This window comes from Haliaeetus leucocephalus, unplaced genomic scaffold, assembly GCF_000737465.1.
Source record: "Haliaeetus leucocephalus isolate CR32 unplaced genomic scaffold, Haliaeetus_leucocephalus-4.0 Scaffold450, whole genome shotgun sequence".
NCBI lineage: Eukaryota > Metazoa > Chordata > Aves > Accipitriformes > Accipitridae > Haliaeetus > Haliaeetus leucocephalus.
The window spans coordinates 22,305,308-22,369,399 of record NW_010972886.1 but is presented as its reverse complement, the minus strand read 5'-3'; the positions used below and the strand labels follow the sequence as shown (position 1 = coordinate 22,369,399).

General features: G+C 42.8%; 2 protein-coding genes across 2 annotated transcripts in view; both read right to left on the bottom strand.

Annotated features, from left to right (window-relative positions):
* Positions 1–17,702: 17,702 nt before the first annotated feature.
* Positions 17,703–37,052, bottom strand: TTC12 (tetratricopeptide repeat domain 12). The gene is made up of 22 exons (XM_010575106.1): positions 37,033–37,052; positions 36,806–36,975; positions 36,175–36,350; positions 35,584–35,596; positions 34,965–35,042; positions 34,329–34,450; positions 33,452–33,511; positions 32,399–32,470; positions 30,711–30,771; positions 30,234–30,422; positions 29,584–29,653; positions 28,372–28,460; positions 27,102–27,270; positions 25,413–25,505; positions 25,147–25,210; positions 24,019–24,153; positions 23,371–23,472; positions 22,549–22,617; positions 21,664–21,765; positions 20,685–20,784; positions 18,677–18,902; positions 17,703–17,778 (listed from the first exon to the last, which is right to left on the bottom strand). The coding sequence occupies exons 1-22, from the start codon at positions 37,050–37,052 to the stop codon at positions 17,703–17,705; spliced, it is 2,256 nt and encodes a 751-aa protein (XP_010573408.1).
* Positions 37,053–46,587: 9,535 nt separating this feature from the next.
* The window catches only part of NCAM1 (neural cell adhesion molecule 1), a 64,529-nt gene continuing 47,024 nt past the window's right edge, over positions 46,588–64,092 (bottom strand). Inside the window, exons 16-19 of the mRNA XM_010575105.1 lie at positions 53,267–53,474; positions 52,732–52,848; positions 50,110–50,892; positions 46,588–47,291 (exon numbers count right to left, since the gene is read on the bottom strand). Coding sequence (XP_010573407.1) covers positions 47,171–47,291; positions 50,110–50,892; positions 52,732–52,848; positions 53,267–53,474 — 1,229 coding nt within the window. The 3' untranslated portion in view covers positions 46,588–47,170. The remainder of the gene's footprint in view (positions 47,292–50,109; positions 50,893–52,731; positions 52,849–53,266; positions 53,475–64,092) is intronic.

The window sequence follows — 64,092 nt, the reverse complement described above, 5'->3', positions numbered from 1 at the left end:
TTCCGAAAGAGCAGCTTCATCCCTGCCACCTCCTGGCGGCTCAGTGCCTTGTCACAGGACTGGAAGGTCAGGCGGTAGCAGAGGCTTTTCCGTCCGGTCTCGGACTGCTGGAAACTATCGATTAACTGGATGGAGACGACCATTTCACCTGACACCTGCCTAGCAACTGTGTGAAAAGCAACTTCATCAAATTGTTCCCCATCAGGAACCCAAAAGCTGGCATCATGCACATAGGAAGGTGGAAAAAGAGAAAACACTTGAAAAGCCATGTCAGTCACCCATAGCCTGTACATTGACACCCCTGGACAGTCTCTGTGTTGAAAGAGTGAACATCACTCAAGACAAACCTGGCTCTTGCCACCACAGCCAACCATGTGCCAGCAGTTGTGCTGCTCTCTCCTTGGCTGATGAGATGTCCCACCCCATCCACTGCAGAGCTGGAAGGAAAACCAGACTAAGGAAAATTCTGCTAGGACAGTCAAAAGTTTTAGTGTGACAGCAAAACATCTGCAAAGTGGTAGAAAGCCATATCACAGCAGTCGGCATAGCTCTTTATCTGGTTTATTCACCCCCCAAAAAAGAGGGCAAAATGTTGCTGCTGACCAACCTCTGGGGTGCTTGCTGACCACCCCTACCCCAATGACTGTGAACCCCCTCACCCTGAGATGCTTGTGTGTTCCCCCCCACTGCAAGATGAATGCTGAACAGCGCTTCCCTGAGATGCTTGATTACTGTCCCCAAAAAGGCTGTTGCCAGTCCCCTTGAAGACAGTTCCCAACCTGTCCCCAAAAATAGTTGCCAACTCCCATTGCCAAGGCAATTGCTGACACCTTGCTGTAAGGCAGCTGCTGACCTCCCCTCTCCCCCCCAGTCATGGCCTCCATCGTGTCAGCTGTGGCGTCCAGGATGCAGCACCCCACTCTACCTGTGGCTGTACCTGGGCAATGTGCCAGACTTCTTCAGAACCACAAAGCTCTTGTATTTGTCTTTCTAAGAAGCTGCTATACTTCAAACGTAACTGCATTTCAGGTGCATTTTAGTGCAAAATGCAGTACGGCTTTTTACGTTGTTATTCCTTTTGCTGTATTTTGTACAGAACCTGCCATGTGAGTCTCAGAGACCCATTTACAAACTTATTTCAGGAAAGAGAACAGTCCTTTGGTTAAAGAGCAGGGTCAAGGCACAGGAGAGCTGAACTCCTTCCTGGCTATATCAGGGTATTAATGCATGCGTGCTTTTAGTTGCTTTATGCCTTGACTCCCCAGCTGTAAAAAGGGTTTAATGACACTCGTCTGGGTCTTGTGCATACATGTCTTTCAAGACTTAGCACAGGGACTATCTCTGTAGTCAATGTCAAATACAATGTGGTGCTGGTTTCCTCAGTACTACTGCAATACAAATAATAATTAGTATTTCTGAAGGGTAATTGTCATTGAGTCTTGACCTGGAATTTTTAGCTGCATATCTGATCTGAAGAAATTCTTGGAGGAAGACTGATCCAGGTGGAAGTGCAAGCTACTTCTCCATTCCATTTGACACAAGGTGCTCTGGCAGTGGCCCCCTTCCTGCCTGCATTCTGGCAACAACTGTAAAGAAACTGGACCTAGAAGTTGAATGTGGCAGGTTCTTTTTGTGTGCTCTCAAATTCAGCCTTACAGACAATGCTTTTGCATTCTTAACTTTCTCCCACTATGTGGGTTTTACCAACAGGCAGTTAGTGGAAACTTGCTTCCACTGAAAGTGAGGAAACAGTAACATGAGTAAAGCAAAAGGATAAAGGGACTCGGCTCCTTAGACAGCTGAGTGGCTGGATCTCTGGAGCTCTTGGGTCCTGTCCACATTCCCAATCAACAAACTTGGGTTTCATCATTTTTCCTAACAATCTATTCTCCTTGATGGCATGGCTCTAGTCTACAGCGCTTTATTTTACGTGGGTCTTCTGCATGCTGATTTACTGTCTGCTTTCCCATTTCTGTGATCAGACTGTGTGCTGGTGCTTGCACATACTGCATTTTAAGCTCTGCTCTCCCTTATAGCTGGACCACTACTACAATTCTTCCTCTACTCTGCAGTTTGTGGACTTGCTTATGCAGAAGGAAAGAAAGGAAGGAGAGACATGCTTAAAGCAGAGATTGGATATCTTGCTTTCTGGGTCAGCAGCAGCTCTACAAAAGCAATACCGTGTGCAAAGCAAAATCAGTTGGTTTTCTGATCATTTTAGCAGTGCTGTGGGATGTGCAGGACCAGTCAGCTGCTCATGGTTCACAGGCCATGGATTTCTCCAAGTTGTGGATAGCGGATGTTTTTGGTTTTCTGTCTATGATGCAGCCAAAGGCTTACAAAAGCACTGCCCAAGACAGCAAAGCCAGTAAGGGATCCCAGCAGAATGGGTACCAGCATGGCAGAATCAGGACCTGGAAAGAAAGAAAGAAGTAATCAAGCAGTGAGCAGCATTAAGAGAGGGAGGGAGAAGAAAGAAGGTTAAACTCCCATTCATCTTTATAGCATGCCAAGCAGGTACAGCTAAGTTTCTTTCCATAGAGTAGTCTGAACGGGTAGTGCCTTTTCAAACACACTACCTTCTTTGCCATAAGATCCCAGCAGTAAATATTCTCTGCGTAAAGAAGTAAAGACACAAGAAGTTAGGTGACTCGCAGGGATGGTGCTAGTGGATTTAAGAAGTCTCTCATGCTCATGATGTACCAGGTTCAGCATCACTCCTTTCCAATAGCTGGACAACATCTAATTAACATTAACCAGCTGCTGTATTTCACCTATGAACAGAAAGAAAAAAGAAAGCGCTCCTGATTCATGACCGACCTCATTCTGCAGCTAATTTTCCTAAGTTAGATTTTTGTCCAATTATATGTGTATGGTGTTTCCTTGCTGTACCAAATAACTACCTCTAAATATGGGGACTCTTCCCTAAGCTCAGTATAAAATATGACTGCATTGCTCTTTCATTCTAAAAGCTGCAAAGTTAACAGAAAAAAATATTTAAAAGAAGGTCCCTATACATGGACTCCTCCCATCTCATCTCACCTAAACCCCAGCCACTTGAAGGAAAGCGTTCATTAATATCTCTCACTATTATTTTAATGACATTCCTCATCCTCAGTCAACATGTTTCACCAAAATACTACAACATGCACGAAAATTCTTTTCAGCTGGAGGACATTCTGCCTTATTTTAATCCCCTCTCCTCCTTCTAAAGCTTCAGTTCCTGCAGAGGATGCATTTGGCTTTGTCCCCTGTCTGAAAGTCTATCAGATCTGATGCTGATTAACCATCATGTTTGGGATTTAAGAAGGCCAAAACAAAGGTGAAGAGTTGTTGGGATATAATCTAGTCATACCAGATGGCTGTCAAGAAAGTTGTTAAAAGTGTACTGTTTTTCTTACAGTGGGAAAAGTTGAACAGAAACTTCTGCAAGAGAGAGACAGAGAGAGAGAAGAACAAACAGGAGACCCACCTTCCACAGGTTTATACAGAAACCTGTTCTTCATTCTCAAAACTGGACCAAATGAGATCAGGTTGTGCAAGGTTTCATAGCTGTTCCTGTCACTTGGCTGGAGAAGTGGCTCCATACTTTCAAAGCAGTCCTGGGAAAGATGTATGAAAATAATTTAAAAGCATACAGAACAGAATCTCCTGCACTAGTGACTGTGCACAGTCCACAGCAACCACAGCACTGATCGGAGCAGGTCTCCTTAGATTCAGTCTTTGTCCAGCTCTGCTGTCATTCCAAAAAGTGAGTTGCCTAATCCTTGAACCAGTCCGTATGTAAATCTCTGTTGCCTAATTCCTGTTTCCTAGGGATTAGCAACTATTGTTACCATTTAATATCATTAAGTCGTCTTCCAGACTTTTAACAAAGGGATTGACCAGATATGGGGTGAGCCTGATGTGGTGCCTTTGTTACAGGGAGCAGCCAAGTTCTTTCCCAGAGAGTCCAGCTCTCTTTTTAGGCCCAATGGTTGTGTCTGCAGTGTCTAACAGGAAGTGCTGTTAGAGCAAGCAGGGCCATATGCAAGATGCAGACATTCATCCTTCACATGCCCATGCAACTGATTTTCTAATTCCTGCTAAAGCTTCTTAAAAGCAGACTCAACCTGACTGGCTGAATTTTCGGAGCTTTTCTAGCTCCACCATGCAGCTCAACCACTCAAACTTTCATGAATCTCATGGATCTTCTACATCCCTCTCAAACACTTATTTGCACTACTTCTGTAGTACTGTGCCTTTTAAATGCACAGCATGGCCTATGGCTAAGTATGACACACTGCCAAGTGTTTCACAGAAGCCTTATCCCTGAGCCCTCCAAGCTTGTGGAAGCCTGAAAACTTCCATATCCCAGACCCAGGACAATCCAATACAGACACAGATTTGAGCCTTTTCACATAATTCTACAATGCAGAACTATATCGCTCTGCTGAGCCTTTTCCTTGCAATTCTCCTATAAGGTTGCTTCTTGCTTATTTGTTGATATGATGCTTATGCTGATTACATGTAAAGTGAAAATAAAGCACTGTGAGCTCATCTTAATTGAGAGTAGAAATTCAGCTGGGGCTTTAGGAGACACAGAGTATGCAGGACATTAAGAAAGAACTGTATGAACTGGAAGAAGGTGGAGCTCTTATAACGTACCACCAAGATTCTTTACTCAATTGACTGTACTTGCTAGAAGCACCAGATCTTTCAAAAAATGCCTTAGACCAGTGAGAACAGACCTGTCTCATGTACCTGTTCACATCCTGTTTTGCCATGCAGACAGACATTAAGCTGACAGTGCAAATAGGCCACTGAGTGATTCAGCATCTGGAACGGCTGGATGGTGAAGCTAGCAGCTCTGGACTTACTTCTGTGTAGTAACTGGATGTGTCTGCATTCAAATGGCAACCTGGCAAGGACAAACAGCAAACAGTTTCAAATTCCAGCTCTCCCTGACTAAAGGCAGGGAAGAGGGGGATCTGCTGACACAGGTCTGCACAAGTTCTAAGCCAAGTACCTGCATCTACAGAGTCAGAGTTAAACAAAAATCCACAAAATGTCAGCATCTCAGGCTGTACCTGTCTCTGCTGTGGAGGCCACAGTCCTAGAGCAGCAGAATTGTTTCCTGGAGGTTGATTTTGCTACAACCATTAAAACAGCTGCTGTAGTGCGATAATCATTCCCTGACCTAGACAAATTCAGAAGCACTGCAGAGGTGATCTCCCGCTATAGCCAATAAGGGCAAATCAAAAAGCTCTTTTACTGATGACGATAATGCGTAGTGCTGCTAACGCACATTTCATGCCCCAGTGGTTTTACAAACATCAACTAATGAAACCTCCAATTTCCCTGGGCTCAACCCAGACAGGTTAGTCAAGAAGAGCCATGAAATGCTGATGGTGGGGAAAAGGAGGCCTGTGGAGATGCCTGGCTCCCATCGTTGGGCTGCTCTGCTCCTAGGCTGTGCTGTCCCGTAGCAGGAAGTGCAGGAGGATGCTGTAAGCTTGACATCTGTGATAGTACAACAAGGAGAAGTGGGATAGCTTGCTTACATAAATCAAAGGGTGAAGGGAGATATTTTTTTTTTCCCCCTGAGAATTCTTTGTCTTATCAAGCCCTTGGTATTACTTACAAGACATCTAAGGGAGCAGAGCAATCTCAGACTCGTTCCCACTGCTTTGAGCTTATTCTGAACTTCAGAGAGATCAGACTGCAGCCACAGGCTACAAGAGAGGGTCCTCTAAGGATCAGCCCATTCCCAGCCCAGGCCCGAAGAGCAGCGTGAAGCTATGCCCACCCCTGCAGCTCCGTGTCTGACCTGCGGAACAGGCAGCACATGGCACCTGGTCCCCCTGGGCTGGCAGCAGGCGTCACGCAGCATGACCGGATCTGGAGCACGGGCTGGCTGCTGTTAGTCTGCACAGCAATTAAAGCCAGGAAAGTCTCTTCGGAAGGAGCTGACCCTTCAACCTCAGGGCCTGCTTCTGCAACGGGACGCAAGCTCATCTGCACGGTGTAGTTACCAGAGCCGCAGACATCATCACTCACAACTGCAAGGCTTTTAGGGAAAGAAGGAAAAAAAGCTGAGGCCCAGCTAGGCTCCACAGCCTGTTAGGAATACAAGAGCATTAGGGTGAGTTTCCTCAGTGAAACCAAACAGGAGGTTGGAACCAATGAACAACATGTAGACTCTAGCATGGCAGAACCTGCCGCGATCAGAACCACCTCCTCCCTTTCTGCACAGTCAAATCATTTGAACCGAGGGGAACTTGGAAGTGTTTCCACCTTCTTTGCTAGTGCATTTGATCACTTGAGCAATATCACATGTTCCCACTTGTAAAACTGCATGTAGATTGTTCTTGGTAGGAGAGGCAGACAGTCGAAGGCTATTGCAAAAAAGAAAACTAGGTCTGAAGGACAGTATTAACATCAGAAATGTGAAAAGACCCTCCTTTTTTTAATGTGATGTCATTGCTGAACAAAGTGTTTTTAAGTGTTTTAAGAACCACAATACAGCATACCCATGTTACTGAGCCCACGGAGCAGTTTGGATATTAACCCCCCTCCCTCCTTAAATCACGCAGCAGAAATATGCAACAGCAACTAGAGTGAGATAATTACCCATTCAGAATGGTGGCATCTGATTGCAAAACCATCCTCTGATGTGATTCACTCAGCAGTGCACTGGGCTCTGAATCCAGCAGTGTTAGAACAGTTACTAAGCCTTCATCTGCTTCTTCTGTTACTTCATTTGTTCTAACCATTTCCTCTGCCTCTGTGTTCAAGAACAGCCTCTCAGATTGTCCAGTGTTTGCAACACCCAGCAAGGAATTCCCCTGTGGCGTAAGCGCTACCAGACTCCGAGAAGAATGTGAGGGGCGTTCTGGGGTTGGAAGGAACTGGATTAGATCTCTTGCTAGAAGCATCTCAGTGTCATTGACAGCTACTTTGTTGAAGACAGCTGAATGATTAGTAATCTTATTTACAAACCTATTAGCAGTGACAGAAAATGCTTTTGTTGTAGATGGCCCGGTGGCATACATAACAGTGTCAGGGCTGGAATGACCAGTCTCATGTTCAATGTTATCTTCCAGTGATACCTTCTCCAAAGGGCGTCTTGCTGATGCTTGATGTAATGAAGACATGTGTGCCTGATTGGGCATCTGGCTAGTGGTGGCTACATCTCCTTTCACTAACATGTCCTCACTCTTCCCCATTGATGTAGAGACCACAGCTGATTTGTTCACTCTGGCAATTGTAGGCAGCACCATGTTTGGATCAGATCGGATAGTTGGTGTTGGCAGGTAAAACGCTTTTTTGTTTGTAAGTGGAGTAGAGATATAATCATTCTTAGCTGCAGAGAGAGAAGTCATTGCTAGTGGAGACTGTGATTTGGTCTGTGTCAATTTAGGCTGTCTTTCAAGAACAATAATAGATCCTGCAGACACATATGGTTGTACCGGAGTTAAAATCACCTTATTCCCGAGAACTGCTGGGGGTGGTTGCTGTGTTCTTGTGTTAAACATGGCTGACAGAGACATGCTTGTTCCCAGGAATTTACCAGTTTCTATTTTTCTTGTACTTGTGCTGATTTCACTTGGCTTTGTATTTTCTCCCATGTTGGCCTGTGAGAACAGTTTAGTAGGGCCTCGATGGATGTGGTCATGTTTCATGGCTGATAGCAGGGGAACATGTTTAGACACAGGCAAAGGTGGGCTTGCAGGAGAGTTGGTATACATCCTTGGATAGGTAATTGTAGCCAGAAGTTTCCCAGAAACTGTTGTTTTTATTTGGACCTTTGTTGAAAATGGAGTATGCACTGGTGCTATTGTTGGTGTCTCTGTTATTTTAAAGGTCTTGGGCACAATGGGAGTAAATTCCAAATATTTAGTAAGATCAGATTTTAGAGTAGTGGTGTGGGTTTGTGCTGCTTTAGCACTCACAGTAAGTCCCCCTGAACAGGCCACGCTGCCCACTTCTGAATCTTTGTGATCATTTCCAGCTGGAAGCACTGATAAAGCTGATGACATGCTGGGTACAATCTGAACTCGTGATGGCAGCCTTTGAAGCGACTCAGTACTTAGGAGACTTTGCGATGTAGACTGCAAAGGCATGACGTTTGTGAACATCTTTAATGGGTATTTTATGGTTCTAGCTGACCGCAAGGTCAAACACTCTGTGCATTGCGCATGGACAGAGGAAGGTGCGGTCGCTAAACCTTGGTGATGGCCAGTAGTCTGCAGCATTAGTTTCTTACTGTGCTGAACCTGATCTACAGTCCCTGTGGTAGTAAACGGAGGTTGGGAAGGCATTTGAAAATCAGGGATTCCCTTTGTTGACAGTAAAGGAATTATGGAAGAATAATGTGGCTCTTCAGCGGTGAAAAATACTTCAGGGGAAGTATGGGGCCTATGCTGTGCAGATACCACTAATGGCGGCGCAGTGGAGGTGAAGGGCTCTGCTAACATACCGTTAAGTAAAAGCAAATCAGTCCCCTTGGCCTCTTGGGAACTGGGAGCAGGTATCTGCACCTCTTCAGGCAGCCCATGCAGATGGATGGCCTGCACTGTAGGGCTAAGCCTCATCCATGGGTCCAGCAAATGATTTGATGCCGAGGTAACAGCTTGAAACAAACTAGTGATGACTGTATAATTAGGATTAGTTAGCACTGGCTGAGAAGCTACTTTTGTTTTCTCTGCTTGTTGGTTAGACGCAGTGGAGATAGTAGTTTCAGGCCTCAAAGACTTACCAGTGGGATAAGAGGAACTAGTTTTCACTGGGAGAGCATGGCTGCTTTCAGGCATACCCAAATTCAGATTTTGCTTGTTTGTGAACATGAAGGCAGTTCTGTGGTCATCTTCACCCTCAGAAGAGGGTGCCATCTCTAAATCTGGTCTGTCAGTGGGCAAAAGGATAAACACAGGCTTAACCAGAATTAAGCTAGAAGGACTCAGATGTAAGTTTGCAAGGTCCAGCACTGAAGAATTTGCTGCTGCCAGGATTTGCTGAATGGAAACCAGACCCTCAAAGCTGATATTTTGGAATTTTGTAGGTAGAGGGGAATCTTGCATGGGCTGCAGGCATAGCATGCCATTAGTACTTTTCAGCAGAAAGGACAAATACGGGGATGATGGTAGCATTTTAAGTTGATCACCTCTAAAAGCACTGAGGTTTTTGGTAGCTGTATCATGTGACATACCAAACTGCTGCACTAGTGCTTGTGCCAGGTATGCTGGGATCTCATCAGAAACACTGGGCACCACCAGTTCGGGATGTGCTGTTGTTGAGCTGGACTGGCTTCCCTGTGCATGGAGTGAGGGCAGTTTTGAAGCAAAAGCTGCCAGGCTGTCAGCTTGCTGTATCTGGGAGGCTGAAGGGGCAAAGGTGTGAAGAGTAACTTTCTGGTCGCCATTGTCATGCAGTCCAGAGGGGGTGGGGACTGGGCTGGCTTGTAGAGTCAGTGGGGGAGAACCAGTTTTACCTATCTGTTGCAGAAGACTTTTCTTTCTCTTGGAGTCTTCCACTGTGCTCATCTGCAGCATCATAGGGAAGGCTTCCTGAGTTACAGGATGGGCAGAAATGCCTTGAACCTGAGGCCCAGAACCAGTAGACGTGGATGAAGTTGGTATGTGAAGTCCTTTCTCAGCAGAGGTGGGGATGCCCATTAGCTGCAATCCAACATAAGCAGGAAAAGATGCACCTGGTGACTGAAGCCCTGCATGAACAGAATCAAAAGTGCTTACAGGTTGAAGGGCTGCATTCTCAAAGGTAGACCTACCTGGTAAGAGTGCACGTGTTACTCCTTTTAGCTCTTTAGTAGTTTGGGAAAGTTTTAATGTGGAAATCCACAACTGGCTTAATGAGGATGAATTAGCAGAAGTCTGTGGGCTCTCAGGGGATCTGGATTTTTCAGGTTTACTTGTCATTGTCCGATGATCAGTATCTCTTTGCAAAACTAGAACTGCAATTTCTTGAGAGCTCCTGTTGGTTTGTGGGGAAACATGTTGTTTAGTACAGTTGAGAGTCTGGGACAAAGAGAGGGGCTGTTGTCTATCATTTGTGCTAATGGGCCCTTGAAATGGAGATGGAAGTAAGTCATCATGAGCTAGAGCTTCCAGATGCATCAATAATGAAGAAGAATGTATGTTGCCTTGTGGGAGTGCCTGAAGAGCAGGCAACTGAGTTGTGTGTCCAGAACCATTTATTACAGCTATTGTTGAGTTTCTGGCTTTACTCCCTGTTGTTTCCTGCTTCAGAGATAAAATAGGGGAAAACTGAATAGCATTTGTCTGTGTCATTCTGGAATAGACTGCATCAAGGCCCCCTGAAGCTGGCTTTTGTAGGAATGCAGAGGTTGTAAATTTAGCATCCATATTCTGAGTCTTCTTCAGGTATGCAGGTGTCATACCAGCTTTGCTGTCAGGCTGGACTTGCGGATTTGTGTCTTTTGGCCTTTTGCTAGTGGGAGGCATTCCTGTTGGTAACCAATCCAGCCTTGCACTTTCAAGAGCAATCTTAACTCTGGTGGGAAATGGAGATGCTGCTATTTCTTTTCTTGGAGGATGAAAATTTACCATTGAAGTCAGAAGAGACATTTTAGGACTTGGCACCTCCATCTGCATGATAACAGGAATGGAAGAGACAGCTGTAAACTCAGGAGAGTCTTGATATGTCCTTCCACTGAGAAAGGGCTGGGGCAGCCCAGCACTAGAGCTGGTAGGGCTGAAACCAGCCTCAGTAATATTTTCCGGTTTTCCTTGCAGTGACCTGTCTGGCTGTTTGAGACGCGTGGTAGCGTGTGATCCTTGTGTGGAGACAGGGATGCTTATGCTACTCAAGAGCTTGCTAGCAAATATGTGTCCATCCTGGAATTTTAAAGCTGCTGCTTCTGTGTACAGTTGCTCAGGCACCTCCAAGTTTCTAACCAATTCCTTAGGCAGCACAGCTGTTCTTTTTACAGCTGTCTCTGTGTGGACAGGAATGAAGTCAGCTGTCGTTTCATTGGTAGGATCAACTGCTGGACTCTGAAAATTAAAGGTCACCTCATCTGAGTTATCTTCTGTAATGGAAAACACTTCGCTGGGCACTGGGCTGCTCTCAGCTCTTGGCTGGGCTTCTCCAGGAAAGCTCAGGCCTAATACTTCACTGACGTGATGTTTGCTCCTGGAGGCACCTAGTGAACAGAAAACAAGCCCTTTGCCTATTCAGTTGTACATGAACTTTTAACAGCTTGCAGCAGCACTTTGCAACAGGCTGAGCAGGAAGCAGAAAGTTAAGCGGCCACTGGCTCCATTGAGAACCATACAGGAGGGAGGATGCGCAGCTTTGGCACTGCCACTTATAGCCAGCTGCTATAAATCTGATCCTCTGCTGTTTATATTCAGTGTCATATGAAGGATGACACTTCATACTCCTGCCATACTGATGCAAAGCATTAAACAGCCAGAGAGGAACCCTTTATCTTAATTGTACAAGGATATAAATGACAGCAGAAGATGCGGGAGAATGAAACCCTCAGGTTGCCTGAGGACAGGCTGGTACCTCTTTAATAGCAAAGCAAGATTAATATATACATGAATGAGCTCACTCACCTGTCTCTCCTTAACCACTCTTCCTCCCCCAATATCCCAGTCCTATGATGAGTTTCCTGATTCATACTGGGTGACCAGGCAGGACAAGCTGGCTTGTTTTGTGGAAGTGACACAGAACAGACAGAACATAGTAACTTCTCTGCTTTTAACTTCTCAAATCAAAAGCAGACACTTTGTCATTTAAAGAGGCAGACCTACAGTTTAAAAGGCTATTGTTTTATCCACACAATTTACTTGTTTCTGTCTTCACATTCCCAAGTATACTTTCCAAACCATGGACTAAAATATTAATGTACTTTCCTCTCCAAAAACTTCAAGCATTTTCCCTTAGGCAACTGCCAGCAAATACATGTATCTAAAAGCTAAAAAGTGATAACGCATTTAAGTGTCATGCATTTAAATTGTGGTTTTTGACAAAAGCAAAGCAGAGGTTTAGCTGTTTCGCTCCAGATGAAATCCCTGGGCTGGCATCCAAGTGTAGTGCCTTAAGAGGAGATTCTGTGGTCATTTGGAAAACCAGTACTACTTTCCGTCAACAGTGAGCAGGGTAACCTGATATAAGGGAACTGCAAAAGCTGATATATTGCTAAAAAAGAAATGGAAGTTAATGGATGATGGAGACTGGTATGTTAAATCTATAAAATACTTTGAATTGTGGTTTTGTATAAACAAATGAAACTCCTGTGGTTCAGCCCCAACTCAGCAAAGAAACACAAGCAATCTGTCTGTAAAGACAAGCACTTACTGAATCAAGGTCTTGTATAAAGAAACTGGTGTAAATATCCACAAATATACCTTGCAGGGGGACAGGGTAATTTAAAAAAAAACATAACGAGCAAACAGAATCCACAAAAACAATAGAATTACTAATTAGGTGGAAAATTCTTTGGCACCACCCCCCCAAGTTTATCTTTACTGAAGAGAATGGTCTGCCTGAAGACACAGGGCTGCTTTCATCAGCCAAGTTAATTTTATGTAGACTTGCAGGGTATGCTTACAGGCACACAGTAAGAAGTGGAAAGCAAAGACGGACTGGTTCCCTGCAGTGAGTGACAGCAGCCCTATGAACTCATTTGAGGCATGACAGCATTACAAACTCATCACTGATTTCATGCTCTCAGAAATATTTGGCAGGAAAGCTGTTCCCAAAGAAAATGCAGAACAATGTGTTACTACATGGTGAATAGGGGAGCCCATGCTTAATGTGATAAAAGTGTAACTGGAAAAGTGTATTCTGAACAAGGCTTCAGCAGACACGAATTTGATCCTCAGTTCTGCTGTGGACCTACTCTGTGAAAAGTGACTCTGTTTTTCCTTTGCTTTCCCCCACCTGCAGGGGACAATATATTCTTTGGGGAATGGACTGTCTCTTAGCTTGGGTAAGTAGCACAGCTATGCCCTGATTTGGGGCCACTAGTACTCCCACAACAGAAACCATTTAAACCAAATCTTGAGATTTACAGCACAGCTGCACAAACAGAGAGAAGTTGCTCCTTCATCTCATTGTTGTCACACACCTGAGACTGATAGCACAATATTTAGCATAGTTTTCCTGCTCACTGGTAATAGAGGAAAAGGCGGCAGAAAGACAGCAATTAAGATTAGAACGAAACATATCACTCACCAGATAAATCTGATAGTCCAGCTGTAATCAGAATAAAGATGGGGAATTTCTCCTGCATCTTGTCCAGTAACAATATGTTCGGATAGGAAGCAGCTCGCCAAGGAGTCACTGCTGCCTCTTAGCAATAGGCATTTGCTGTGTTTGTTCTGGAAGGGCAGAGGATTGGGTTACTTTATATGAGCTTAGGCCAGACAGCAACCAATAGTCTGTTCCAAAAAAAAAAACAAAAAACCAACCCAAAACCACCAACCCTGCACCAATTAGAATCAATTGATTTTTAACAAAAGAAGACAGTGCATGGCAAAGATGGAAAATGTGATTGTAAACATGAGAGGTTGCCTGTGCAAGGCAGCTCTTTATCTCTGAAGAAAGAGTTAAAAAGCTACCTGGAGTACTGTGTGCAGTTCTGGGCCCCACAATTTAAGAAGAATGTGAAGGTCCTTGAGTGCATCCAGAGGAGAGCAACAAAGCTGGTGAAAGGGCTGGGAGGAATATCCTGTGAGGAGCGGCTGAGGACTTTGGGCTTGTCCAGTTTGGAGAAAAGGAGGGTGAGGGGCGACCTCATTGCTCTACAGCTTCCTGAGGAGGGGATGTGGAGAGGGAGGTGCTGAGCTCTTCTCCCTTGGGATCCAGTGAGAGGACGCGTGGAAATGATTCAAAGCTGCATCAGGGGAGGTTCAGACTGGACATTAGGAAGCGTTTCTTTACTGAGAACGTGGTCAAACACTGGAACAGGCTTCATAGAGAGGTGATGGATGCCCAAGCCTGTCAGTGTTTGAGAGGCGTTTGGACAATGCCTTTAATAACATGTTCTAACTTTTGTTTTGTCCTGAAGTGGTCAGGCAGTTTGACTAGATAGTTGTAAGTCCTTTCCAACTGAACAACTCTATAATTCTAATTCTACCCAAGAAGGGTCAGAAGGTTTTGCCAGTTTGTGCTGAGACAAATATATACAGGATCAGTCTGGATCCCAGATGGAGACACTTCACTAAAGCAATCCATTTATGTAGGTGTTTGGCTCTGTGAGCCCAAGATGGACATTCTCTCCCCATAACCCTCCAGGTAGAGTTAGGCCACAGAGGAAGGTTGCTGGTGGTGCTGCTTCTATCATTCCATCAAGCCTGCTGGATCCTTTCTTCCCTAGGCCTACAAGCCTTGGCAAAGTGTGCTCTTAATTCAAGAGACACGGTGAAAAGCCAACCCACACTGAAGAGAAGATTACAGTACAGCGACTAACCCCATTTGGCTCAGAGCAGCCTGAACTAACATTTTGGTGAGACAGGAATGAAAACCATAGTGAAAGAACAAGCACAACAAATGCTTAACAAGCGCACCATTTAAACTTTCATAACAACCAAAGAGACCAGAGGCTTCTTAGGCAAAGTCAGTTACACCCCTTTTACCTTTAACTGTAAGGCCCTAGCATCCTTGCAAATACTCACCTGAAGATAGTAAGCAGTATACATCAGGGATCTTTCTAGTGCTAGGCACCTGCACACACACAAATAGCGAGCTAAACCCTCGGAGACAGGAAATTTAGAACAATGCCGGTTAAGGAGACAAGAAAGAACATTATTACATAGCCATGGCTGTTGTGAGTGCAGTGGAAGTCATATGTAAAAAAACGAGCAAGAGTCAGATAAGTAGCATAATGACAGTTCAGAATAGCACTGCAAAAGATACTGAGGATGAGGCGATTGCTTTTGAGGGAAATAACAATAAACCATTATCCATCCTTCAGCAAACTGATAAAGTGTAGTCTAGTAGATAATCCAACAGATTAGGTGTTGACAGGTATCTTTTCCAGTCCTAGCCATGTCACTCACCTGAATAAGGTAACCAAGGTCAGGTCACTTCATCTTTTTCCCACTCTTAAGTTGTCTGGGAAAGATTACCCCGCCTGGCTTTTGTATAGCATCTGACACACAGGGCCCTAATTTCAGTCGGTGCCTCTACCCAAAACCAGCACACAGTAATTTGTCACATTAGCCAACACATTAAACACTTCCAAGGAGGCTCCATTTCCAGAAGTTCCACATCTCCAAGTTGTGTTCTGCTTCTTCCACTGGTTGACAGTCTAACCATTGCCTGGTCTTCTCTTCACACAGCTGATAGTGAGGCCAAGTCTGTATTACTGTGTTACCCAGATTAGAACAGATATGCTATTTTGCATCCTAGGTGCTGTGATTAAAGTTTGCGATCCGCAATTCAGCCCATATCACATCACTGACAGACACAGAAAGCAGCATGATACATCAGCATGGATACCAAACCTGGTACTGTTGAGACTAACCAGCATGAAACTTCACATTTATAACTAAGGGAATAATTCTGCTAGAAACAGTAGTTAGTACACTTATAGTCTCTGCAGACTACTTATCCTTGAGAAGGCATGGGTCTTTTCCACAGACTGTTGTGAGTTATACTACCTGAATACCAGTCAAGACATATTCCTGAACCTGGTGCAACTGTTTTACAACCATAAAGATGCTACAAAAGTGATCCATAAACCCATGGCAACTCCGAGCTAGGCTCTACTGGCAGGTTCTTTGTTTTTCAAATGGGACTATGGCATGTACAAGCTCAATACCCTTTCTGTAACCGCTTGATTGCTCAGTCCACTTCCCATTCCCAAATGGCAATAGTTCCTGCTGGTAACCTGGTGCGCTCATAAAAATTCTGCGATAGTAATTCTTTTTGAGGGGGATGAATCAGTTCTCAAACACCTTTTGCAGAAGGAAGTGAGAAGCAGTTCCCTGACCTGATCATCATTTTCTTCTGGGGCCAACAGCAACTGGTATGTGGAAGGTTCCATTAAGCAAAAATCAGCTTGTCAGGCAAAACCAAGAAAGATCTTTAGCTTTTAAGATGATTTAGATTCTCCTGTAATTTTCTGGTGACACATTACACCTGCTGTTCCCCTCCAACATCCTGCCTCTGTAAACACAAGATTCAATAACTTTTTTTTCCCTTAAGACAATGCTTGGTGTTTGTCAGGCTTACAGTGTAGTGCTTATTTGGACTTGAACCCTACACATGGTATTTGTTACATATTTTTCTAGGCAGGTTGTAACTTCATGGTAGGAGCTTAAAAAAAGATAGTGAGATTATCAATTGTATGCTTTTCACTGTGAGGGGAGAAAAAAATGGGTGCAAGAGCATTTCCTCCTTCTGAAGTGGGAAGATGATTCAGCTGCTATTTTGAAAAGGAGATGATACATAATTTGTCAGCCACTGTTCTGAAGGGACAAGATTACACACAGAATAGACACCCACAGGTGTCAAGGAGGCAAACTGAAGGGACATTTTAAAGTCAAATATAACTGGCCTGTGCTTCTTCATATAAATGTAATATATTCCTTTTGTTTCCTGTGTTCAAAACCAAGGCAAAAAAAAAGTATTGTATTTATGGCCAAAGTCCTTGTCTAGCCTAAGTTCTACAAGCTTTTAGTATAGGTTTGTGTCTAGGTGCATCTGTTTATTTGTGAAGAGACTATTCATTAAATTTGACAGGCTTCTGCCACCAGTACTATAGCTGCTGTTCTATTAGCACCACCACCAGAGTCCCCAGCAGATATGCTTTCCAGAAGCATCTTAAACTGCCTTTTTTTGAAGAACACAGAAGAGGTAAGAGCAATGCATGACTGCCTTTCTTTTAAAATTACACTTGCCCTTAGTAGTAATTCATTTTTGACCTCTCCAGAAAACACAGATGCTAGAAGGATGTGCCATTTGTGTTATTGTTTAAAAAATGAGTAACTGTAGAGGATATTAGAGATGAAGACAAGGGGCCGTGAGAAAATACTTAAGATCAGGAAGGTCAACTACTGTTCTTACTCCACACAAAAGTAATGGACCAAGGGATACCATTTACAAATTTACAAAGATAGTAAGTGTAACACTACTAAAATAAACAGCCCATAATTCATACACAAACCTCATTGTCATAAGTTAGCACTAAGACTAGTGAAATTAAGACCAACATATTTAAGCAAGTAAGTATGAGATTTAAGGTTTAAGCAAAATGTAAGGCGATATCACACATGAGATACTGAATCATAATCTAGCCACCAGAGGACAGCATATTGGGGGGGGGGGGGCGCGCACGCACAGAAAGGATTCTTCAAAGTCACAACCCACAATTTGTTTTTATTTTCTTCTAATATGCTGGGTACTGGACCCAAACCGGAAAGTAGACTAGGTGAGCCATTGGTCAACGATTATTCAGCAAGGAACTTGCCAGTAAGAGACAGCAACATGAATTATTAAAGCAAAGACAAGCTTAACGGAAGCTCTTAGTGTAGTTGTTAGCCTAGATAATAAATTAACTTCTTTCTCCTGATACTTATATTGATATTGTTTCACTGGCTTCTATGGAGGACTTTGAAAAGGGATTGAAAAGTTGATGTGCTTTGAGTTAGTTTTATTAAAGAAAAGAAGAAAATACTCAACAGCAAGCAATATTAACAGCACATTTCGAAGCTCTCTTGAAGACTTCAGATGCTATGAATGTATTTCATAGAGGAGTTCAGGATGGCCAGTCCATTGAGTTTCCGCAGCTGAAAAACATGCCTGAAAAGACAACAGAATGGTTGCTGGGGGAATATAAGATGACTAACAATAAAAGTTTTAAGCTTTCACTGCTCTGCTATACCCCATGCCCAAACTGTCAAGGACGTTTAATGCTACATTTGATAAATTCCTCCTAAAGTAGCATGAGAAAGAGTTTTAGATTACTATTCCCCCCAAAAAGGAAAATGAAAGTTCTAAATAATACTTGACAATTGTTCAAATAGGTGACATTTCACATTAACGAAACTAAGAAAATAAGGTATTTCCCTTTTAAATCTCCAGACTGTTTTGCAAATCTCAGAGCAGATACTTTCCCTATTGCTCATTTGGGATCTCCAGCAGGAGCAAGGTACTTACTTAAACTTTTGGAACCTAAGCATTATCCCTTTCCTTCTGCAGTGGTTCAGGATGTATATTAACAAGTTAAACTCAGTTCTTCTGAAATGCAGTTCAAGATCCAGCTGACGAGTTGCAGCTAGCTAGAGCTTGGCATACTCTTGGCAGGCAGCAGCAGACATTCTTTGCTGACATTTATACTTTTGTTTTGCTCTCATTACTGCTCTGACCTCTACAAACTTCTAGCATCACTCCTCCTCCTTCCATTCTTCCAGTACAGGTAACATCAGAAAGCAATGCAAAATGAGCTCCTTGAAACATGTTAAGACAGACAACTAACAACACAGGAGCTCTAAAGCAGAACTGTGGGGACAGTACCACAAGTGGGAATTCTAGTTGGAGGAAGGGTAATAGATTTTGTGGAGTATTTACATAAACTAATCATTCACCCTGTACCTGCTTGCTCTACAAATAGAACTTATTTACACTAGGCAGTTTTTCAAGAATTATCACCTAATTACAATCAGATGGTGCAGGAGAACAAAAGTCTTTTTTACAATACCTTGATTCAGCGACACAAAGCTTCCCCAGAGCAATTGCTGCATTCTCCTGCACTGAAGTTCTTGTAGCATCACCACCAGCATGTTTCAACAAAATCATCACAACATTGGAATTCAGTAAGGACGTCGCTGCTCCAGGAACTGCAAGGCACTGGCCAAGGCAGAAAGCAGCATTTCCCACAATCATTTCATTCTCTGAGTCCAAGAGCTTCAGCAGCACAGTGAACCCTGGAAGAAAGGGAGATTAATTGTACAGAATGCACACAGATTTGTTCAAGTAGCACCAATATTTTCTCCTGTCTTTACCTAAACTCCTAGGGACTGAGCATTGTTCTGTGTCAGGCATTTTTCTAGAAAACCTGGAACAGCAAAGGAATTTCATAGCAAGGTTCAGGATCCAGGATGCTGTTTCAGCTTCACCTGCCTAGATGTCTTTCTCACAAAACTGAATCTACACTCTAAGAGGTTCTCTAGCATGGAGCTGGTGTTTCTGCATTTGTTTAATATTTCTCTGAATCTGAACATGCCACCTTTGCTGCTTGCAGGATCTTGCACTGGCCTCTCATCCCACCATACTAGCAGGGCAAACACAGAGCAGAGCACTTACAGCACCAAGCTAAATGTGTTAAGACAGAAATGTTGTTGGGGAAAGAATAGCTGAAAAAAGGTACATTAAAAAGTTTTCTATATATCCTTAGCTAACATAAAGCAGCTCAGCCCATCTACTTCTGTAACCTATACTAACGTACAGCAGCAGAGTATTTTGTCTGTGCTCTTGGCACAGAGTTGTATAGCTCTTGCTGGCATCTGTAAGCAGCAGCAACATCTCCGGTCACAGAATCTAGAAACATTTAGATAGACCGCTTTCTAAATAAAATACAGCCATGGCTTTCACATGCATGAAGTTTCCTTGGGGGTTACATAAGTTTGCTTTGGTCTTCTTTCATGGTCCCATCTGCTCTTCAGATCACATCCCACCTGGGCTGCTGCAATATCTTCTGAAAAGGCAGTGCTGCTCCAGATGGCAACAGTGGCTAATGCAGAAGCTGAACTAAGTGGCCCAGCTGGAATGAAATTTAATGTCATGGGACTATAGCTTGATTCCAACAGGCTCCTAGCAACAGAGCAATGTCTGGGTTGGCAAACAGAGATGACAAAAATAAGAAATAGTGACTTCTCACAAGATTAATACCCAGAGTTTTGGTTGAAAGAATGAGAGTGAAATCTTATTGCTAATTTGAGGAAATGAAAGCTTCATCTACAGATGACAGTGAAACTAATACAGGGTGTACAAAAGGAAGATGATGCTCTGAGAGGCTTTTAATGAGTGGAAATCCTTGGGGTTCAAGTTGAACTACATAAGCTGATAGTTTCTTGACAGGTTCAACCACTTAGATAAAACTTAAGTATTCTCTGTTGTAGTTGCATTAGCATTAATTGAACCTGGATTTTAAAGTAATCTAAGTAGTGTTATACCATATGACTAGAGCAAATATACTCAAAAATACCCCAAGACACCTGGTCTGATATTGTCACGTTGTTTCCATATCCATTTCCTTTTAATACCACACCAAATATCCACATGTAAATGGAAGGAAACTATAAACTGCCTCAACCTGTGGAAATCAGACATCTAAATGAAGCTTCTTATTTTAGCCACTAACTTCAGGCAATACAACCCAATTCAGTAACAGTTTACAAGCACTTTTTTTCAAAATATACATACTTCTGGCCCTGAAAAAGCGTATCAGGCTATTTTACTAGAGTAAAGCACAATTTCTCTAACTCAGGCTCATTATCTGATGTGCCTATTGCCTTTCACACACAGAGCTAAGGCTCATTAAGCACTATTTCAGGAGCTAAACTGGCACACTACTCAGAAAACATGGCTAAAGTCTTGCAAGAGTAAACCCCAGTGTTCAGTTCTGTTCTAGAGGAGAAGAAAGTAATTGAATGACACTGAGATGACATCTCAGCATTCAGTCTCTAATTAGTGAGGCTGTCACTTACTTTTGTCTGACTTCACTAGATCTTCTTGAGCTTGTCTATTATTTCTTGTGCAGATGGAAAGGGTCTTTATACCATAATTGGATGTGATCTGTCCTCCAGCCTAGATTTGATTAGAGTACATACAGTAACAAACATACAGTTCATACCCCAAATTACTCAAGTTTACAGAATAGCTCAGGTACCATGGAGATAGATAGGTATTCCTTATGACCTAAGCCCAAATACCAAACTAAGACCTTTGCAGAGTATATATCTCAAGATGAACACAGGCTGAAAATGACAAAAGCATCATCTCTTTCCTGCCAGCAATGAACATACAAAATTCCCCAAATCTCTGGAGGCCAATTCTTTTCAAGCTATTAACTCTTCTGATGCTTGCTAGTTACAAGAGCCAAGCTGAGTGCCACAACCTTTTTCTAGACTAATTTTGTCTGCATCATAGCAAGTCTGTAGAATCCACATCAGGCAGGACGGATACACATTCTGCTAGATACACAGATACACAGCAAAACAGTGCCTACAGATTAACATATGCATTATTTAGGGAAAAATTGCTCCCAAGCTTGATTCAGCACTCACTGATAATCAGTGGAAAGGGCTCCATTGCTTTTCAGCAGTTCGAATTAGATCACACCAATTTTAAGCTTTAATCCTCCAGCTGGGCCTGCAGTAGTGGATTTTTGAATTTGCAGGTCTCTGCAAGCAGAGCTGTGCACAGACATCTGGCTCATATGGAAACTGAAAAATCTGGGCTACGGACCAGAATCCAGAAGGCAGTCTAGTCTCCAAACTGGCTACCTAGCCTAAAATTGAACTTGAGAGCACTGTTACAATGGACAACACAGATGCAGACACATGCAGCCAGAGTGACTACACAGGCCTTTCTCCTAGGGAAAGGATGCTAAACACAGGGACAACTATGGTTTTCTTAAGGAACAATACAAGCAGAAATAAAGTGAATTTTGTTAAATTAATTTACTTTCAAGACTTTGATAATTTTCTTCACCACCCCTCCTTTCACTACTTCTTCTACTGCCGAGGAGGATGCTGGCAGGATGCGACTTAGCACTCCAATGGCTCTCTTAATTAGAAAACAGTGTGAGAGAAGAAAAAATGAAGAAGTTTATTTGTCTGAACAGCTTTAAGGAGTTTTCAAATTATTTTGTTTTTGCAGAATAAAACCAAAGTAATTGAAGTGATAAAAGGACAAATTTACAGAAATATAACAAAGAACATCTTTAGGACATTGCTTTTTTATTGCTTACTAGAAACTGAACTCAGCACAGCTTCTAAAGACTCAGTGTAGAGAGAGATGAGACCAAACTGAGATCAGGACAACTCACTGTATGTTTATTTATGGAAACAAAGCCCCAGTAGAAACCAGCCTAGCTTTGCTGGTATTGAGTCAAGTAAAACAGATGAGAACAATTCATGTGAGTTCAGAGAGGTGAACAGACTCCAAGTCCACATCTGCTCCTACCCATTAATAGAAGTACAATCTCCTAGGTATGATTCACATACAAGAATTGTAAAAAGAAACAGCTGCTAAACACCCAAATTGTTCTTGCTGCTTCTTTTTTTTTTTTTTTTAGAGTTTTATATTGAAAAACATCCCAAGGATGAAATGATTTGTAAGAGCTTCTATTAAATAGATTTCAAGAGACCATTGAGAACCTCTTGCATCAAACAGTATAAAAACCTGAATAATATAAGTGGCATATTGTTTCTTTACTACTAATAATTATGAATGTTTTAGGCTTCAAAGCCTAATGTACAGACTTGCACAGGGCAGCAGTTTGCACTGAAGTGTTCAGGTCAGATCACCTAATACAGTCTTTTGTTAGTCCATAGATATCCCACTTACTGTCACAATCCTTCCATCCTTATCCCTGAGGAGAGACATGCACCTGCCACTTATGTCCACAGCAAAGTACTGAAACAACAATGTGAAAAACTCAGGTCCAGGTGATTGCTGGGAAGCGTTAGAGCAGAAATGGGTTAATAGACAAAGTACTCTACAACAAAGAATCCAATAGAGATCAGGGCTTATGTGGCAGTAAGTTACTAACACCTCAGCACCCAGATGTAACTTAAGAAATTCTTCCTTCTTGATGGAATCCTTAGTTTTAAATAATTTGGAATGTGCCAAGCATCTAAGAATATCCCATGATTGGAGACTGATGCCAAACAAAACATTTATGCCACTATGGAAAGGTACTATATCTGCTTTACACTCTATTTTTCTCATAAAACTGTGTGTATGGCAGCATGGGAGGGAGAGAGGAGGAGAAAATGTACATTTTTTCACTTTTTAGCTACTTAAATTGTCAACCACCCTTAATGATAACCTTAAACACCAATAAAAATTAAAAATTAACTGAACACCAGCAAAATTCAACGTTGGCAGCCTTTAAGTGCTTCAGCATGCTTGATGTGAAAGAGGGCTCTAAATCCATCTAATGCAGTCAAGCTCTTTTTCCCTGTACAGACTGCAAGGTCACAATATTCCACAGTCATTCTCTCACCTACTCTACTTAAGTGTTCTGGTATGACTTCAGTGACTTGCATCAGGCCCATTTACAGTGACAAGGGAGGAGGATCCTCTAACTGCTCAAGAAATTCTGAATCTCTAAGGAAGTGATTATTAGAAGAACACTGCCAAAGGACATTCATAGATCTTGTATACCTGTATGATCACATTTGATTCAAGCAGTAAATTCATCATTAGGCCCAGCACTGCAAACAAACACTCCTGGTATTTGGGTGTGCTGACATCAAAACATTCATCCTGTGTACAAAGGAGAGAAGAGTGCACTCAATTCAGAGGTTCAGAATATACACTTCCTCAGTCTTCTGTGTGCTTACTTACATGGTGCATCAGTGTCCCCCTGGTGCACCATGAACTCAGAAGGAAGAGAGTCCTGTGAGCATCAGAGCTAACATCATCTTTTTGATACAGATTCGTTCTTGTATTTGTTTCACTTTGGTATCTAAAGCTGTACACTCGAAACTTCAGATGTTTAGGCAGTTAACAAGATCCTTTCCCACCCTCTGAATTCTTTAGTTTCTGAGAACCAAGTTCATATCACATCCTTGCCCTGAAAGGGGCCACTTGCAATAAGGGACCACTCACACTCCTCCACCCATCTATTGATCCACAACTTACGTGAACAATGGACTGCTTTGAGACCTTTATCCAACTACCAGATTTTAAAGATCCCTGTCAAGGTTTCAGAGCTATTAGGGGAGGCAGACAAACATGATCATTCAAGTGACATTTCCACAGAAGATAGGGCTGAAATCACTATTGCAGGGAGCCATCAAGTTTCTTTACCACAAGCTTTAAGCATGCTTGCCAGCACTCTTTGCACTCAGCCATCTGCATTCGGATGACTACATCTGCACACAGATTCCCCATGATGCCAATGCAATGGGCAAGGGCTGCCTGGTTCACCAGCTTGGCAGAGGTCTAAAAACAGAAGAGTGGAATAACAAATTAAGAACAAATGATAAGGAAACAACAAATACGTGTTCCTATCCCTCTGGCAACTGAAAATGGGATTCTAGAATCTCTCTCACCTTGTTAAATCCCAACTGTCCAAAGTTCGGGAATCACCCTCATTTTCACAATGAATCTCCCAATGACGTTTTAAGAGTCTTGGGAAAAAGTGACTGGATTCTGTGGTCCCTAACCTCAGACTGTGAATATTTCCTATTATCGCTTACTTAACTCATGGAACAGAACAGCCTCTGCTGCAGCTGTAAGTCCAGTGAGGTACATTCAAAAGGAGAGAGCAACAAGCAGTATAAAAGAGCTATAATTATTGCATTGTCTGGGTGCTTGTTTAGAAAAGTGGAAATATTTTACTTTGCAGCTGTATCTGCTGTTCTGCAACAGAACCAATCTTCCCTATCAACATCCCTCTTCCTGAGGACAGGTTTCTGTACCAATAGTATTGTAAATTTGTAGTTTAAATAAACGATAACCAGGAAAGGGATCTGAACCACCAAACATCTTTTCCTTGTGATCTAATGTCACCTCTTTACCCCAATCTCTCAGATCAGAAAGAAACAGAAAAAGTCACTATCCGAGATACAACCAGTTGGTGACAGTGGATTAAAGTCACATTAAGAGGAGCATAACACAAAGCTGAGAGTGAAATCATGGCCTGACAAGGTTACCAGTGGGAATCTGCAACCAAGTCCAGAGTTTTCACTGAATATAAAACTAATAACGTGTAGAAACCAAGCACTAAGTACTGGAGACTAAGAACATTTTCCTGAGGGAAGCGTATGACAACAGCGGATTTCTTACGCTTACAGAACTAGAGGCATGATAACTACTGTAGTTCTGTTACAGAGGGGTTCTGTCTAGGAGCAACTGGCTGTAAAACTAGAAAGAGCGGTCATAACATGTTACACAAAAGTAAACCAGAAATATAGAAACCGAGATCTTTCATACCAGCAACTGGGTGAATAAAGGTAAAACACCTGTGGAAAGCATGGCACGACACTGGGTTTTGAACCTGTTGGGGGATAAAAAAAGCCATATTTGGACACTTCAAGCTTTAGACAAAAATGACAGATAAAGGCAACACAGTAGTAACATAAGGTAAACATCAGTCAGCAACGTACCCTCACAGCAAAGGCCAACAGCCTCTGTCACTAGCTCATTTAGTACATTTCAAAGTACAACTTTATAAAAATGGATGAAGAAATGTAAGTTACCTTTCCTCTTTAGTTAAATCAGATAGTATGTTCATGGCACTGCTAGCCCTGGCATCAGTGCTTTTGACAAACGTCATCAAAATCTGCAGCCATCTGTTATAAAAAAAAACCAAAAAAAATTACGTATGTCAGCTTTGGTTTAATTATTAAAGATCAAAATTGTACTTTAAGTACACCTACATGATTCACGACCTTAAGCTCCTTTGTGTTCAGCAGGGTTTTGACCAAGCTGGATATACTAGGCCTTCCAAACATATTCAGTCACCTAACTGCCATTAGAACAATATTTTGTCACTAGATTCTGTCGTGGTCTTGTCCCTCTTTGCACAAGTACAGTGATTTTAACACATGTACTGATTTCTGTCAGCATTAGAACATTTCAACAGCATGTAAGCTTCACAGACATTTGAAGCTAAGCTGCTTTGCTGCTGGTGAACATCTTAGGGACAGACAAGTAGAATACAACAGTTGGGACCAAGAACACCATCAGCACAGCCCAGTACTGAACAGCTTCAACAGATTGTAAAGGCCTGCAGGGAATGTCAGTGATGATGCTTGCATGGCTTAAAAGGACATGCTGAGCAAACCCAACAGTCTTTGGAGGGGCTTAACAAAAAGCTTTGTAGTAGCAAAGAAAAATTGATCTCCTGCCTCAATAAAAAGAGCATCATACCATTCACCTTTTGAAATAGTGTGTGCTCATGGCTGTGGGATTTGAACTGCATGCAGTTCACAGGCCTTCACACTGTGAACCCATAAGCTCTGCCGAACAATAAGTATATCTGCAGACGTGTGCTGGGGTTTCCACATGCTCCTTTACTGAGCTGAAATTCTCTGCCACTCTTCAACTCTGCAGCACAGTAACAGAACCTATAGTCTCATCTCTTTTTGATGATGAGCCCAACTGCCAAGAAGCTCAATATCTGCAAGTTTACCTTCTGAACATCCTATTTTCAAGAAATCAGGCCCAGGATGTCTTTCAGAAGTTGACAGAAGATTTTTCAGGTTCCTGATATTTCAAGCCACAGTAATATTACCTGCCTTTTTAAAGCATTCTCTCAGATGTGGCTCATTTCTTTAACCTTTCCTCCAAGGAAAAATGTCTCTGGATTAATGTTGTATATAATATAGTGTGTACAACTGTTGGAGAATCTTTTCTGTTCATGCATTACTTCAAACCATGTAGTACAAAACAGTATACTAAAATTTCTCCTCTGCTTAACTTTAGAAGGAAATAGCAGGATAATAGGATAAAGGTAATAGACTGTTGTTTCTTTCTCCACTCAGTGAGTCATGGCAACACTGAATAATCATAAATACCAATTATCAAATGAGGAGAGAGTCACAGCTTGAAACCATGAGCTATTAAGAGACAACAGTGTAAGCTCCTGATTGAGCGCTAAACAAACACACACTTACTGGTTTAAAAAAGTTAACTATGCCTCAAAATTACAAGAACATCCTGAGGAATAAGCACTTTCTACTTAGTTTCACAGACATCTTCAGATACAAAGTTTTCCCCCCACACCTAACTTTTACTTTTGCTTAGCTAGGCCTATCCCTCAAGGACAGAAGTCTTAATGTCATTATGTTCCTTTCAGAAAGCCTGTCACCTAGTGGAATGAGTTCTGAACATCTGTGAACCCAGGCATTAAGGAAATTTTTCTGAAGTACAGTAGTGTTTATTACTTGGTTAGGTCCTGGTGCCTGACCAGCAGTCTCCTCCCATTCTCATTCTCTGAGTAAAGAGAAATTAGTGCCAACGTCTCCTTTTGGATCTCCGATACCTCAGAAGAAAGCAGTTTTGGCAGCTGTGCATTCACATCAGGTTGAGTCAATAGAAGATGCTGATTTTCTTCTGAAAAAAGATCAGATCTCAGACCTATGTCACACACAATGACATCCCCATTACTCTTATAATATTGTTTTTTTTCCCTAGGTGCTGATTTAACAGATGTAATGTCTTTATTTCATCCACTAACGTGCTCACTCACTTTTATGTCTTCACCTTGCATAACACTCCTGCAGAGCAATGGTAAGGCAGAACAGCCACTAATCTTCTCTCGGCTCCATTACTTCAACACATACACTGGTGTTTGAATTTCTACTGTCACTAGCAATATGCTAGCTTCTCAGGCACCAAGCACTTCTTCAAAGACACACCAGAATTGTGAGCACAAAGTGCTCCTCACTTCATCAGCTGCCTGCGAACTGCTAGAGTCTAGGCTGTTCAGGCACAATAGTACACAAACTATTGCAAGCACAAACATGCAAGCTACACAAGCCTGCATATTACTTCATACATTTACTGCTAACTGCCTATAGGCAGAATATAAAACGGGTTTTCTCCTTACCTTGCAGCATGAATATTCTCTTGGGCATCAGCTGGATCCCGTGATATACTAGTCAACACAGACGCCAACACCAAGCATTCTGTATTTTCCTTGTGTGGCCCTCTGCACCACTTTACTGCCCACCACCACCCCAGCCCATTTCTCATCTACATGCATACTCCCTAGAAACAGAGGCAAGGGCTACCTGCCCAATGACTACTTATTGTGAATGCCAAAGGAATTCAGCCTTCTCTAACGGCAGTTCTATAAAACTCTGCTTTTTGCTGGTATAACCGCTTAAAAAAGACAAAATTATACAGGTGATATTATCTTAAGAGCAGCAATAATCACAGGGAATTTACCTTCCACCCCTTCAGTACATTTAAAACGCTCACACAAATAGACTGGAAATTTCATCTCATGATGCACAGAACCACCAGAATTGTGGCTGCTGCTAGCAGTATACATCCAACACTTGCATTTGACCTGTAAGACTTAATTTACAATAGAGTCTAGACCCAGGTGCTCTGGGAAAGCGATGTTCATACTAAATGACAATTTTAGACACAGTAACTGCCATATTAACAGTACATTAACAATGATTAATGTTGATTACATAGTTTTACCATTCCCAGTGCAGACAGCTTGCCAAAGGAAGAGAAGAGAAACAGACAGATCCACTTCAGCAGCATTTTTTCTCTCTGCACAGAAGCCCCTAAATTAGAAATGTTAGCTTGTAAAAAGAGCAAAGTACAGATCAAACAATTAGCTCTTTGGCTAGGGAAATTAGCAAAGCCCCACAGATGTGACGATCTGCCACATGAACACTTAAGCTCATAAGCTCTAAACCCAGCTCATTGGTTAAACATTTTTAGGACTATCAGACTTGTTTTCCAGAGGACTTCCCCTGAGACCAGATTTATGATCCACTAGCTCTACTTTACCTTCAACACACACAGACCCTACACAAGCGTTATGCAGCACAACATAGGTGATAAATTCAGATCTGCACTGAGATAGTTGTGAAGAGCCAGGGCACAAAAACTATGCAAATTCAGAAGTGCTTCATCTCTTTAAGTTGCTTTACAGCCAGCACCCAAAATACTGATGAACCCTAAAGAAGTCTCTGTACTGCAGTCCCACTGACAACCTTAAAGAATAGCTCTCCTGCCCTGTTCAACCAGATCGTGCTGTTCTGAACCAACTTAGTTGTGCAAAATTTTCAAATTGCATCTTTTGCACATCTGTCTTGTTTCCATTATCTATCTGAACCTGACTCAAATATACATTCAGGCAAGAGATCCCTCTAAAGACAAAGTTTATAAAGCAATACAGATAAATATTAGTCAGATTTGTTTCTTGATTACCGAAACACAATGCAATGGCAGCCAAGAAAACACAGCGGCAGAAGATACAGGTCCCCAGAGATGATCCTCTTCCTTGATGACAGGATTACAGAGTTTCATAGGCTACATTACAGAGCTATATGGCCAAATATTTACTGATAGCAATTAATGGTAGCAGGGAGTTTAGCCAGGTATACTTAAAGCAACTAAGTGCTTTCAGATTTTCTTTTTTTTTTTACAAACCTGCTCTCACTATGAGAGATAGGATAACTGTACAGAAAGAGGAGACAGAAGCAGAAATCCATTAATTCTGTTCACTGCATCCAAGAGAGCACTGTTTGTGTAAGAGTCAGATATGTCAGTCCATTCAGACATTACATTATCATTTGATCATTTCATCTGCATTTCAAGAGGTGATTGTGTTTCTTGAAAACAATATTTTCATTTCCTCATGCTGTAACACCCTACTGTTTTCCTTTGGAGAGCTCTTACCGTCTTACAATCTCGTTGTCTTTGAGGATACTGAATCCATTGTTTGTTCTAAATAAAGTTTGCTCAGTGCCTGAAAAATTCAGAGATAAACAAATCAGCTCTATGATCCATCTGGCTGATGTGTCATTGTGAAGGCAGACTCCTGCTCTTCTATAACACAGTGTTAAAAGAAAAGGTCACTGGATCAACAGCTTTGGGGAAAGAACATCATTAAAAGCAGGGGAAAAACTGCAAGAATGCTACTTGAAGTAGAAGCAGCTTTGAAGCTGAAGACGGCTCTAATTCATGCCTGGTGCTGTAAAGAACAACTGACTTCAAGTTAAAGGCTTTTTAGGAAGACTGAAACATGAGACTGGCTTTGCAAATCAGTATGCTTTAACAAAGAATCACAAATATTTCTAAACAAACAAAACAGCTCTTAAGAGACTCAGTTCCATAAGAAGTCTTAACAGCTCAGCTACAACATTGGTCTAGTTCTGAAAAATATATGTAAATATGTACTGGCCATAAATTTTGAAATATCAAACACTACTGATTTTGGATTTTAAATATAGGAATAGTTTTTCTTTTCCTTTAAAAACTACTCCACTTGTATTCATCTACTTGGATTACAAGTCCCACGATCAACAACCTTTGCATCAAATACTTACAATCTTTCATAGCTCCTGTCAAAAGTCTGATCCCTCCTGTATAGTAGAGGATATTCTGGTCAGGCCTATCAAGTTTCTGCAGCATTTCTTTTATGGACAGAGCAGCAAGCTTTCCAGACTGAACTTCCTTCATTGCTCTTTCTTCATCTTTCATTCTTTTTTCCTCCAAGTTTACCTCGTTCATACAATCTTGGAAATCAAAAGAAAACAAAGCATGGCAGTTAAATGTTTTGATATTGTCAAGTTTCAAGCAGAAAATGAAGTTGACTCCATGACACAGAGAGCACTACCTTCTACATACAGATGTACAGAATGACCTGCGGCTCTGGTGAGTGAAACAGAGCTTAAAGAAGAAACAATCACAAGCAAAAGCTGCATGAAGAGACTCCATCAAAAGTTCTGAAGAGCAGAACAGTGGTTTCGATTAAGTTCCATCTTGAAACAAGGGATGGCAGTGTAAAAATTTCTGCTTCTTACCTTTAAATAGGGTTTCCTGCTGGGGATCAATTTGTAAGATCTTCTCATAACACTGCCTGGACTTAACAGAGAAAAGAAATGGGCTCTCAATTTAAGATAAAAATGGGAAGATGATAAAAATTATATCCTAGTAAGAGTCATCCTGTTTAAGCTCAAAAGTTCTTGGGCCACAGTACTTAACAAGTGTGAAAAATAAAATTTATGGAGATATGCAAGTCAAAACTTTCATAATTAAAAGTGTAATTTGAATACTATTCTCAGTCCCTACATCTACCTGCTATTTCAAATTAAAAGGAAAATTTCAATTTCAAACCTGGGAACATACTAGTAGGAACAAAACCAGCAAAGTTCCAGTGAGAAAAGAGAAAATTCGGCATTGTGTTAAAACTGCAGGAACTGTAACTATCGGCAGAGATCAGACATGTGCATCTTATATCTTTATCTTCTATTTGTGCATCTTGTGTATCTTGAGCATATGCTTGGAATTAAACTGATCACCAAGCTTTCAACAGAGAAGAACCTTCTTCACAGATCAAGCTGCCAAGAACCCCTCAAGGTGGATTTCCTGTAGACTTGTATTGTCCATGCTCTATAGTTATTTCTAGAGAAATCGTTTCTGACAGGATCAGAAATACTTTTGAGCTTGCCTGCTCTCCTCTTCAGGCTCTTTATTATTTTTGAAGGTGAAAGGTCAGGGTTGTACCAAAATATCTGGCAGTTTATTTCAAGCTTAAGTACTGAATTAAGCTCCATTATTTTAACAGTAATTATGATTCTATTAGGTTTTCACACATGGAATGCAGAACTAAATCTTTTGTTTGACATTCATTTCTCTAGGATCTTGGAAAAAAATAAGGTACCACTCTCACTAGCATATTTCATCATAACAATTCACTTAACTTCAAATACATAGAGATTTTTTTCTTATCCACAGGTGACCTGCAATCATTTCTTAGTTATATGCACCAACAGTTTAATAACACCTGCTGCACAGAACAATCTAGGATAAAAAAAGTGAAATACATTTTACTCAATTGTCTCTTTAATGGAAATGTAGTCACTGCTAGTAGACTGCAATCACAAGAGTCTGCAGTACCTTACAAGGACATTCCTTCACTCTGATCTTTACCCGAGCTGAAATATGGCACTTCCAGCACTACCACTTCCTTGAGCACACATTGCTAATATCAGTCTTGAAGCACTTCAATAGAAGTGCCAAACATGGGATTCTCTGAGCATATATATACAGTCCTTGCAGACTCCCCAAATGCTCACCCAGTCTAGACTCAAGCCTCACAGCACTGGAGTAAAGCTTGCTGTCTTGGTGTCTGACAGGCAAGTGGTAACAAATTCCCACCAGATAAATTGTGTATGCTGAATAGAAAATTCCCTCATTCTTTTGAGGTTGATTAGGGTACAAATTGACACAGCTACACAGAAGAGTCCTCCTACCTTTTGTGCATACCAAAGTAAAGGATATGGGCTATTTTACTAAGATGTGGAAATAAGACTTGATTTTAGAATTATTAGTCTTTGCAAAGCACAGAAAACTTAACTCAAGTCTAAAGGCTGAACATACTTCCATTTGTCCGACTCTTAAGATCACAAATTTCTCACTCTCACCCACAACATCGCATCAAAAGCAGAACAAAACATAGTCCCATGGCCACAAGATTTAGGCAACTTACCTCACTGTAGTGCCTAAGTGCCAGGTGAGCTTTCCCCATTAGAAAATAGGCTTTAATACATTTTTCACTGCACTGTGTTAAAAAAGGAATTATTAATTATGTGTTTAGAAATTTTAACCTTTTAATATTTTTTCCAGCTTTCTGATTAATGGTTATAGCTGCCCCAAATAACTGTAGGCACAGAAGAGGGTATTCATACCATCTACTAGAGGCATCTAAAGTTTATATGCTGAATTATTACCTCCACGTACCGACTTTCCTTCCCTATGCAAGGAAAATAGGCTTTGGTCTAGTTAAAGGTGGAAAGCAGCTGGTGCTAATATCCCTTCCAGAAAACTGCACTTCAGGCAACACAAGCAGACTCTCATGCACTTAGGTAACATTAAGGCCTGCATCAACAAGTCTATAATAGCAGCATTTCTATAACAACAGAATTTCCATGTGTCTCTTAATTAGTTCTGCCAGGAATGAAATAAGTACTAATTTTCATTAGCTGTGCACAAAAAAAAATTGAGGAAACATCTAGCTCAACACTAACAGATTAGGTGGTCTTGTCCAGTTCAATTATGTGTCAAAAATATTGACTTCTTGAAATGATTCTGCCAATATTATTAATAATCTGTTAATAGTGTGCTAGTCATGGGCATCACTGATGTAACACAACTGAATTTGGATTCAGCTCTTTGGCATTTTATATAATCTTTACCTTTCCCACCAGATCTGATCTTTGTGAGCTTGAAGAGTCCCTTTTCCCTTTCTAGAAGGATGGGCAAGATATTGCATGCCAATGTGTGCAGTTAATAGCTTATTATCACTTATAACAAACTTTTTAATCAAAAGCTCTCAAGAGTTAGAAAAGCTTCTGCACGCAGGCAGCACTGAAATTATTAACCACTTTATACTATTCAAAGTCACTCAGGATGCAGGAATCTGTGCAACACCACCACATTCTTTCATTTCCATTACCAAGTTGTCTCCATAGCATCAGTTATACACAAACCCGCCTTTCAGGAGCACTTGACCTGGTCAAAAAAGACAGAATCCTGAAGTTACCTTTAATGCCCATTCACAGTCAGTAATAGCTTTTTCACACTCATGCATCTTCAGGTAGGCCTGAAATAAAACCAGGAGAGTCCAGGCAGAAGAATTAGAATACTTCAAACAACTTCCACTAACTATTGTGGAAACATTAGCTAATTAAAAAAACCAAACAAACAACTGTTGATTTGCCTAGCCATTGATTTTGCAAGATAATTACCAGCTGTTTCTTAACTTGTCTTCCATCTCCCTGGAGTTTGTAATTTAGAATAAATTTAATAAAACAAAATTCAATACACACATATGGATTATACAAGGCAAGTAGAAAATACAAAGCAAATGTTAACATTCTACAGTTTTATAAGAGTGATCCCTAAAAAAAAAAATTATTTTTAAAAATCCATGCATTTAAATAAAACTATGAACTACAATAATATTTTTTCCCACTTATTCTGGAGGAGCAGGGGTTCACCTGTGCCACATCCAAGAGGGAAGAGACATGAACACTCCCTCAAGAAGGACTAGCCACAGCAGAACTAAGCTTCCAAGGGATTCGGACACATTGATCAAGAGGGAAGAATTTACACATCTAATGATCTTCTTTGTGCAACTCTTCCATTAAGTTTGTAAAAAGATTAAAACCTTCAGTCTGCACTGTCTTGCTGTTAACTTCTAGCCACAGTAAAAATTTACTGTTGATAACATGGCAGCAAAGCAGAACTCATTCATTCTGGGTAGTGGAGGATGGCCAGGAAAAATTGTTTGCTCCTTTTTAAGCCTCTCTGTAATGCAACATCAAATTTACTTAGACAATAGAACAATCTTTTTGGGTTCTTTCCTGGCAAAGCAACACTAAAAGCAGCATAGTGGTAGCTCACTTCCATGTGCTGACCTGTGCTCTGTTTGTGTAAAGTTCCTGCTTATCTTTCAGTTTTTCCAGACCTTCAGTGTATCTCTGAATGGCAACAACATAGTCTCCTTTCCTGAAGGCATCATTTCCCTTCTCCTTCAGAGCTGCAAAACAACAGACATGCATTCAAAATAACATTTGGTTTTCATTTCCCTAAATGGTGACCGAGGAAACAGAGGCCATATTCTCCTGTTGGAATAATCATCAAAATTCCAGTCCAGCTCCACTGCAGCTGTCTTAATTAGCCATTATTTGCAAGGTACTTCTGAGCTATTCAGTGCACACAATCCCCAATCCTCTTTCAGAGGGAAAACTGAGCATTTGTCTTTGTCCAGCCCAGCTCTGAAATACTCAAACTCACTCTCTCCATCCCAAACCCTTATCATAAAGAGGATAGTATGGAGAAGAACAGGTTTCAACAACTCTGTGAAGTATATAACCCTGTCACATCCAGCTAATCAATGCTGTGGACAAGACCGTTGGTCTCAGACTACCAAAGCACTGTCTCAGTGTGCATAAGAATGGCAGTAACAGAGTAGCTTGATAGCCTCTTAAATCAGCCCAGTTCCTGCAAAGCAGTTTTTGAAGGCATTAGCTAGAAAAGCCTTTAGCAATTACCATTTGCCAAGTGTTCATTTCTCTTCCTTTGTTTAGCTCGTTCTTTTGCATCCTTTTCCAAAATTGCCAGAAAGCCATCTTTGAGCCAGGAGAGTTGGTTGTATTTTAGTTTAAAACAAAACAAACAAAGAGCAAGCTTCATTAAAATCAATCTACAGAAAAGAAAAAAGTAATTTCTAAGGTATTTCTGAGTAATTTCTCTACAAAGAAAATATTAAGTGGACATTTTAACAATTAAACTGGAACATGAATGACAAGCTATTACACATAAAGACCATACTACCACTCAGGATTTGCATATTTGCCTTGAAGTATCTCATCTCTAGAGATAAACTTGTTTCTTTTAAACTGAGAATACTAACATTTTAGATGAGAGGTCAGGATATGATAACAAACTACACCAACAAGCCTCCTACCTATGAACAAGTACAGCCATACTGGTAAGATCCTTGAGTGTGTTCCTACATCTGACTGAATTTTGGTTAAAGTCACTAGAAGAGTTAGCTTTGACTTTGGCAGGAGTGGAGTTAGGCCTTGCATGAAGTAACAGCAATCCTTACTCCATCTCTGCTAAAACAGATTGAAGAGATGCTAAGTACTAGAGGGAGCACTGTCCTACCTGCGTTCACTGCCTTTGCATTTGCCGCATCCTAAAAAAAGAGAAACAGAGCACAGGCATGTACACATACATTTTAGTAAAACCCATAGCAGCAAAGGAACACTTGGTTAAGTTGTTCAAAGCTACAGGGTGTCTGAAATATCCAGACTGATGCATACAGGGAATATCAAGTTGACGCTCAAACAAAGGATAGTAAGGAGTTAATAATTTCTGACATTAGTGGAAAGCTTCCTTTTGTATCTTTAGTGAGGCAAGTCACTGAAATCCAAATCCTACTGCAGAAATCAAAGCCTAATGAAATTAATGAGGGGACTCCCATCTTCAGCTAGCTTTGCTCAAGTTCCTGAAGCGCAGGTAAAAGCTACAAGTTATGGCACCTCAGTGCTTGCATCCAACTTGGGCAAATCCAACAGAAGCATTCTGTGTTATTAGCAGTCTTCATGACATCAAGCACCTCCCAGTCAGACAACTAGTGAAAAAAACAAAGTCACATTCAGAACATACTTGTAAGTATTGTTCAGAAATTTTTCTCCTGGGCAAGGAATGTGAATTAGTGTTATTTAAAAGACCTAAACTGCATACAGCTTTAACTTCAAAGGGGAAAAAAGCCCTTACAGAAGCTCGTGTGTTGATGACTGTTCTGTTCACCGTAGTCTTGCTTTCTTCCTCCCTGCTAGTTTCTTGATCATGGAGCCTCTTCTCTGCTTCTGCAATGGTTCTTTCCTTGACAGCTGGGTCTGCGGAGTTCAAGCCTTGCACTAAGTTGGCTAAAATGGGGATGAAAAAAAAAGTGATACACACACGAATCTCAGTGATCCTGGTGGGACCAGGAGCTCAGTTGTGCACTGGTGACCAGGATGGCCTCCGTAAAGGGAAACATTTACAAACACAACTTCATCTCACTTCCAAGAGCTACCTACAGCTTCTGCGTTATAAAGCGTCCGAGGTTTAGGAAGCTCCTCCTGGCACCCGCAAAGCCCCACGACACCAGAGCTCGTAAGGAGACTTCACATAAAACGAACTCGGAACGGGGCGAGAGTTCTCTTTTCCATTCCTTTCCTGCCTCCCTTTTACCCACCCCTTCTTCTTTCGGCCCCTAGCACCCTTACCTGAGAGAAAGGGACGGGCATGCCCGCCTGCCCCCGGCCCCCGCCACCTCCCCGCGGGCGGTGCCGCCCCACCCCCGGCCTGGGGCGGCCAGCTCCGCCCCGGCCCCGCTTACCGACGTCATCCACGCGGCGGAGGAACCGCTGGAAATCCTCCTCCTCCTCCTCCTGGTCCGCCTCGACCAGCATGGCCGGAGCGGGAAGGCCGGCCGGAGCGAGGGGCCGAGCCAGAAGACGCGCAGCAACGCCGCCGTTACCGTGGGGACGACGCCCGCCAGCCACGCTCCTGACGCAGCGTCAGCGGGTGGGGCGTTTTGGGGCGTGGCTATGCAAACGAAGGGGCGGTGCCTCGCCGACCGCCATTTCGCGGCTAGCCGGGAGGCAACAGTTCTCGGAGCCGGGGCCGGAGGCCGAGCCCGCCCGGTCACAGCCGCGGTCCCCGCGCGGTGTCTGCAGTACCACCCCCAGGGCACAGCCAGCTGCTGTCCTACGGGCTTCCTCGCCCTCTAGCTATAACGCAGGGCGTTGCGAGGGGCAGGAACGGCCGCGGCCACCGGCAGGAGTTGCACCCGCCCGCGCTTTCGCGCCTCGCCTCGCCTCGCAGGGTGCAGCAAGGGGTCCCTCTCCTGGCCCAGCGCGGCCGACGCTGTGCCAAAACGCCGTTCGCTATCGGGCAGCGCGGCCGCTGGCTTCGCAGCCCGGAGGAGGTTCGTCCCCGCGGAGGAGTGGAGGGCCCCAGCGAGGAGCAGGGCCGAGTAGCAGGAGCAGTTGGGACTGACTACAGACGCCCAGACCTCCCTCACTCGCCCTTACACGGTCACTTGCTGTGCTGCCTAAACACCAGTCTAGAATTGGAGCACCTGAGGGTGTAACTTAGCATCGTGCTTTAGTGTGCGCAGCTAACAGGCAAATGCTCAGCACGAGGTAAAGAGAGACCTACAGAAAGGGCAATCCTACCTCTTCCTTTTGCAGCTTTCTTTTGATTGCTCTTGTAGAGCTATGCTACAATGGGGGAAAAAAAGTGTGCTTTTGTACTTGCAACTTACTTCAGAGCATTTAGCAGGTGACTTCTTTTCTTCCTTCCCACTACTCCTAGATACAATCCCTCTGATGATGGCAAGTAGTGCTTACACTTCCACCGCAGCAGCATGTCTGGCCTGATGGGTTACAGAGGGTCCCTTTACCAAACGCCTTCCACGTGAGCCATGCACTGCAGAGAGGCTCCTAGTCCAGAGCAGCTAGAGAGCCCCTATCTTCATCCTGGCTTTCTTCACTTACTTTCTGGCTTGAAATCTCAGAAATGCTTCACTGATCACTGAGCTGAATATGGTCCCTTTCCCTCTGCTAAACAGGTCAGCCTTTGCCTTACAGCCTGAATGTATGCAAACCCAAAGTGAGATCTCCTGCTGCTGCTCTCTTCTGCTTGTTGTTTTATCAAAACATACATCTGGGTTTGATTTGGCAGAGTGAGGAGGCAAGCTGCCCTGCTGGCAGCTGACAGCAGGGAGCATATCAGCAGAGGCATGGGCATATCCTTTCTCCAAGGAGCATTTAAGATCCTTTTAGTCTGGCTTTTTAATGCCCAAAGTCATCTTCTATTCATACACAGGGGACAGGAATGGGATAGCCTGGGCAAAAAATCAGTGAAAGGACATTGGTGAATATAAGGATTAGCTGAGCCAAAGTTTAGCAGACCTACCAACTGGGAGAGGGAACATGAAGAAAGAAACATGAACACTCATCCACAACCAATAACCTCTAGCACCTGTTGCCCTGATTTTTATACCAGATTTGGATCTTTAAGATACCCTTTAAAGACTGGGACTTTCTTAGTCTTTGAGTAGGAAACAGAGAGACTGGAGTTGGCTGAGGGTTAAACCCTCATTCAAAACAGGCACTTCTTCCCTCCAAGTTAAGGGGACCAGAGGGTCTCAACAGCGTCTGAGAAGGGGCCACTTGACAGTGACAATTTCTGTATCCTCTCTGCTATCAGACAAGGAGGGTGCTCAGGCCAGGAGTTTGCAGGATCTGGGGGGTTTGGTGCCCAGGGAGGCTTCATGCCACTCCAGGGAGCCAGCGCAGCCCCTTCCCACGGTGGGACATGCACCCTGTCACCAGTGAGACAGCCAGAAGGTGGCATCATCCTCCAGCACAAAAAGCAGCTAACCAGCTAGGAGCAAAGCTGTGATTTCGGGCCTTTTCCTGCTTTGTTGCCTGTGTTCCCAAATCAGCCTCCATGCTCCTGCCAGCCAGGCTTACGCACTGCATGTGCTGCCAAATCTGAGCTACCCACCCGGCTGTGCTGTGGATGCACGATCTGTCCAGGTGGATGAAGCCAGAGAAAAGGAAACAGAGGGGCTGGCTGATCCCCAGCAGTGCGTGCAATGGCCCAGAGACATCGCTCAACCTTTTCAGGCTCTGAGGGCCAGCTGCCCTTGCAAGAGAATCCTAGCCCTCCTTTACACCATGTGGCCTTGCTGGGATGTGTTAGGCTTGTGGTACAGAGCAGTCTCTGCATCCAGCTTCCCCTCACATTAGCACTTCACACAAAGCATGTCCCCATCAGGACAAGCACACGCGCGCATACATGGCTCCAATAGCCAGATGGGTCCTTGTCACAACTCTCAGGAGGTGCTCTAGGGCCATGTTTTCAGAGCCAGAAGACTAGAAGTGGCAGTTAATGGAAGCTGTCAGCCACCAAAGGGAGTCAGAACATCACTGAGTCCCTGCTGCACTGCCAGGATGTTTTAATTCCAGACATGTTATAACTCAGCCGTCTCTGGAGAGAAAGGTGAGAAACAGAGAGAGGTGATGTGGCAAATCTCCTGAAAGTGGCAGTGTTGCCTAAGGTGTGGGACATCAAGAAGGGCTGGCCACTCTGGTGTCTGCTGGGCATGAAATTAGAAATCTCATTGTGAAGTTACAAATCGCAGCTATATTCCTCTGCCTACTCTTCAATGTGCCGCCACACTGCCCGGGAGGAGAAATGGTCTCCTGGGCTATGTGTGCCAACAAGGCACTGAGCTGCCTGACTCCACAGGCAGCAAGGCTCTCCTGTCCCTTCCAGCCCCTTTGCTGCAGGAACTGCCATAAGATCCCTTTCCCCTTTCCTCATGCACCAAACCAAAATAGCTGCCTTCTCTCACTGCAAGTCAGCTCTGCTCTTGCTCATGTAAGCCTCCATCCCACAGGTGGTTTTTTTGCCTCTAATGAAGCTGTTTCAAATCCAGTGTCCATGGTGCCCAATTAAAAATACCCACGAGGCAATAGCTATGTCACTAGAATGCTCAGCAGTCTAGCTTTATTTGTTATCCTAGAAAATCTGGGGAGGAAATCCATGCTTAAGGTCTAAGAGAATAAAAACTGTTACAAGTAAACCATACAGTACAAAGAGCTCAGCTCCTCAGTTCATTAAAAGACCATTTTGGAGTTGCAGATTTGCAGCAAGCGGTGGTGGGGCAGTCTTTCTTGCCTACCCCTCTCCCTTGTCCCATGGGTGCTGCATGCAGGCAGCAGCATCCAGCCCGATGCAGTGGGGGAGAGAGACTGACTCGGTTCCTGCCTCTCCCACAATGGCACGATGAGAGGCTGATGGAGACAAGGGAAGGACAGTCAGAAAGGTTCTCTCTGATGGCTGTGAATCTGCACAGATAAACTCCCTCCAGATGGGTGGAAAACTGAGAAAGCGCTATTCCTGCAGTCTCTCCCCTCACGTCAGGTGGACTGGCTGCTGCAGTTCAGCCTCCTATGCACTCTTGTCTCCCAGCTTTGCACTGTCCTCTCTTGCCTCTGGGATACCCCACTGGCTCAGCAGCAGCCTGGAGAGTGAAAGATTGATTCATCTTAAAGACGTAGCATCACTGTAGGCAGATCCTGCCTTTACTCCCAGTCACCTGCATCAAAATGGTCTTTACTTCTGCTCCTCCCATTCAGCTTCCCCTTCTCTCTCCATACAAGAAGTTGTGTTCCATTCTGCCATCAGATCCATTGTTTACTTCTCCTGTTCATCAGGCTCTGCAGGAGGGCAACAGAAGGAAAAGAGTAATTTGCTAGGCTGCATGGAAAGCCGCTGCTCCCTCCCAATGCTGTTCACATGCTCCATAAAGTAAGTTACAGAGTAGCCAGCAGGCATGGTGCTATACTGTAGGGCCTCTGATGTGCCAGCACCCCGAGCAGAGTGAGGTGATGACAAGCTGCACCAGTGCGCCAGAGAAACACGAAGAGAAGCCTGCAGGACCTGAGCCTCTGTGCACAGGATGAACCTAATAACATAGCTGTAGAAAATAAGACTTGGAATTCATTTAGCAGCCAGGCAGAGACTTCATTACAGTAAATGAAATGAAGTTCTCAGCTCAGCTCTGCTGCAAGATCTGCTAATCCCTTACAGAGAGCATAGCTGTGGTACATGCTCCCTGCCTGGAGCTCTGGGAGGCTGTGCTAGGTGCAGCGTTTTCCTGCCAGTTGGCAACAAACAGTAGAGAGCTCGATTGGCTAATGTGCAGAGGGGAGAGCCACTTTTACCGAAATGGTGACCGGGTCTCTAAGCATTTCCATACAGTTCAGTACAGAAGCACTTAAAATGATGCTCTGAAAGCATGTGCATGTATATTCATATACCAATATCTGATGACAAGCCAACTAACTAGAATGTCTAGAAGGGATGAGAGAAAGAAGAAACTGTTTGCAGCAGATCTCCAGCCACCTCCCTTAAGCCCCTGCTGCTTAGGCTTACCTTTCAGCCCAGCCTGCAGTCAAAGCAGACATACTCAGCCAAGCTGACATTGACAGTTGGGTGCCATGGCCTCAACAGAGGGAGACAAGTTAAAACTACTGAGAAAGATAGGTCTGAAGATTGATGAATGGCTGAAGAAATACAAAGGGCTAGTAAAGAATTTTTTAGTTCTGTTTGCCACTGAGCACAACCCCAGCTCCAGGGAGAGAAAACTCATCACTCTTCACACATGGGCATGTGCTCTCCAGCAACAGTAAATTAGGCCAAGTGCTCCAGGCCTCTCTATTAATCTCTGAGAGAAGAGGAAAGACTACCTGAGCTCCTCACGGTTCATTAAGATGCTACAGCAGGAAACAAGCCAAACACCAGGGAACAGAGTACATCTACCAGGCATTACGCAGAGGTGACATTGGTGTGATTCAGGGAAGCAGCTGCTAAAGCCAGGAACACAGAAAAAGGCAACCTCAGAAACTTCCCTTGAAACAGAATCAGTGACTTTTATCAATTAAAGTTTCCTGACTTGAAAGTAGTTGAAACTTTTTTGTTCCAATGGTTAGGTAGTGAGAAAAAAGCTCTTTTTCAGCCAAAGGGAAACGTCCATGTGAAAATAAACTCTACTTTGCCTGAATTTGTGGAGATATTCTCAAGAAAAACAGACACCCCCCTGTAGCCCAGGCTAGAAAAATTAAATAAAGTTTGGCATTTTGGCAGGTTTTAGCCAACATTTTAGAAAAAAGAGAAAGAAAAAAATAAGAGAGAAAAAAGAAATAAACTATTTTCAGACCATCTCTTGACTTTCCAACTTTCCTGCAGAAGCAAGCTGTATGATACAATTGCACATACGTATATTGGTTGAGGACTGACATTGTACCACATCCGCCCACTCTCCATTGTTCATGGTGGGTTCTTGTAAAAAATGCGGTATTGCAAACATGCAGTATAACAAACCAGAAATCACTATCTGAATACAGAACCATTTTGCCCGCTGTATGCCACCGACTGCAATAAGGAAGAACTCTTCCCAAGAACAAAGCAGGCTGGGAAAACTCTGCAACCTGTGTAAAATAAAGAGTCAGGAGGGAGAGGTCAGGAATTCCAATGAAAGAAAAATGACAGCTATAATGGAGCTGAGAGCATGAATCTGGAACCCGAGTTCAAAAGGAATTCTGCAGCGATGAAAGAACCCACCAAGAAAATGGAATGTTTCCTGTCCCTTTTCCTGGGACAGCCTTTTCTAAAGCAGTAGTACCAAAGACATATGGGGCCAATCACAGCAGCTTTGCTGAAATACTGCCTTACTGCAAACCACAGTGTGAACAGCAGTCAAGAATAGAGGGCAAAGGGCTGGAGAGGAAGCAGACAGGAGAACGGTATTCTCTTGCGATAGCAAGTACTTTAGCACAATCCATTTACTTTCTTCTTTTTCTGTGAACAATTCTGGCGCCCAGCTACTGATACCTATCAGAGCTCTCATTTCTCCTTCTGTGTCCTGGGAGATCAATGCTTAGGACAGAATTAAATTAGATTCATCCCACATTAATTAAGTTCAGGCACCCAATTCAGGATGGGTTAAGGACACCTTTTAAAGCCAACACTCACATGCACACAAATGCACACAACTTTCATAGCCAGTGAACAGAGGAACATATTTTTATGGGAAATGCAGCTGTCCTAGTTTCACAGCAGACATGAAACTGCATTTGTGTGTTCAGTGATCTCAAGGAAATTATCTATGGTGGGACAGAGAAACAAACTTTAAAAATACTCCTCTTTGTGATACTCGGCACTTTGGAAGAGCCCGTCTGTGGAATCACATGCTGGCAGGTGTTCCTTCTGCACATCTGAATTTTCAAAAGGCACTGCTGTAGCCCACTGCCACTGTTCAGAGATGTACCAGCTTAGAGCATGCAGCATGACTGCTTCACCAACATCACTGTGCAGACAGTTGCGTTGCCTGCTTGCCTACAGCCCTGAGCCTCAGACGGATGCTTAACTCATGCTGTGGGCATTGCCACAAGGGGACTGCTGGCTTCACGTTAGGCTCACGCGCAAATACAGCCCTGGGAATCCATGTCTGTACACAGGACCTAGCAGACCATCTAAAGAAGGGCAGACTGTAGGCATGAACTTTTTTTGTAATTTTTATTTGAACACAGTATTCTGACAGAATGCAAAGTCAAAATCCTCAGTTAGTATCAGTATTTACACCAGTGAGAATGGGAATAAAGGTGGAATCGATGTTTCACTTGGTAAAAAGTTTTTTTGTTTTTTAACAAGATAGAAGGCCCCCAAAAGTAGGGAATGCTGGGTAAGGATGTCAATGGAGGGTCTGAGAACAACTATCAAAACAGCCTAGTGTGAAAATCTGGGGTCTGAAGGCTCCATAGAAAAGTGTGAAAATAAAACTCCACTCTAAAAGCTGAACAACTGGATGCACTATTATCGTATCATCTTTACGTATGGCGCAGCATGAAATGTAATCACTCCACAACTAGAAGCTGATCAATCTGCATTGCCATATAGATATATATGTATGGTATGGATACATATATAAACATATACAGCGTAAACGGCATCAGGTTGGTCCCTCTTCAAAGGTTTAAATAAAAGCAATGAAGCCTAAGCTATCTTGGAAATGGGGTACTTCTAAATTAAAACAAATTACTTTTCATTAAGGGCAAGTAAAAAACCACTTTCCAGAATTAACCTACAAGTACTGGGAAGTGTCATGATGGCATTAAAAAGGAGTTGGATGGACAGTCCCAGTGCTCAGGCAATCACAGGGTTCACTTCTGCCTTGGAATGGTGCTCATTCCATTGATCTCAACACAAACCCACTGCAGTCAGTCATTCTAATGATGCAGCTGGGTGTTGGATAGGGCTTTGAGCTGGTTACCTTTTATGATAGAAATGCCAATCCAGGTGATAGTTACCACAATTTTCACCCAACAGGTGCTGACCAGTGTCACTGGACATGTTTCTGGTCATTAGCATTATGCAGCATTTGTTTCCTATCAGCTGCTCAGCTCTCAGTGGGTTATAACTTAGGAGGTATAACACACAAATGACAAAAGCAGTCAAAAACATCGCAGAAATGAGAAACAAATAGTTGTGGTCATCCACGGGAATGGAGGTACCCACTGCCTACCCACTAGTCCTCTGCTGCCCCAGGGACTCTCCCCAACCGTAGACAGACCTTTTTGTGCTGCATTTTATGGACTGATTTCTTAGAAAAAAAATCCTAGGGACCATGGGCCAAACTTCCCTATGGTTATACCAACACTGCTGTGATGGGTCATGCAAGGTCCGGATTTGACACAAGGCTTTGAAGTGAGGACACATTCTGCCCTGATATCCTGGCTCGGGATGGGTATTGCATGAGTGTCTATGCCTGCGTATCCAGTCATCCTCCATTTGCATCCCAGGAGCTAAGGAAAAAATGCAAAAAACCCCACACTTAGCAAATGACAAGACTATTATTTTTCACAGTTTGAAATTATGTGATGCTACTGTAAAAGACTGCATACTTAGAAGAATACACCGATAAAAGTGGCTCAATTTACCTGAGCCAAACTGCAGTCTACCCACGCCCCATCATCCTTCTGTTCATCACCTTAGCGCAATGGAATGCCATAGTCAGCTCAGTTTGACTTTTCATTTAAAGGCTTCTGTTCTTTGTAAAAGTTGTTCTCTTTTTTTTTTCCTGAATATTCTTTTTTCAAATCTGAACTATCGCTACACCTTCCACATCCAAACTATGTTGAAGCTTTTATTATTTCAATACTATGACAAAAAACACATTTCACACTAAAATAGTCACGCACCCACAGTGCACAAGCTTGCAGATCTAAAGTAGAATAAAAAATAAACCAAAAGAAAAAAAAAAAACAGGAAAAAAAACCCCCAAACCCCAACAGAAGGAACATCTCTATACAATGGGCTGGTCTTCCCCTATATACCTCTGCCTTCCTCCTGCTCAAGCCTCCTTTCTTTTCACCCCCAAAATCTCAGTGTTACTCCATGACTCACAATGATAAATGTCATTGATAAGCTCCCCCTCTCCATAACGATAATACATGTACTACATCAGCCCCCTTTTCTAACTGTTGACAACACTATACCAAGACAAGTGAAATCACTGGGAATCTTGGCATTGATTTCCAAGCACTTGCTCTTGATTTCATGGTTTTGATTCTGCAGAGCATAGGTGGATAACTCAATACATGATAGAATAGAATAGTTCAGTTGGAAGGGACCTACAACGATCATCTAGTCCAACTGCTGATGGAGCTAGCTTTGCAGGATGCGTCTTGCATGCTGCCAAGCACCCTTGTGCAAAAAGTCTTTGCTTTTAAATTACCTTTCTAGGGTCAAATGAAATGGTATTTACTGGCATACTAAGGAGGACTTGATGTAGTCAAACATCTGAGATGAGACCAGACCAGCCCTAACTGTACAATCTCCCTTCTGCTTCTCAAAGCTCCGGGAAGGTTCTATGAAGGAAAGGGGAGAATGTCCTAAAAAAGCAGAGATGATATTTCTCTTATGCAGTCAGGCCCAGGTCCAGCAAGGGACTTAAACTCTTACTAAATTTAAGTATAGAAGGACTCTCACCAGCAACTCTTTCATCCCAAGTTAAGTGTGTGTTTATGCGAATTGCTGGATAAAGACCTTGACTGGTGAAAATTGGTTTGAATACCCCCACCCACCCAAAAAAACCCAAACCAAACCCCAGCATTACTTTTCTTCTTACTCCAGTAAGAAATAATAATAATAATAATAATAACAACAACAACAACAATAATTAAGAAAAGATAAAGGGGAAACAACTACTGTAAACATCCATGTTTTAAAATGTCTCCCTTTGCAAAGCAAGCATGCTGCTAACCTAGTATCTATAGACTGTATTTACTTAAAAAAAAAAAAAAAAGGCAGCTATTTTACACATACATTTAAACACAACAAAAGTTAAAAAAAATATTTGTCAATTGTAAAACTGGAAAGAACAAAAGTTGGCAAAAATTAACATAAAATTTAAAGAAATGTAGAGTCTGAATACTGCAAATTGAAATATATCCCCGAAGCTGCAATTTTGGCATTCTTCCTAAAAAAAGATAATAATAAACCCCAAATAAATGTCTAACGTGGAAAACAGAATTCAGTCACAAAGAGCTCAAGACACTTTGCATACTGAACAAATACAAGGTGAACAGAAATTATAACTTATTTATGAGGCTTTACATATTTCAAACTCGACTGAAAAGTATAAAAATAAATTGTGGACTTTGTTCATTAAGTACCAGCTGTACCAAGTAGTACAGTGGTTATATCCGCTATACTAACGAAGGAAAGAACAGGGTCTTTTTTTTTTTTTTTTTTTTTTTTTTTTTAGGACTAGTTGATTCTGAGCTTCCCAACCATGTTGCAAATGGTATTTGCAATTTTGCTTATTTGAATATACACAGGGTCAGTTAAGCCCTGATTTGGTTACGGGTTTAACCCTGTTTTTAAAATGTATTACTTTTTAAAAGCAAGTGCACAACAAATAGAACCTTTCTAGAAATCTTAAAAAAAAAAAAAAGAAAAGAAAAAGAGAAATTTCCCCCCTCCCCCTATTTATGCATTTTCTGTTTTGTTTGTTTTTCTTAAAAAAAGGCAACAGACACTAGAGGAATGAGATGTGTGTTGTGTTTTGTGTTTTAAATGCTTGGGTGAAGTTGTTCTGTCATTTGCTTTCATCTGTCGCTGATCATGCTTTGCTCTCATTTTCATTTGTTTGTGTGGCTTCATTGGGGACCGTCTTGACTTCTGCTGGAGGTGTCTTAGTTTCCGTTGCTTGCACTTCAGATTTGTCTTCTACTGGGATTTTCCTGAAGAAGAATCACCAAAATGGCACAGTTTAGAAGCAGAGAAATATAGACTGTCTATTGCTGAATTAATGATAAGGAAAGAATGTTTCTGGAAACAAGCAAATACATTGCCTTGCTAGAGTAAAATGAGCATTTCCAGATGCAGAATTAAGTAAAACCAAACTCACCCCCCACCCCAGTTTCATTTAGCTCTAGTGAAATCTTTTCTGATTTTCCTCCTGCCCTGAGTTACCATACTAGTAGGATGAGGTCTCAGGCGGCAGCAGAGGCATAAGGCATGTTGTGGTGTGCAAAAAGGAGCAAAAGGGAAAACTCACACAGTTGCAAAGGAATTTGATTTTACCGTCACTCATTTACATCACCCAAATGTCCTATTAAAAGAGACTGCCATTTTAGCAGAAAATCTTTTTCCCTGCAGGAAGTCAGTCCCAGAACTTCCCAGTATGTTGCAGGAAGGGAAACACAAAAGTGAATTTTGTCAAACACGTTTTCACAAGTGTAAAGGAGGTCAAGATCTTCACAGGCTAACGCTTAGATTCATCAGCCTGTGTTTTGGCACTTTAACGAAGAATCAGAATTCTGTTTGTCCAACACTCTCCTCATAGCCATGAAAAGTGCCACACAAGGCGCATCTGGTGGCCTCCCTGAAGCAGTGCCTGTTCCAGCCCATTACCCACAAAGTTAGTTCGAGATAACTGCAATCTTGATTCACCCTGACAAGCAGGTGAGATGAATCTAAGCCTATGGTTGCGATACTGGTTTGCACCACAGGAAGCAGATGAGCAGCACAGGTAGAAGAAGGTGGCTGGATTGGCAGAAAGAACATAGCTCTGCATTCCACCATACCCAGAATTCACTTACATGACACCGACCAAGCTGCATTAATTCAGCTGAAATGTTTCTGTACTATGGGCAAACCATTTCCTACCTCCTTTCAGCTCAGTACCAGATCACAATTCTCTATTCTGTTTGTCACTCCATAGCACCCAGCATGACAGGGCAGTGGCTTTAGGTGCAGTGAACTGAAGTGAGCATGGATTTCTCTGCTTAAGACTGGCAGAGCTGCACCCATCAAGGCTGCCTGCTTCCCTCCAACCCTAGTGCATCTGCTGTGCCACCCAGGCTTTCCAGGAAGGGCCAGATGCTCCATAGCTGTGTGGGGCACAAGGCAATGCTGTGGAACAGTCACATGGCAGGAATGTCTCCTGACTTAGGGGAGGATGGGAGCACAGCTGCGAGGTAGGGAGACCAGAGCCATAAGACGTAAAGGCACCTGAATAATACAGTAAAACAGCGTAGGTTTTCACTCAGATCTGGAAAAGAGCCTGGTTTTTGGTCCTAGAGTGTCTGACTGACTCCTCTTTTGTGAGTGCTAATACACATTGCAATCGCAGTGTCAAAGCCAATGATCAAGGCTGATGCTTTATTTTGGATTAAATACAAAGCTTCCAGAATGAGGTAATTTTCCTGGAGACCCAAGGATGGAAAAAATTCGAACCTAAGCTGTGACTTAGGGTATGTCTCCAGTGTGGTTGCTAAAGCATAGCCTAGATTTATCTGAGTGAGCTGTAAACCCAGCTCTAGAACAGCTAGTTAGATTCTTGGCAGCAATCTAGCTGACAGTGCAGAGCCCAGTGTCCTCAATACACTTTCCTTTGCAAAAGCTGAAGAAGCAGCGTGAACTCAGGCTTTTGGTTTTGGGAGCTGCTCCCACAACAAATCTGAGCTGCTTTTTCAGGATTGTTTCTTGTGATAAAGCACAGGCTCTGCTCAGGCAGGAAAGACAAGATACTCCTTCTATTTCATCCTGCCTCTATCAACACATGGTGTCCAAATAGGAAGCCAGAAGGAACAGGGACCTTAGGTACTTGTCCCCTGAAGGGTGGCTTATCCATTAGCAATCAGCATTTTCCAGGCTTCTGTGCTCATGGCTCTGTCAGCCACTGCCATCCAAAACGACACAGCAAGACTGTTCTTGTCCAACATCTGCACAAGTGATAGGGGCCCTCCCCCCAGTTACCCAGGTGAGGACTGTTTTCAGTCTCCAGTTACAGCATCTCCTGCCAAGCACAAGGTGCAGACTCGTCTCAGTTGGGGAAAGTGGATCCTGTCCAGATGGCATAAGGCTCCAAAAGACCCCTAGGGTTGTCCTGCCTAGGGGCTTGCTGATGCTGAGTAAATCAGCTGGGTAAAGAGGAGACCTGATACAGTGGATGAAGACTCTAATATACCATGACAACACACTGCCAAGTTATCCTGACCCAACTGTGCTGTGACTGCTCCCTCTCTCTCAAACAAGATCATATTACCTTATCCTTTTGCCAGTTTAGGGACAAATCCAGAGGCACCATGCTTTCACAGTTTCACATGGCACTAGTTTCTGCCCTGCCTGATACTGAAATAAGTTCTGAAGGGCTCCACTGATCTGTTAGGACATTGAATTTGGGTGGCTGTGCTCAATGAACTGCAGGAACTTGGCACCTCTGAGGACAGCACTTCCTTTGCACCGAACAGAACTGTTTCTGATCTCTTTCATAAAAGAATAACCTACGACAGACAGAGTTGCATAAAAGACTGACGAATAATACATTTATGGTAAATTCCTGGGTTTGTCTTTTCTCTGCTTCCCTGGCACAGCCTATTCCTGCTTTCCTGCTGGACCTTGAAAGCCAAGCCCTGTTTAGTTGGTTCACAGGTGAGTTAGTTTGCTAAGGAAACAATGAGATTAGTTAAGAGAACAGCCAGCAAGAACACAGCACAAGCACCAGTGCACAAGAGACATAGCACACAATCAACAGAAGATTAAAGGCAGCCATACTCGGTCTTTGAAGGTGCAGCAGGTACAGAGCTGTCTGCAGTGGAAGAAGCAAGCTCATGAGCTTGCCCACTAGTCACACTGGCAGGAGTAGTAGTGCCAAGAGCTGCAAAAACATCCTTTGCAAGATCAATGTCTGGTGTCTTGAAGGTCCCTTCGTCCATTTTAAAGTCCTCATTCTGGGAGGGGTTTGTGGTGCTGCCTGAAGCAGCCTCGCTCTTCAGATTGCTTGGGTTCTTGGTTGTCTCTGTTGGGCTCTTCACTGTACTGGACTGCACAATTTCCTTTTCAGGGCTCTTGGTGCTTGAGACCTCCTGCTTGGGCTCGGATGGAGCTGGAGGGCTAGTAAGGTTTGCAGGGCTTGCGGCAGCTGGCTTGTTACCAGCTGCCACTTTGGAGGTCTCAGCTACGTTAGCAACAGCACTGGGGCTGAGCACTGCACCTTGGTTGGACAGGACACTTGAAGACAAATTATTAGTAGCTGGAGTAGAGCTTGGGGTATCGCTGAGATCAACAAGGGGGGCCACTTTGGGGGTGGAGGAGGGTGGTGGTGAAGAGACTGAGGTGGCTGCCCCTTTGGCTGGAGTAGCCTGGCCAGTCGACATGGAGTTTGACTCAGGAATGGTTGTGGCTGGCAGGGCAATACTGGAGGTCAGCGTAGTGGTCTCGCTGGTGGGGCTGTTCTGAGCAGTGGCAAAGGTTTCAGTGATAGTATCAGAGTTAGTGGTGCCCGTAGTTACAGAAGGCAGCATGTCCTCAACAGCAGCTGCGGTATCGGCGGGGTGCCTGTGAAGAGGACAGGAGTAGAAGAGAAATAGAGACAATGAAGCCCACAAATGACAGCAGGGGAAAGGGGAGCAGGGCGTAAGAGTGAGAAGGCAAGTGGGTGGTGCAGCAGCAGCATGGCACGTGGTTAAAACACACACAGAACATGGAGAGGTACTTGGAGAAGCAGAAACCTTTCAGAGGTCAAATGTGCAAAGGGTAGCAAGGGCTGGCTGGGACAACTGAAGAGTAGCTAGGAAGAGAAAAAGAGCAAAGAGGACACGACCTTCAGGAATGGCTTGTTCACACAGATTTTGGTTCAAGTCTTAGCCAAATGTAACCCCGTCAACTTGCAGAGACTCTTCTGTTTTAGCCTAACTTTTCTCCCAGCCTCTTCCACCTAACCTCACAAGGAAGTTTTCCACCAATTTCCTGAGCTTGCAGCCCTTTGCCACCTGTCACCATGCAACAAGGTCCCAATGTAGGTCCCCTGAATCCAGTCCTTCATCTTGGCCCTGTCCTTTTGCCTGCAAGTCTAAGGCCTTCATCAAACCACACAGAATATAATTCTTTTTCTCATACACACATGTAATGCATATATATGTACATACACGTACATATGTGCAGCTTTGAGGTGATGTTTTCAGCCCTTTTGACCAGATTCCAGCCTGTAGTGTTAGCTGGAATGAGGTTTGCTTTAGGACAATGTCTGACAGTGTATCTACGCTTTAGTAGCCATGATGTAGCACTGGTTGCCTTAACAAGTTCACGGATGTGAGGCTGGAAAAAAAACCAGTTTATTCCATGAGAAGCCAGTATGCCTGAGAATACCATATCAGGCTTATTAACAAAGAGAAAACCTTCATAGAGGAGGATAATTGAGTTAAAATTCTGGTAAGACTAGCTAAGAAAATGAGGACAATATAAATCCCAGCTATTCCTCACTGCTGCGCATCCACGTTTCAGTGCTGCTTGTGGACATAGCCTCCTTTCTCCTCTCACCTCACAGAGACCTCCAGCAGAGCCATTTTACCACTGGGTCCCACTGCTAACCTAATCAAAGGAGGTGAGCAGTATGCAGGTGGAAGAGCCTGCCACCTCACCACTGTGATGACTCTGCTGAAGGAAAGGAACGCAACTTGTGCCATCAGTTCCAAACCCGACCCAAATATTAACAAGCATTTCAGCAGCTTCCTAAAGCGAATTCCTCCCATTACTACTCCAGAAGCTATGGAGAAGTACTCAGAGGACACTAGAACTGCAACAGTCTAGGAAAGAGCTTAATGTAGACAGCGGGCAATACTTAAACCTTACCAATCCCAGCTAATGTGGATTCACAGACTCAGGCCCCAAACAAGTTCTCTGATACAAACAAAGCTTGTAGGTAGCTCTCAGCCCTCTCACAGAATAATCAGACTTGCCATGCCTCCCCAACACCCAGAGTGTAACTACTCTGTTACTATCAGTAGAGAGGACTGCTTTCACCATGGGGCGTTCAAGCACTCATCCAGCAGAGCTCAAGCAGGAGTCAGTGCTAGGTGGGGGCTGCTTTTGCTCTGGATCCTTTGCAGTGAACCTGGACAGGTACCTGATCTACACACCGGATGGAACCTGGCAGAGACAGGCCTTTCAAGAAAGATTGCTTTACTACCCTTTTCCCTTCCAGTGCTGGAAATAGGAGTCACTGAATGTTGAGGAAGAGAGGAGGCATTTCCTCACTGGTATATCACAAAGGGAATGTGACGATTTTACCTTTTTTCCTCTCTTCCTGCCCTAAGTCATGGGCATGAGAGATCAGGGATTAAGGCAACTGAGGCCAACGTGTTGACCCTGTGCTAAGATTGATTAACGCCAACATACTCTGGCTCCGTCAGTGGGGTGGTCTCATTGGGCTCTGTGTGTTTTCCCCCATCATGGTTGGGGGTCCGCTCCTCTTCAGTCCGCACCTCCACAATAGGCTCCTTGGACTCATCTTTCCTGTAACAAAGGAATTGCATAGAGATTAGTTCCCATTCACACTAGATATCCTCCTGCAAAGACATGCTGCAAGTATCAATAGTGAATGACAGAAACAAACTAGCCTAAACAGCAGATTACTTATTTTTGTCACTTCCCCTTCCAGTTATTACCTACAGCATGGAAGACCACTGTGATGTCCAGCATTTGGGCCAGCCATTTGACAGCTACTAACAGGAATAGGACAAAAACAGAGAAACGGCTGAAGAAAGCCCTTCCTGGAAATATAAAGCAGAATGAGTGTGGCCCCAGATCTTTTCAGGACCTTCCCATCAGTGTTGAGGAACCCAGAACGCCCTAAAACAGTTTCTTTTCCAGAGTTGCTGAGGGGACACACTAATCCAACAGAAGGAGCAATGTAAGTGATGACAGTACTTACGAGAAGGCAGCTTTGCCCTCCTCCATGTCTTTGCCCTTGGCTCCTGGGCCAGATTTGCCGCATAAGTTGACAGCAATGCACATCAGCAGGCCACACTTGTTCAGGAAGTAGCAGGTGACATCCACAGCCACCAGGAGCAGCACAAAGATAACAATGAGAATGCCTACGATGGCAGCAGTCCCAAGGCCTGATGTAGGGCTAGTGCTGGCTTTAGGGACCAAAAAGAGAAGAAAAGAAGGCATTGTAGTTAAGAAGTGAGTTGGGGCTAATTATAGCTCAAATTTGGCTATGCTTAGGTTGCAAGCATGGGAAACTTAGAGAAAGTACACCCTCTCTCTAGCAGCCTTGTGTTATAACCAGTACTTTATCCTAAAAACCATGCAGGACGATCTACCTGAAAAGACAGATTCACTTGGACTTAATGGGGCTTTTCCCATCTCTGTTGGGCTAAGGCCTGGAAAGCAGACTACAGAAACCTCTTCTACTGTGGCATATACCCAGCTGGAACTCTTAAGGGCTCCCGTTTCCCTCTACCACTTCCTCAAGATGAAGGCTGTGTCTAGGGTCCAGAGTTACTTTGGCACTGCCAGCCAGGCACAAGGACAAGTGTAAGTGAAGCTAGACTCTGTAATATGACTTGTGCTGGTGGGACACAGAATACTGGGTGATATCTGTGGGGCCTCAGCGTTGATTAGCCCCTTACGTGGTGAAAACAAAAGGAGGAATTAAAACCCTTCCTGTCACTCAGGTAAGACCCAGCTATCCAGAACTGGAAAGCGATAAGTTTTTCATGTCTTATCTAGAGATAGATGAGCTCATCAGTGAATGCTCTAGAAGTGTTTTGGTTTAGGTACAGACAACAATCCAAGTAGCCTTCTGAGGAAGCAATAGTAATGATAAGCAGACTGTCACTCTGTTGACATTGTCCTGGTCACAGCAACTGCCTGCTCCACCTCACCCAATCTCCGCCATGTTTCCCCAGCTATAGAATAGAAAAAAATACCTTGCCTTTTCCAGTAGACAAAGGACAGCAGGTGAGAGGTGGTGATGGAGGCCTAGAAAATCCATGGGGTTGCCCATATTGTACTAAGTTCAGAGCAAGTGCCTTTAATTTTCTAGCTGTGTGTAAAATGCTGAGTACTTTCTCAGAAACAGGGAGTGGATAAACACATCGGTTAATCCTGTCAAAGCCTTTGGTCATCACAAAACCAACAGGCACAGGCTTGAGTGTTGCCAGCTGCAGCTTCCCAGCCTCTTACTATCATACCCCAAACACAAACTACTTTTTGTTCTCCATGTTTTATTCAGAATAATTCTTCCCAAGCTGCTGATCTGCAGGCAGAGCATTTGGCTGTTGGCTCATACAGTTTAGCACCTATTTAGATGTACCAAACTACTAAAAACCTGCTTGCCAGTCTCAACCATCACATAATCTGCCTTTCACTATGGGACTGTGCACTCAGCAAAGGCCTGTACATGTGACAGAGCTGCTTACTTAAGTTTACTGAGACAGCAGGAGCATGTTTGTCATTGTCCATAGGAGCATTTTGGTTTTTTTTCTTTCAGTTCAGATGTGATTCTATTCATTTCTACTGCATTTTTTACTGCTGGATGTCGCAACCCCCAAACACTTAGAATCTTTTCTTTGCAGAAAAGCCCAGCAAAGCACCTCTTTCCCCTCAGCCTGATCTATGTTGACTTTGACAGGTGGAGAGATCATTTCCACAGACAGCGAGCCATACCCTCTGCCATACATTTTATTACTTCAAAATAGGAGGTAGAACATCCTTAGCAAGAGGCAGATAGGTGTTGTTTCATTTTGTGACCCTGATATGTATTAAGGAATCCAGACTCCAACAGGAAAGTTTCTTTCTGCATTTGACTGTATCTAAAAGTCACTCTGAGGCACCTGACTGACACTTACATCCCAAGTCCATTAAATGCTCAGCAGAACGTTTGTGCCACAGACCAAATCCCTGCCAACACCTTGCAGCAAGCTGCATAATTAAATTAATCATTCTCCGATGCATGCAGGGAGCAAGGAGGTCATGTATTTTCCCTCTTCTAACGTATTCAGAATTTTTGCATGGATTATTCTGTAATTAACATATTCCTGTTCACACCAGCTCCTGAAGAAAAAGCTAAAGATGTGTCAAACTTTTCTTCTCATCTACATCATCTTTCTGGGAATTAGCTCCTTAGCAGGCTAGTAAAGGTGCACTAAGGAAAGCATCACAGACAGTGAATTAAATAAAATAGTTCCTTGTTGTGCCTCCAAAATATACCTCATCTCAGTCACCAGACCTGGAGTGAGACAAAATATTTTGTTCTGGGACAGATGGAATTTTCTCATGTGCTAGAAGACATCTTCCGGAAAATTCCATTCAAATTAGAGTCCTACTCTTTGCTTCCTCTCTCCTCCAACTTTTACAAGACCTGTCAGTATCAATAGCCTTACACATTGCCCACACCTTGTCTGTGAACCACTGCACATGACTCATGTGAACTGCAAGAACTGCATAAACTGCAAACTTGTTAGGACAATCACAGCCTCTGCCCCTAGGGCACAGCCAAAGCTTCTGGATCCTCAGCAGGCATTGCAGCAGTGGCTGTTTTCAAGCCCCTTAGTGTTTACACATGGTACTGGACTTGGGGAAGCTGCTTTACATGAATAGTAAGGAAGGAACTAATTTCTTCCCCGTGCAGGAGTCAGTTTGCTGTGCCATTGGAGATCAAAAGGTTCTGGCATTCCCACAGGATCCTGGGCCAGCCTGTTACTGTTTCACTTCTGGCAATATCAAGGCACATGCATAAATAGGGATACAAGGAGCTGGAAATGAAAGAATACCTCTGTCTTTGGCATCGGTATGACTAACGTGGGAAAGCTGTTCAGAAAAGATGCTGAGGAAGAAGACAATTCAGGGAAATATCACAACTGTGGTTGAAGAATTAAACAAAAATTACTTGGGAAACTCAGTCAATATAACTTCAAAAAAGAAATGCGCAGGGATGAATTAGGTCATTGTAGTCCTATCTGCAGCAGAATAGTGCATGCAATAAAGGCACTTTATTTGAGCAAAGATACAAGATTCAAAAGCTGGAAACAGAAGGTGAATGAGCTTAGGCTAGGAATAACGTACGATATTTTAACAGAAATCCCCAAATGAGAGCAGAATGTCATATCTTTCTCCACCCGACTTGGTTGACTAGAAATCTGCTTTACTTTCTAATCAGGGATTTTATGCAGATTATTTAGCACTACTGCAGAAAAGCCTGTCTGAATACTCACCTCTCTACTTAGGATTAGTAACATAAAGCAAATATGAAAGAAAAAAGATGGTTCCTGTTCCAAGCAACGTTTGCCGTTCCACTTAAAATGACAATGGCGGGTTCTCATATGTTTGTGTGTGCATGTCTGTGCGTTTCTGTGACTAGTGCTTGGGAAGCAGAGTATTAGTTCTCCAATAGCCCTTGGCAAGCACTAGGATCCATTGGGACAGCAGACGCTCTGCTCTGCAAAAAAACCCAAACCCCAGGAAGCACCAGGCCCCACAAAATGACTGATCTTGCCAATTGCAATGTGTACAATGGAGAAAGTGCCCGACTTCTACTCAAAGGCCTGGTGATGGCTCCATGATTTGATCTACAGTCTGTCTAAATTTTGCTTTTATGTAGCTTCCATCAGCTTCTTGTGAGGCACTGAAAACACTTACAAATGTAACGAACAAAAATCTAAATGTTCACAGACAGAAAATCTGAAAACTGTTGCAGGTATCCCAGGTTTTATGAAACTTGTCCAAGCCACAGGCACATTATCAGATAACCTGCAAGGCTCTTCTCACATGAAAGATTAGAAAAGATCAGCTATAATAGAGAAAGGATGGTTTTATGACTAACACAACAAATAAAGACATTCAAACCTAGCATCAATTCTCTCTTCTGCCCCTGATTTTCTCTGTGACCCCAAGCACCCGTGAAACAGTAAAGTTTCAGCCACTACAACTACCAGAGGTTTGCTGAAGCCAATATAACCAACAGTTTGTAGCAAAGATGTGCCCCGCTATCATTCCTTTCTGTCTCAGGGTCCTCTTTTATGTTTAGGAAGCAAGGGCATAAACTATTTATACTGCTACACTGGGAGGGCTCCTGTATAACTACAAAATAAACTTCTGAGGAAACTCAAAATTAATTAGCATGAAGATGCAGTTCTAACCCAGACTGCTGTGGCCTTGCAGCCACAGAAAATGATCTGCAGCTGACCCACAAAATTGCAAAGAGCACCCAAGTTCCATTGAGTGACTGTGCTGTCAAAAAAACTTCAACATGAAGTGCTGCCGGACAGCAGTCCACAAGAACTGCTCTAACCTGGTAGTAGACTAACTGGCCCTGAAATTTTGGAACCCACTGCACAAGGTTATAAAAACCACCAAGCGCTACTGTTCCCAAGGATCCAATTTCTGCTATGATAGCTGAAAAATAACTCTTTTCCCTCTCAACACCCAAAGGAGAGCTACTGAATAGGTGTAAGTCTCCCCTCCATATTTCTCCCTCCCTCCCAAACAATCATCTTTCCTGTTCTGCCCTTCCGCCCCAGGGAGCATGAGCAGCTACAACAGGAAGGGCTGCCAGGAAGAAGAGTATGGCGATCGGGAGAATAAGGGCAAATCTGCAGAGGAATGCCCTTGTTTTTGAGCTATTCTCAGATTTTATGTTTCAGACAATGAAACTGGGCCAAGGTAATTGCCTGCAATGTTTTTTTCCTAGGCTAGCAAGAAAGCCCTGCAATTTTCAGTAACTTTCAAATCTCTTCCACTAGTTCTGCTTTTATAAATTCTAATTCATGACATGAATTGATATTCCAAATCTTTCACAGACTAGCAATAAGGAAGAATAATATAAGAATCCTTAAAGACCCCATGAACTTGGAGGCTGTTGGTGCTGCATTTCTTTTTTCTGTATATATTTTGTAAAGGAATTTTTCTGTTGTTACAAAACGCAGGAAGCATGTAGTATATTATTCAGTTTCACAGACTGGCACATTTGATTAAATTAAATTGATCTACAAATACTTTAAGAACTATTCACTCCATCCTATAGCTAAATTTATACTGTATTAAATCAAACTAATATTCAGATACTTAAGATCCCTAATGAGTTTGCTGGGGCCTAAAACCATTCCGTGTACAAAATAAATGTATAAATACAGTTAGGTTGTTGAGCACCAGCTGCTAACAGTGCATGGACAAGATTACATGTGTATCACCAGTTAGTGCTACTGTGTAAATAGATGGTGGACATTTCTGACCTGATCCCGAGCACATTCAACCTGATGAGAAGCTTTCCAGTGATTCCCTTTTGCTATTCTCAGGACTAAGAGGAATAACACTTCCACAGGTTAAATAAGCAAACACAAAATGTTAAAAAATTTCTTGAGTCCTTAATTCTAAAGAAGTGAAGAATTTATTAATTACAAATTATTTTTTTCAATGGAAAATGAGCTTCCTGCAAGACTGACCTTTCTAATCACCCTTATTTTACAATGTACGATAAAATTACCCATTAATTTTACTTTCTGCAATTCTGTACAGACATCTGCCCTGTCAGAGAGAGCAGAACCACCCAGATGTGTCTTCCTAGTGGGGTCTCAGCTAGAGTATGCAAAGAATGTTCAGGCACAGGCAGACAAAGAGACAAAAAAGGAATGGAGAGAAGCAGATATAATTCCAGGCATTTCAAAGGTCCTACAATATTTGGCAAAAAAGAGAAGAACAAACAAAATAAATAAAAATTGATTTCATGCATCAGAAGGAAAAAAAAACCAGGAGAAAAGCTATTTTTTCTCAGTGGATGCTAACAGCTTTAATTTGCAAACACTTAAAAGTATCCTTCAAACAAGGGGTGCTGCATTTTACAGACCTCATTTTCTCAGACACTCTGCACAATTTATAGTGGAGAAAAGCAACATGCGAGCAACCTTCTATTCCAAGTGACAACTGCTGCTGTTTCCACACAGATTTAGGCTTGACAATTTATGCTTGCTTTCAACTTCGCTACTAGGTAGCAGAAATATGCAGCAGTCTGTGGAGCATTCCTTCCAAGACAAGAGGGCAATGGATATTTCCCAAAACTACTACTGAACTCCTTTTAGATTGTCACCAACACTGTGGCTTCAGTGGTCTGCTCCTGGCTTCAAGCTCTGTTATTTTCCTAAGATTGACTCCCTTTCCGAGGACGAAAAGGGGAATATGAGCATACAAAAAGGAAAAAATGTAAGGAAAGAGTGAGTCACACAAAGATCCTCTTTTCAGGAGTAAAGAAGACTGTAAATCTGAACACCTGATCTGCAGTCTGACCTCTGCCACAGCTGCCCTTCTACACTACTGCAATGCACACACCTCAATGCCACTGGCTGCTCACACTAGGAGGTGTGAACAATTGCACCTGATCCTGGTGGAGCAGAACGTTATCAAATAAGGCCTTCCTGTAAAATGAAGGCAGCCAAAGTAATGCTTTGACAAATGCCTTTGAAAATACATAGAGATTTAACAACAAACTGGGGGTACAGCTGCTGGAATCCCATGGGCCATGTGAGATCCTGCAAGGCTCTGCAGTTCATCACACACACACAGAGAAACATCTTTTCTAAGGGTTGAGGTTTCAGCCTTCTGTAGGTATGACTTTTTCACATAGAACATGTGCTTGCAAGGCTGCATGTATGCGCTGAAAATCTGAGTGTCTGAACTGCTTCTGGTTCCAGGTCTGAATCTATGTCTCATCTTTGAGCACAGGAGAGCTTGCTTTTCTGCAAACTTTAATCTTACTTACATCAAGAATAAGGCCTGGGACCTTGTCTAGCATTTACTGTCAGACATCAAGGATCTGATGTATATCTAGTATCTGACATGTTACGTATCTGCATAAACTGGTGGTAAAAATATCAGTTATGCTCCTTATTTTTACAAACATGGGGACAGAAGCTCTTTTTGTATATATTCCATGTTGATTGGATTCCTGTTTGCCATCGAGTATGGGATTCATTTCAAGTAGCTTCAGCCATGTAAACGATCTCTCATCTACTTGTCTGGGCTTTGCCTAGTCACCACAGGGACGAGGCCCCTCAGAGCATAATGCATCTCCACTGCCTTAAGGCACCTCTCCTTGATAGGAAGACCAGCCTCCAAAGGTGCCGCTCTCTTCTCCGTGCAACACTCTGTAAAGTTATAGTTTAGGCAAGATAATTTTAATAACATATGAGTTGGGTGAGATATAGCTCAACCTCAGCTAGTAACCTCCATCTGTGGATAAGGGGAAACCCACAAAACAAGCTGATATCAGATCTACAGCTGAAGTTAATAAAGTCAGCTATAGGGGAAAGTCACACAACTTTTTAGTGTTATGATTACTCTCGCTGTACTTCAGTAACACTAAGGTGTAAGCTCAAAAGATCTAACAAATTTTCTATACTCTAAAACACTGGACGTGAGGGGTTTTTAAAAGAAATCCACATGCTTTTGTGTGCAACACCTGCACAAAGTTTTCATTTATAATTTAGATAGAAAAGCTGGTCACAACCATAATGAACAAGGTCTGAATAAACACAGTAGAGACTTAAGTGCAGAGCATAAAACGCATAGTTAGACAAGACTGATGGCAGGGGTTTTTGTTTGTCTGTATTAGAAATTTGTTAGAAAGATTAATCCCATTCCACACAATGGATAGTATTTGAGACATTCTGTACAGACAGTTCAACAACTATGTCAACAATTTCATCCTTGGCAACCTCAGGCCCACTCACAGAGAAAGAGAGACCTAGAGGGAGAGACACACCCATTTTTAGAGCAGCATCATAGCCAAATAGGTTTCCCATCACAAAGGCAATTCATGAGGGGCACAGGGTTTTTTGTTGTTGTGGGTTGGTTTTATTGTGGTGTGGGGCTTTTTTAAGTACGAACAAGAGAAAAGAAAAAAGTCAACTGAAATTTGTTCAGCGAAATGCAATACACAGAACTTGGTAACAAAGATGCATTATATGGCACCAATTTACACCATGGATCAATCCTGTCTGGTAGTGTCACATGCATAGTTAACCAGGAATATTATTAAGGATCAGTAATAATAATAATAATAATAATAATTTAGCTGGGCAGGTAACTTGATTCAAGCTAATCTTTTCTGTTAAAATGGCAAGAAAAGGGATCTCTCTATGAAGTTGATAATACAGTAGTGGAAAACCAGAAAATCTTAGACAAGTATCCATTGCAAATTTGTATGCTCATGGGCTGTATTATGCCCCAGATCCACTATGGCTCATGAGATACATGACTGCACACAAGGGGCCAATGAAGTAGCAAGGATTCAACCACATAAAGAAGAAAGAAAGAAATCTCTTCAGTGTAATTTCCACAAGATGTTTATATTCAGACCACCATATGAGGAAAACCTTCTAATGGCCATGAATTTGAATCCACATGCAAAAGCCCACAGAGACATTTGGGCCACCAGTAGGATCATCTCTGACAAATCTTCTTTCTCTTTTTATAGTCTGTGGGTTTAGATTTGTGAATAGGGCTTTAGAAACCTTTTGCACAATACAGCGGTGATCAGCACCAGATGTGCAAAGAAATCAGTAAAAAGCAGTATCTTAAAATGCTTTCAGTGTTGTACCTTCCTTTGATGAAAAACAGCAAGCAAACAACAACAACAAAATCTTTCTTTACATCCATTAAAAAGGGCAAATTCATTACAAATAACAAAAAAATGTTAAAGAGAAAAAACTTGGCTTAAACCTTTTTTTCTTGTTACAAAATACTGACTCTTTCAAATTAAACTTTTTTTCTTTTTCAAATGTTCTGCGTTTGTTTTGTTTATGAACTGACACGATCCTCTGAAGCAAAGTTATCTACTTTCACGCCTTGGTGGGACCCAGGCCTTTTCAAGCAAATATTGCTTTATTTTATCTTAAGTTTCTAACAGAGCAAAAGCAGAGTCACTGCAGAAAGAAGCAATGAAACAAAGGAGGACGACGTTGATGGACTTCCCAAGGTCGCTGCAGGTGCCAGACAATGGTTCCCAGGAGGGGAAAATATGGTTGTTTAAAAACAAATTTGGTGCATGTGGCAAGCGTGGATGTTTCCCCGTGAGATCCAAGGTGACATGTATGACGACAGACATAGGAAAGGAGTAAGGGGAAGAAGGGAGAGGGAAGGGAAGAAAGGACGAGGAAGAAAAAGAAAGAAAGAGAGAAAGAGAGAAAAATAGATAAAAAAAATTAGGTCATAAATATAGAAAACATAAGAATCAAAGGTTTATTTAATTTTGTAAATTAAAATGGCTAAAGGTTAAAGAAGAGCATTAGCACATTCACACCGACAAAAGGGCCGGTTCAGAAGCTCAGCAATGTCCAAAGCTGCAGAGCAGGGTCCAAGTCAGGGTTTATGGGGTTTGCAAGCAAATGAGATTAAAAATGATGGAACAGAAGGCTCAGCGAGAAACACAAGAAAATGGTTATCTGGTATTTGAAAGGACAACACTGCCTTTTACATATAGAACAAAATAAAGAAAAGCTTTTGTGTAGCAGACAATCCACCTGCCTGTCCAAGTCTTTCCCCCAAAGCCTGTTGTGCGAAGGACTTGGATAATAGATCCAGGTGACTAAAATCCTGGAGAAGCAAGAAGTTCTTAAGAATACAGGACTGACTTTTCCATTTACCCTTCCAGATGCTTGTAAACTACTCTAATGCAATTATTATTATTATTATTATTACTGAAAATAATACCCTTATCCTTCCAACCACTTTAAGGACACTGTACAGATGACAGTAACAAAGGACTCTACATAATAAATATACATTTTGTCTGCAGGAAATTGCTATTACTGTCAAGCAGACTAATGCCATGTTAGAGGCATTGGCTCTGACTTCTCCTACGTAGCTCATTTTGAAATCAAAATGTAAAAGCTAAACGCCATAAAACCAACAAGAGATGCTAAAGGAAAGTAACACACAGAGCCTCTTCTCTACTGCAATTTGTCATACTTGCCCTCATTGCAGTAGAGGCCTGTGGACTGCATGTCAGAAAAATCTAGCCTGCCCTCTGGAAATATTTTCCCCAATGTTATTAGTTTGGGGATCAGCTCTGGGAACCAAAGGGTCTGGAAACACCTTGGAAGGCCTAACAGAAACCAAAGTCCTCTATAAAATGAAAAATACCTAGAGAAACAGAGTCACAAATCCAGCATAGCCAGCATTAATCATTTCACCGCACAGTGCTCTACTTGCCCCTGAACAGAGCACATTCTTTCTAAGAACCAGCTGCATCCATCTGTTGGGTCAATCCTGCAGCAAATTTGCACTCCAAAACAACTGCTTTTCAAAGTGCTTCCAACATTTCCACGTACAACATTTGAGTGGCAGCCTAAAATCTGGTTCCTCCTATGCTTCACACCAGACTAAGTGAGAAATAATTTCAGAGAGGCCAAAGAAGTTACACCTGTGATAACAAACTGGGCTTCCTCCCCACCCCCCATTTTTTAGAGGGTCCCTGCCCATGTTACTGTTGGATTTAAAGGGCTCAGCGGCATCTGCGCTCCTTTCTCCTCCCATGGCCAGGGACTACAGCATGAACGCTGTGTATTCCGAAGACTACAGCGTTCTCAAAATTTGCTAATACACCTGTGCAAGACATCCCAGCTGTCCCAGGTAGCTTTGTTGCCCAATTGGGCATGTAACAGGCTAAAAGAGAGTATCACCACAGGAAGGCAACAATGGTTGCACAGAAAGGACTGCAGAGGAACAAAAAGACTGATCAGTACTTGTAACTTTCCCTGG

Excerpts from the sequence above, each read along its gene's own strand:
- TTC12 (XM_010575106.1), bottom strand. The coding sequence starts at position 37,052 with ATGGCGGTCGGCGAGGCACC. Across the intron at positions 29,654-30,233 it reads GACAGGAGCTATGAAAGATT|GCACTGAGCAAACTTTATTT; the intron begins GTAAGTATTTGA and ends TGAATTTTTCAG. Across the intron at positions 17,779-18,676 it reads CTTTGTGTCGCTGAATCAAG|GCATGTTTTTCAGCTGCGGA; the intron begins GTATTGTAAAAA and ends TTGTCTTTTCAG.